Genomic DNA, 71,666 nt, shown 5'->3' with positions numbered 1-71,666 from the left:
CATGCACTGCTGCGATTCCTGGGAAAACTGCTGAGCTACAGACAGCTGAGACGTTGCTTCACTCGAATGACACAGGGCGGAGAAAAGAACTAAACAGGAAATCCAAAACACAGCTGTCCATTAGAAAACTTTCACAGCCATCAGTCTATGCAGACTAACCTCTATCCAGCCAGCCATGTAATCCTGCATATTAAACTTTTATTACTGTAATCTGAATCTAATAAATCTCTCGTCAATAAAGCTCCACTGTGTGAGAGCTTCAAAGGATGGACATGTGCTAATCTGTAGTTTTTCTTGCAAATTTTCTTATGGGTTTCAGAACCTAGGTACTTTTTAAATTGCAATTTTTCCCCCTCCCTTTGATCACACCTGCTGTCGTCTCTTCAGGGTCATCACTTTTGCGGCAAACTGTTTAAGCTCTGAGAGTTGTCATCCTATTTCAGGCCCTGGTGTTAAAAGAACAAGTCATATTTCCATTTTCCAATTTTTTGCATTTTTGTCAGGTATGGAGCTGGCCTCTAGTCTTTAGCCTGTAGCCTAGCTTAACACAGGGGAAACAATGTAAGTAGCTCTTTTCAAAATATGATACATCAATAAATAAAACTATCGCTCACATTTGTACATGCTGTGTCTGGTTGTTTAAACTGCACAAAGACATATTTGGATTTAGTGTTAGTTATGCAATACCTGTGAGTAATGCTGTTAGCTAGCCAACTTAATGTTAGCTAGAAATGTTACATATTAATAGAAGTTTAAAAAAGTTACACAAAACAACTCGCCCTCACACACACTTAATTTTTGCTTTTATTTTGAGCTCCATGCTACCTGCTTCCTTTAGCCTTCACTGTTAATACTATGCTTGACTGATACACATGGTTCTGTATACAGGCTTCCTTAGATAAACTAATTTGATATATTATATATATATTCATATACATTTATATGCCAGTTTTCTGCCACCTAAACCTTGAGAGAGAATAGAAGACCTGAGAATATTAACACCAAGCTATCCATATTGAACTGTGTAACAATACTTAACAGAGAAACCATATAAGTACAAACTCCAGTGGGCTAGAGTGAAATACACAGAGCTCTTGACGCATTGCAGAAAAGTTGAGTTGGTATTCTTTCACTATCCAGCAAAGGGAAACCCGCAGCAGTATTGGCTCTGATCTCACACTTAAACAGTTGGTCCGAGTCAGCAGCACGCCATAATCTGCCCGTCTGGGGGTCCTGAAAACAGCGTGTTGGCAAAGCACAGCTCCAACAGCCCCACCATCCTTCAGCACTCATAAAGTAGGTTCGTAAGTTTTCCTACATGACAGACTGGCACCTGAGTCGAGCGAGGGAGACACTTCCGCTGACGTCCGAGCAGAAAAACCTTGTTAAAAGAGCCGCAAACACACCAGACTGTCTGGTGTTGACAACGCCTTGGCGACCCATTACAGTCTCTCCACTCTCCGGCCCCAGTCGCAATAGTTTCCTTGAGCACTTCATTTAAGCGGTGGCCTAAATGCGCTTTTATTATGGCCGCTTTAAACGACCCAGCCATTTACCAGTCCATGGTACCCTGGACGCTAATAAGAGCTCTGGGCAGCGAGTCAGATCATCCCTGTGCCAAGGAAATGGCGACAGCAAATGAGAAGTTACAATCCCCTGACCTCTGCATCCACTCCAAAACTAACCCAGCCCGTCAGTTGTACAGTAGCTTGGCAGGCAGCGGGGGTTTGATGATGATTGCTTTTCCCCTCCTTGAATTTCCTATGCCAGGGTGGTCATTTCCCCCGAATGCTTATACCAGAGTGAGTCACGAGCTGAAACGTGAAGCTGTTTCTCCTCTGTGTGATGCACTGTGTGTTTTCAGTGAAGGATTTCTTTGCGTGCTTCAAGGGTTCACAGACCTTTTAATGTCCAGGATTGGATCCAAAGGACCCATTTGAGGATGCTTTAGAAGATTCATGGAGCTAGCCAAGAAAGATAAAACGGCTGAGTGTAAAAGCTATGGTAAGAGTAGTTATCCTTATATAGCCTGAAGCTGTGTCTGAGATTTACTAGTAAAATAAAGCTATTTCCAGTCTTGCCATCTACCCCCTGCAACCAGCTCAAAATGGCCCACACAACATCATATTTATGTTAGTAATGTGTTGAACTCCATGTTACAAATCCATCCTCCTTCGTCGTAAAGTCTAGCATTTTCAAAGGAAGATACAAAGTAATTGATTGTTTTTTGGTGTGATATTTAAAGAACAAATATAGACAATGAACTCTCATTGAGCAGCATCCTCCATTTTGGCATTAAGAGACAGTATTAAACAAAGACACTCCAATTGAACTAAATCCAAATTAAGTGTTACCATCAGTGCTGTCCCCTGAGTTTTGATCCCTGAGAAGCACCATGACGTGCAAGAATCTGAACTGACAGCCAATAATTGAATGCGAACTGCCAAAGAAAAATCATTACCAAACAATCAGACTTCTTCCTAGGTTACCCTCTCTGGGGACCACTGGAAGCATGTGGTGTCTTCATGTGGCTCAATCTCACAACAATAGTCTAGTGAGGAGTTAGTTTACAGTCTGTCAACGGCCACGGTGGAGTCAGGCGACTGGTTTTCATTTACCACAGTGAAACGTCGCCTGACCCACAACCCCAGTGTTATTACAGGCACTACTCCACTACTTGCTTTCTGCTCCAAACTACGACAACTCACTACCATGCAGGAAGGTGGATTATCAATTCCGGTTAAAAAAGTGAGAAAAACCACGAAAGCACAACGGTGGGAGCAGAGCAATGACTAGAAAACACGAAAAAGAAAGATACCATGGGGTCCAAAATCTAAAATGGATTTCCCATTCAAAAACAGGGGTCTCAGACAATTAGACCCCATTCTATGTACTGTAGACACAAAGATTGAGTTAAAATATGATAGTTTGCAGAGCTGGAATGAGAAACAACCCTTTTAGTGGCCAACAAAAACACACTGCCCCCCACACAAACGAAAATAAATTACCTAAAACATGACACACTCATGAGTATCTGGGATTATCATCATGTCGTATAATGCTACCAAGTGCATAAACTACATAGGGCCTGCATGTAGGTATGGTCTGCTGAGGGAAACATGTATGTCTCCCTATTATACAGACTGTGGGTTGATGACTGCAAGCATTAAATAAAATACAGACTACAGAAGTGTCAGTAACAGTAAAAGTTTTCCTTCACTGCTCCCATGGCTCACTCACAACCAGACCACAAGCAGATGTTTTTTAAATGTGGCCCCCAGACAAACCCACCACTGAGAGGGGGCTCCTCTGACTCTCCGGGAGCGTGATCGCCTTACCCAATACGTGATGACAGGACGGGCGCCGATCTCATCTCTATCTGTCTCAGGTAGACCGCTCTGTCTGGTGTCAAGGCTAAAAATACATGGAATTTAAGGAGCAGACTGGTCTTTTGTGGGTGCATGTTTTAGCCCAGTTACCATGAATCATAAATACCTCACATTGCTGTCAACCATTTTTCAAAACATATCATAGTGGTTTTGATCTCTCAATGTGTTTTTCCTTCCTTCCTTCCACTGGTATCCATTTGTGTCCATATTGTATGAAAATCAGAAACCTGACACCTGCTCAACATATTCCATGACAGAGAACATGGCATCTTATTTTATATTTCGCAAATGAATGTTGTTGCAGACTTTGCAGATCTCTACATACATGTGCATTTTGCTAATGAAATTGACAACAGCATTGTTTTGGAAAGACATGTAAGTGTAGAAGTTGGTATATGTATATGTAATAAATGTGCTATGACAGCACAGAGGCAGTGCTTAGCATAGACACTAGACAGGGCTGTAGCTGAGATATGGGTCATTTGAATTACTAATGGCTAGCGTTATCTTAAACTGATGAAATGGGATGCTATACAACCTGAAATTTGGTTGCTAACTAAAAAGATAAAAAATTTGTGTTGAGTAAACGATAATCAGACCTTTTACAAAAAAACTACTCTGAATGACTAAAATGTGTACCGTTGTACTCTGGGTCATGCTCCATCCAACATGCTAACACACAAGCTATCAGGCAGGACAGATACTGAGGACAGACCCTGTGGCCTCTCATCAGCAGTGGGCTGGTTTTCCAAGAGCTGGCCTTTAAAAGCTCTTTAATAAGTACTCTGGAAAGAAAGAAAGAAAGTTAGGGTGTCCCTGCTGTCTACCGGATTGTGTTGTGGAGGAACGAGGTTAGTGGAGATGCTCAGTGCAGATGGTTTGGCCCCCATGATTATAGAGGAACTTGAAATGTTACGTATGTGTAGGTGAGGATCTTTCTTCCCCGCAGGAGCACCACAGGAAATATGACTCACCCAAGTGAAATATGAACCACAGATTACAGGCAAAGGCATTCAAATATAATAATGTCAAGGAAAATTGCATCCCAGAAATTTCCCCCTTAATGTCTCATTCCTTGTTAATGCAGCTCAGTTCGTATCTCTCCCTCATTTTCACGAGAGCTGTGAAAAAAAATGATTCAGCAAGGGGCATTATTGAGCTAGTGGAAAACTCTTATGTCTGTGTTGAGATTAAGAGTGATCCAATGTCTTCTTTTTTCTAACTCTGACCACTGCACAAGAACAAGCAGCTTCAAACTATGTGATTCCGAGCAAGTAAAGTGAAACAAGCAAAGGACATTTTTACATCATCGCTTCTGCAACAAGTGAATTCACTTTCTTTTAAAGAAACCTGTTATCCAGTGAAGAGTCTGTGACCCAATGCAGAGACATTATTCTTGGGACAGAACTAAATTGTTATGGGAACTTTCAACAAGTTAGTGTCTGGTCAAACAAAAGATATCATGACAGATAATGAATCCATGTTAGCTGATTTGTCACATGATTATTGAATATCTGAAAGATATAGGAGGGGGTTGATGGGTTTCTTCAACCAAATCTGCTAATTGTAAAGAATTCAAAACTTGCCCTTTCCTTAAAAAAATGAAAGAAAAGAACATTATTTGTTCATTTAGATTGTGATCCACGTCTTTATTCCCCTTTTCCATCACGAGTGTCATGCAGCATCATGTAGAGCGTAACTCCTAGGAGCTGTGTGGATGGAGGGTCTCACCTGGACGATCTGCCGGGGCTGCACGGACAGCGTGGGGAAGTTTCCGCGGCCGTGGATCGGGACGCTCTCCCCCAGGATGGCGTCCAGACGCCGCACCTGATCCCAGGACAGCACGCTGACCCGCCGAACCTGCTCCGGGGCATCACCGGAGGACATGACGACCGCACTGAACAGGACGTCCGGAGAATGTGATCGGGTTGTACGGACAATCCTCGTCTCTTTTCTCCCAGGTGATGTTGGTGAGTGGTGACCGTGGATGAGGTGTGTAAAAGCGGACAGCGCGTCTTCGCCTGGATCAACGTTTCAGAAGGCTCCAAAGTGAGATGAAGTGATGGGAAAGTGTGATCGAGTGTCGCGCATGTCCACAACTGAAAGCCTGAGTCCTCCTCTCTGTCTCTGCCCGACTGTCCCTCTGCGTGTCTCCACTGTCTCTGCTCAGGTTAAAGCTGCATCTGCGTTTTTCTCCCGAGCCGGGATTAACACGAGCCTCCCCATTGGCTGGACAGAGATTTATGAGGCTTCGATGTACGGAGGACTACAATCAGCCTACACACACACACACACACGCACAAACAAACGCACACACACACACACACGCACACATACAGACACGCACATTCACTTCCCATGCGTCAGACGCCAGGTTCAAGGACTGTAGGAAATATGATAATTACTAGTTAAGCGCAATTAAATTCTCTGGAACGCAGCACGCATAAGCATAAGTAAAACGTGTGAAGTAAAACTACAAATAAAGAGACAAAAAGTTGAAGTAATCCCTTCAACGTAAAAGTGCCACATAAACTTTTCTACTTAAAAAAAAGTAAGTAGGCACTTGCTGTAATATATACTTAAAGTATTCAAAGTAAAAATCCCTAGACATATAGCAGCAGTACATGTGTGTGTGAAACAAGAATAATACAGGCTCTTACATATTAATAAAGAATGATGGAGATGATGCTGAAAATAATTAGCATTGCCATATTAACTCATGGTTGAGTTGATAACATTGCTGATATGAGCTCGACACAGAACCTAATCAGCTAAAGTGACAGTACAGTTACATAACCGGACCTACTGATTAATAATGTGAAGATGTAACACACGTTTTTTTTTTTCAGATGGCCAACATGAGATGTTCTCTACACAAATAGAGCCTGTTTACTTGAATTTAAGTGTGTTTGCTGATATAACTTGAAACTGGATTTGTATATTTGCATCATATAGAGGATGACACATAGCAGCTTTTGTCCTAAACTGCAAATCACAATGATATCAAATCTCAAAGAAGAAAAACACAAATAGCAAAGCAAAAAACGCAACAACATATTACAATATACAATGGCAAATAAGGAAACACATTGGCAAACCTTGCAAAAATGTGGTTTATAATTTGTTGCTGTGTGTTTTGAATGGTTGTTGTGTTTTGTGATTTTTTCCGTTGCGTGTTCCCATTTGTTGTTGTGATTTGCACCCCGGAACCACCACACTTTCACAATAAAATGACGCCTTCGCAATACCAGAATAGATCAGTTGGACAAGCAGAGGCTAATTGGCTTAATAAAAACTGCCTAATGTTCAGGAACCATTTGTGGTCAGAACTGAGCTTTGGATCCACCCATGAAAATGGGGGAGGAAATCATTAAATGGTAAACATCACTCCCACTCATTTCAAAGAAGATTCATGTTTGGCCGGATTACGGAACATTCTCAGAACACAATGACTTGATTTGCTTCTGGAGGCATTTTCATCACCAAAATGAGCAAACAATGAATGAAACCTTCAAACTATAAATAGGCTACTTCCTGGTTCAGATTCAAGATTTAGACACAAATCTAGAAACTTATACAAACATAATACGACTAATGATCAGCTTGACATGTTGTGATCAACTCACTCATTTCATAATTTTTGCATGTGCAATTTGGTTGCAGATTAAGGTGTAACAGTTTAATTTGACCTGAAAGACCATATAGGTAATTTGTCTTCGTATACAACCCTTTGGAGCATCTCCGGATATAGATGGTTACAATAATAAACACACTTAGTGGGCCGGGCAGCAGCACTCTGCAGTTAAGCTTATAGAACATTCATGGTTTGTTTACAAAAACAACTTTGTCACCTTTAGGAAAAAATCGGGGTGTGAATCAAAGTAAGCACTTCCTTCTGATTACAGCATGTACTTTGTAATGGTTACGAAAATAAAAGCATGGTTAAGTTTGTGGAATAATCATTGATTAAATCAACAACATAGGCCATTGGTTTCACACAGGGAACTATCAACTGGCCACTGTGTAAAAGTCCTGTGTTTGTGTTGACCCATTCATTCACCTTTATTCTACATCATCGGACTTTGTCCTTTGACCCTCTCACAATAACAATGATCACTAGGGCGCATCTTAAAATAAAACACTGCTACAGTTCTTAATAAGCTGCAGCAATACTGACCTATGGGGTCTTGTTTTATATTTTTATGCCTTTTTTCCCCACAGATTAACAATATAAACTGAGCTGCACTCACGGCAACACAGAAATCTCAGAAGTGCTCCCCGCTTCCCCGCCTACATAAAAGTGTTGAGCATAGAGCTGAAACGTGCTGAATGCTTTTTTCTACAAATTACAACTACTAGATTTTTATTTAACCAGGAGCAGAATCAAATAATATCCAGATGAAACAGGCTATTTGTGAAGACTGGAATGATCATGTTGACATAGACTGGTTATTTAAATAATAATAAACAATGTGTTATCAAACTTTTGAGGTCCTTTAGCACATTACAACTTATTTTGATCAATATTTCATCGATCGATCCAACTACAAAAAAGTCCTCAGTAACATTCCTCACACTTCTCCTCAGATGTTGCCAGAGGGAATGTGAAGAAATTCACTGCAAAGTTGCAGACTTCCAGGAGAAGAAGCAAACATAAGAAAGATGATCTTTCTCTGTAGCTACATATCAGGATTAAGATTATATATCTGTCTGCAGTCGGTGCAGTGATCTGCCAAAGTTTGGTTGCCAACATTAGAATCATCAGGGAGCTGTTAAAGTCTGGCTTCTGAGAGATATCATCAGTCATGACTGCGATGTTCAGCTTCTGAGGAAAGGACCTCACCCCCGCTGGCCAACAGCTGGAGCTGGTGATGGCCATGCGTCACAGTGACGGCGACTCCCACCAGCTGGATGTAACTAACAACAAGAGAAAAGGCCTTATCCTTATTCTTAGTTTGATTGATGGTGCGGGAGCTGCTGCAACTTCACAGGATTCACTGGCTTCCGGACCAAACACAATAGGGTTTGAAGAGACCAGCTGCAACCCAGACCTGAAGCTGACAGTGGACCTGAAAAACCTGAAGCAACCCATTGTCAGACATCTGACAGTGATGAAAGGAATGTCAACAGAGGGTCTTCTTTGCCTAGAGCACAAATACTAAAAGTGTAGGACGTGAAGAAAGCACATAGCTATGATCAACGTCACGTTACTCCTCTCACTTATACACATAGTAGTAGGCCAGCAGCGCTTCTAGAGACAATGGAGTAATGCTCTTCCACAAACTGCATTCATAGTATGCTGCACACCCTGCAGTACCTGTAGGGTCTCCAGGAAAGCGTAGAGAAATTTAAAGTATCAAGGTAGATGTAACTGAAACGTGGTGGCACACGGCAGATAGGAAGGAAGAGAACGGCATCCTCATGAAAGAGCTCTTCACCTTGTGAATGTCCGTGTTCTCCATGGGATGTTTGGCATCCCGCTGGCAAAGTTCATGAACTATCCGGGGCTGGGCTGAGCCCACAATTCCGCCTTTCCTCCTAGCATAAGGTCTGTAGAGATTCAGGGGAATTTGATGTGTGAACACAGCAGGCAATCCTCCACTGGATTCACAGCGAGTGATCGGGGGGGATCGATAACAATGTCTCTTTCCTCCTTCACCACCACCAGCGTGGGACTGAAATATGTGTTTGTTTAGCATAGATTTCCTTACGTTAATCAACTTTCATTCAGGTCTTTTCATTTTGCCCATATTTATTTCAGGAAGCTAAATGTGTTAATTCATAATTTATATTTACAGTTTATAATTCAGAGATAAAATGTTTTTGGTATCAACTAATAAAACAAATCCTGAAATATCTATATCTTTTTCAAATTTCCTTATTGTAAAATGGAAAGAACAAATAATACACATATTCTATTTTATTTCAACAGCCTTCTCCAAATGTTTAAAATAATTTCCATGCTTTCATTTGCATAAATGGAGCCACATCATTCTAACAGAAGAATGATTTTTAATGTGATTGTTGTCATGCTGCCAAAATGAAATTTGCATGTATATAGGACAGGTGAATGCTACAGGCTATGAAGGCAGAGTTCATGGCTGTGACAAAACCCTGTCGGGCTCCATAATGTCTGTCAGATGGGGCTTAATCTGCCAGCGATCCTATATACAGTTGCAATCAGAAATATTCAACCCCCTCACCTCAATAGACATTATAGTGATGTGGATGACAGATAATGACATTAAATGACAAAAAAACCTCATCAAACAACAAAAGATATTTATTGATGCGTATTTTAGTTATTTTGAAAACAGAAGTTGACTTAACTTTGAAGTTCAAATGAAAAATGTAACTCTTTCAACACATGTGCATGTGCAGTATTATTCGACCCCCCAGCTTCAGTACTTTGTGGCGCATCCTCTAGCTTTTATAACTTCTAAAAAATGTTTTCGGTAAGTGCGGACAAGCTTCTTACACCTCTCGATTGGAATCTTTGCCCATTTTTCAAGTGCAAAAGCCTCTAGATCAGTGATGTTTGATGGCTTCCATGCTGCAACTGCCTTCTTTAAATCCCACCAAAGATTTTCAATCAAATTTGAATCTGGTGACTGTGAATGCAACTCCAGGACATTCCAGGATCTTTTTCTCGACCAAGCTTTGATGGACTTGGAGATTTTGCTTTGGATCATTGTCTTGCTGGAAAGTCCAATGATCACCAAGGTTTAATTTGTCAACAGAAGGAATCACATTCCTCTTTAAATTGGCCTGGTATTTCTGTGAATCCATGATGCCATGTACACAATAAAGATTGCTAGTTCCTGCCGCAGAAAAACATCCCAACATCATCTTTGACCAACCTCCATGCTGGACTGTGGGGATGGTATTCTTCTGGTCATAAGCCTGTCCTTTCACACGCCAGACATACCGCTGGTCCATACGTCCAAACAGTTCCAGTTTGGTTTCATCAGTCCATAGAACTGTCACCCAAAACTCTGTAGGCTTATCCAAATTCCTCCTGGCATATTCTAGTCGACTTTTGACGTTGCTTGTGGTCAGGAGCTGAGTGCGTCTTGGAGCCGGCCATTAAGTCCTTTATTATTCAGTGCATGTCTTATAGTTGCCACTGCAGCACTTGTTCCAGCCTTCATCAGGTCATCCTGTAGGTGTCTTGCAGTCACACAGGGGTTTATCTGAGTTGTTCTGACTAAGTTGCTGAGGGTCCTTGATGAAATGCTGGGCTTTCTTCCATGTCCAGGCATGTTTGAAGCTGCTCCATCAGTTGTAAACTTCCTTATAATGTTCCCAATTGTGTCTCTTAGAATATAATTTTTTGGGGAATTCTTCTTCTACCCAAGGCCTTTCAGGTGTGATGAAGTAATCTCCTCTCTCAGCTTTTGTATAAGCTCCTTTGTCTTTCCCATGATATCAACTCACCCTGAATACCTTCATGGGTGGGGTTTATATTGCATCACAGCTGAAGCAAATGAAGGATCAGTATAGAGTTCCCAAAGGCTTAATAATGTTTAAACTCAACTTTAGGACAAAAAAAACTGTCAGACAGCTTTAAAACCAACAATATTATATAGGGGTTGAATAATTGTGACATGGCTAACTTAACAAAATATACTGCTACACACAAATACTACATCATGCATTTTCCATGTTGATTTTCTTTATCACTCAACTCAAAAAGAAGGCATCCGAAGCAGAATCTTGATCAAAGAACAAGATTCTGTCTTCTTTAATTGATAAATCCTTAAAATCTTTGGGGGGTTGAATATTTCTGATTGCAACTGTACATCCTATATACATATCCCTCTTTGGCACACGCTAGACTGCAGTACAACAATTTAGCTGACAGGTAAAACAGTACAAATTAACCACAGCCTTTTGGGAGACTTGATGAATGCGAATTGCGACAGATCCACCTATCTTGTCCGACTGATTCCCACTGATCCCCACATAACATTAATATTAGCAATGGCGTGCTTAACATGTTCCGCTGTGATAATGTTATAATGACATTTTGACATGCTATTTACATCATCTTACATAACAGCCTGCAGGGTTTCATGTCAGTATGGAAACTGTGGCGCATGCCAACTGATATGATCACCCCAGTATATTCAACATTTACACCAGCTGCTGTTCTGGGAGTGTGTGCTCAACTTACACCCGATTTATGAACTGTTACCCCCAACTCTGTGGCTGTGCAGTGGCACCAAATTGGCCTTGTGACAGGACATCAAAGGGGACGATTATGATCACGCTGCAATATAAGCAGAAAAACGTGTTACAGATACTGGTCAATTCACTGGGAAGTCTGTCTGATACGGCAACTGTGAAGATCGCCGTATCAGACAGATACGGCAATCAGTCTGATATGGATAAATAAAAACAACAATATTATGCAAGGTAGTAAGAAAATACAATTCCTATGACTATTTGACTTGCATTTGCCAGGTAGCCTGACTCCAACTGAATGTAGTTGGGATATTGGAGGATCATTTTGGATCACTAAAAAAAGAACCTGCAGGTGACAGCATCCACATAGCTGCCCTTTTGCTTACTGCCCCTGCTGTCAGATGTCATACACATTAACAAATAAATGTATATGAAGTGTTATTGGTTATGGATCAAGCCGATTTTCTTACCTTGTGAGATGTGCTGAAAGCAAAGCCCCCTGAACGAGGAAGGAAAAAACTAAAACCATGTTCTTTGCTACAGAGAACGATTAGTAATAATATGGAGAACTTGCAATTTTCAGCTAATGGGCTAAAACGTGCAAAACTATACGTTGTTGTGCAATAGTAGGAGTAGATTTGACGTTGGCTAATTATTAATAATCATGAAATATGATTATTAAAATAACAATTATTTATCAAAAATAATTAAAAATTATAAAGCTATTAATTAAGAATAGTAACACAATTAATTAGAAATGATACGGTTATCCATTAATAATAGTTAAAATAATTAATGAAAACAATAAAATTATCAATTAAGAATAATACAATCTTTAATCATTGCTTATTGTCCCGGGGCACCACCCTGGTTAAAGGGACCAACAATTCAATCTTTAAATATCAGTCTCAATGATATAAGTTATATTAATAATCTCAATATTAAATAATAATGATTATATAATAAACAATGAAGGGTTTTAAGTTCGAGCACAGGCTATAGTAATCCAGCTGTATTCACATACATATGCACAAATAATCACAGAAATACAAATACTTTAATTACAAAAGTATTTATTAAAAAGGGAAATAAAGTTAATGTTATTTCAATGATTCTTCATTTAACAAACTCCAATATTTCAAAGATGGCAGCACTGATCACAATTTAAGACCATGCATGTGATACGGGGTATCTATGTGTGTGTGGTCGTGTGTGAAGGCCAATGTATGCTTCTCCGTTTTGACGGACACGGACAGATAGGACCGCCTTCTCCAACGTAGAACGCCCTCTCCGTGCCTCTCCGCGGCTCCTCGGAGAGCTTTTCGTGCAGCTCTCCTTTTTCTAACTACACGTCGAAATGGCGGAGAGCCCACGGATAGCCCTTGGCTGTGATTGGTCCGCTAAAAACATCATTTCCGCCCAACGTCATTTCCGGATTCTCACATTTCTGGACTTCCTGTTTTGATTCCTTTATATGAACACTGCCCCTTTGAAACTTAAACACAACCACGATTCGATTATGAACAACAGCATGGAAGAGCGCCTAGTCGAAGAGGTCCGGAGGTACGAGAACCTGTACAACCCATCTAAGAGTGCCTACAAAGACGCACAGATGACTGTGAACGCGTGGAAAGAGATTTCGGCAGCGGTCGGTGTAGATGTGCCAGAGTGCATAAAGACATTGAGGAGGATTCGGGACAAATTTGTCCGTTTAAAGAAGACCACAAAAGGCAGCAGTGGCGATACGGGAGAAATGCTGGCAAATGAGCCTGCATTAATGTTTTGCAATTGCTAAAAGAACACACTGTTTGTGTGCGAGTTGGCACACTAGCAGTGCTTGTCAGGGTTTGTTCATGAACCCCAAAATGCACCGAACAAAGATCTTTGAGTGCTTATATTGTTGATGTACTGATTGCAGTAATCTAAATTAAATCATTGTAGTCAAATGTATTTTCATATGGATAACATAGAGCAACTGTCTTTTCTTAAAGTGCTTACATTCTTGATGTAATGTATGCAGTTATTTCACTTTCATCATTGTAGCCAAACGCAATTTGTATATTTCTAACAGAGCAACTTCCTGTTCTTTTATTATTATACAGACTGAGCCATCCTCCACTGTGGTCTCCTCCGAGTCCGCCACCTCAGCACCTGCGGTCTCCTCCGAGTCCGCCACCTCAACACCTGCGGTCTCCTCCGAGTCCGCCACCTCAACACCTGCAGTCTCCTCCGAGTCCGCCACCTCAGCACCTGAGGCCTCTCATCTTTTGCTGGCTGCCCCCCCTACATCCTCCACGGTACTGCCATCTTGCGCGACAAAGAGGAGAAGACAGACGGCGCAAAACGAGTGCACTGTGACCGAAGTGCTCTCTACGCTCAACGAGAACAGGCAGGAATTGTACAAGGCCTTTAATTCCGCGCAACCTGACTCATTAGACGCACTAGATTGCTGGTCTAAATCCATGCTTGTTATGGCCAGGACACTGGACAAAGAAGATGTAGAGCCAATAACGCTTCAGATATATTTCCTATTGTACATCAACCAGCCCAGCAGGAAAAGAAGTACTGCACGAGAATGTTTCTGTAAATTTCTAAAATAGTTAGTAAAGTTTATAGTTTGTGTTTTGCGCCTTGTTTTTTTATAACCTATTCTGCTCCTTGGTTTTTATGTCACTTATTTGCACCTGGTTTGTTATTTGTACTTATTTTGCACCTTCTTTTTATTTCACTTACTTGCACCTTGCTTGTTCTATTACTAATTTGGTTTGGTATTGTTTTTTATACATTTGTTTCTAATAAAAACCCTAAATTAAACAGTTGTGGATTTTGTCTATTTACATGGCTAAATACAATACAGCATCAATTCATTTCTCACATCTATAGTTGTCCATACAGCCTGCAGTATGAGCAACAGGGCTGACCTTATGCAAAGACATTATGCGGCTTCTTTACACTTTCTAAATAGTTACTGACAGGGCTGAAAGTATGAAAGAATATGCGGATCAAGGCTTGAACAGGGCTTTGGCCAGGTTCGTATGGATGCAAATACACTTGTCTGCACACATACCTATTGGTGGCTGTGGACAAAAGCCAACTATCATGTCCAAATAACTCCAGCTCTGAGGAACACTAGAGCCAGGAGCCATGTCTGATTAGCCTCAACATAGACAAAAGGATGCAAATACATTTGTCTGCACACATACCTATTGGTTGCTCCTGGCCTTTTGCCTATACATAGACAAAAGGCCAGGAGCAAGCCAAGCTGATATGTGAGATTCATGTCTGATTTTATGCAGACACTATGCAGCTTGTTTGCACTTTGTAAAATGTAATGGTTTATGTTTGGCACCATGTTTGTATGCAAAGTAAGGACAAAATAACACACCAAACAGGTTTTTAGACAGTTGCGTTTTTTTTATTTACAATGTACAATGTCAGCGTATCAATTACGATCAGGTCAAGGTCGGGGACCAAGTGTGCCACGCGACTCTATGTCATTTTGCCATGGGACCGCTCCCTCAGGCGTCAGAAAGAACTCCATAAGGTTGTTCCTCACACCCATAGCAGCTCTGGAAGAACGGGCCCTTGACATCGGCGCTGCCTGTGACAGATTGGTGTCGCCAGCCACCACTCTGCGCCACTCACCAGGATGTACAGTTCCCTCCGAGTCTGTATCTGAGTACCTGGGCGGGATGTAGCGGCTCTCAGGTGTGGTCCCCTCATCTGTGTAGGCCAGGTAATTATGGAGAACTACACAAGCCTTGACCACATCCCCAGCCTTGTCTGGCAGGAACTCTATCGCCCGCCCAAGAATTCTCCACCGTGCCACCATAATTCCGAAGGCATTTTCAATTACTCTCCTGGCTCTGGAAAGGCGGTAATTGAAAATTCTCTTCTCCCTGGTCAGATTTGCCCCTGAAAATACAGCAAAAACCATACATATCAATACGTATTTTGAATAGAACATGGCTGCACCACCATCACAAATAAGATACAACGTCTGTCAAATTCATATGCAACGTGTAATGCAGTCTATTATTATGGATTGTGACATACCTGGAAATGGACGCATGATGTTGTTATGCAGGGGGAAGGCAGCATCCGCAACAATCACGTGTGGGGCATCGGTCCTGGTCCCGGGAAGAAACGCTGATGGCGGCAAGTTCAATTTGTTGTTCACAAGCTGTGACCCAAATGCACTTTCTTTGAAAACGCCGCCGTCGCTCTCCCGTCCATATCCTCCGACGTCCACCATCGTGAAGCGATACCTGGCATTGCAGGTTGCCATCAGAACAATAGAGTGACTACCTTTATAATTAAAGAAGTCACTCCCGGCATGAGGTGGTGCCTTGTTCGTGACATGCTTCCCGTCGAGGCTGCCAACGCAGTTCGGGAAGTTCCAGAGCCGCCAAAAGTCCGCTGCTACCGATGTCCACTGGCTGGCTGATGGACAGGGCAGGTAATCTGGCTGCAGTGCTTTCCACAACGCCTTTCACACCTCGGACATAATGCGGGACACCGTGCAGGATGCCAGTTTGTAGGTCGCCGCTACAGCCTGTTGGTTTCCACCAGAGGCTAACAGTCGTAGCGCCACAGCTAGTCTCTGGGCGGCATCAACCGGCATCATGTGTGTGTTCTGGTGCCGTATGTGTGGCTCCACACGACGAAGAAGGTCGTCGAATCTCCCAGCTGACATGCGGAAATACACAAAGTGCATTTCCTTGTCAACATCCCTCAGAGGTCGAACAAGAGACGCGTACTCTCCCGTCCTCTGCCTCGACTGATTTAGTGGACGTACAGACCACCTCCGTCTCCTCTTCTGTTGCTTCCGTCTCGCAAAAAAGCGTAACAATCGTGTCCTCTGCCCTTTGAATCAGCTCCAGGTCCAGCTCCATCAACAGCCTCTTTCCAGTTGCCATGGTTCAATGTGTGTCAGGGAAGCCGGTAGAAGGTAAATAAACAAACATGGACTTCTTCTACCTATAACTACGTCACGAGGTAGGCTTCTCTAAGCTCGACTTCAGTTGCGCCATCTACTGTTCTGGCGGCGAATTGTTTTCACAACAAAAAGGCTCGTAGAACTATAAATCAAAAAGGGTCCGTCCGTAACGGACTCGGAGAAGCATACATTGGCCTTGAGTCTGCCTATCTGTGTGTGTCTGCCTGTCTGTGTGTGTGTGTGGCTATAGCGTAGTGACGAGTTCACGTGGTGACGTCGTCTGGCCGAATTCAAGGTGATGTTACATTCACGTACTTTCAAGATGGAGGTTACCTAAGTGAAGCCACGTTGCGAAAAGCAAAATTGATGCCGGCCACTGACCTTAACAAAGGGGATCTTTAAGACAAAGAAATTTCTTATCTCGTGGTTTTGTCGCAGAATGGTCTCAAAACATCGTCAGAGACAAACTTCAAGCGAAGCAGACAGTCCAGTTACGTGAGATTTATCTTTTAACAGATGTAAATCTCCGCACAATATCTCTGACTGTAACACGTAAAAGGAAGCGACGGCTCGTTACCGCGCGCTTCTCAAAAACACAGTAAACAAAGGAACCGGATGTGACGTCTCAATCGTCGTGTTACACGGCTTAAAATAGATCAGCGATCTACAAACAAACATACAATCAAACAAATGACACGCTAAGTATTTAAACTAGTTCTCTGCCCAGACAATTAATAAGCCTCTTACTGTGACCTCACGGTGTTGCATGCGCGTGTCGCGCGGATATTCCGGAAGTCCAGTGAATAATATTTGCCACTCAAGCTTGATGGCGCTGGCTCCTCTGTCGCAGCGGGTTCGGCTGGGCCGAATAGGAACGGATTCATCTTGCTCCTCAACGGGATGACGTCGTTCTTCTGCAGTGATGAACAGCGGTGGCACAGTTGTTTTGGAGGTCGTGGAAAAGAAAAGTCTTTGTCTCGGCAGGCGAATGAGCTTCCTGTTGCGCGGCATTTTCAAGTTAAAAGCAAAAATAGTCTTTCAAAATAAGTGTTGACTTAAGCCAAAAGAAAATAGAAGCTAGAACAAACTTTTGTGGATGTTGCCCCCATTAGAGCTGGAACACCTTAGAGGCCCCGAAGGGCCCTGGTCGAAGTTCAAACTGCTAAAGGTCATTATTTTCTTATTTGCAGAATACTATTAGCCGCCTATGTCACGGTTTGAGGAAGGAGATGGACCTATTTTTACCTGTTACAAAAAAGGAAAACACCAAACTCTTATGAAGAGGAGGACAAAATACATAAATAAATGAAACACAGAACTCAGGTTTTTTTCTCATCTCCAGTTTGGTACTTTTCAGCAGATGCTGTGTGCTTGCTCTGGAATTGTCTTTAAACATTACATTTTTGTTTGTTGGCTAATTCCTCGCTACATATCAAGCATACACATAAGCCAACATCGTTGGCAGTGAAAGCAAATAAATCTGAATTAAACTCTCTATTTTCCTCCCAGACTTTTCTTTTTGGGGATTTGTCCCTGGTTAGTTTACCAAGGCCGGTGGTCGAAACTCTAGATTAGCGACCTGCAGGGAAGAGTGCCGGGCCGTAATAGGATGTGACGCATATGTTAGTTGACGAAATATATAAAAAAAAATGTGTGGCCTCTGCTGCCTCTGCTCTGATCAAGAAGCTGCGGTGCTGATCTCTGAGCAGCTGTGACAAGAGAAACTCAGTGTTTTCACTGTTTACACTGTTAAGAAGCAGCCGGTCAGTCAGTGATCGACTACTTCACGTGAACGAGCTCGGAACTCACTGTGTGCGTCTCTGAGCGAGTGAGCGGGGCAGGAGCCAGAGGGCGGATTTTACATGTATGAAAAAGTAATAACTGATTTATAAGCCACACACGTGAACAGTTATAAAGGAATTTCAATATAATTTAATGAAACACATCGACAATGACATCTTCACGATAGATATACCAGAACATGAAGTTTTCTGACTCCACTCTGCACCATAGACCGTCTCTACAGCAATCTCTGCACACAACTACCAGAACGCAAAAGCTGTGTAAACCAGCCGGTTTAGAATGGGCTGTTCTCTTGACAGATATGTAATAGAGACAAATACCCAGTAAGTCCCCTTTCTGACACGGGGTCTTTTGCTTGTAAATTGTTGTAACTGAAAGGGTTTAAGCAAAATGTAATCCGGAGAAATCTTAATAAGACACTAAATGGCTTCCGTGCTCCACTCCTATGTTGAATCATGTATCTTTACTGGTTTCTAGTTTGTCAAAAATAATTTATCTTTGAAATGAGGCAAACATAGCTCTATCCACCAATATTGCAACCTAGTAGATATCTACTTATGAAATGCATTGGGTGCATCTCTGCATCATGAGTCATGAAAGTAATTAGTTTTGGTCCAGTAAACGAAAAAAAAAAGTGCTTCTCCTTCCTGCTGGGACACAATACAAATGTTAAACTTCCTTATAAGTGAAAAAAACATCCCATGTGACCTCACTGTTACCATTAACCAGATGTTTAAGTCAAACCAATGAACTATGTTATTATTCTTTTTTTTATCATTTTTGAAAAAAATTAATTAGCAGCTAGTCGAAGTTTAATGATTGAGGGTTTCCCAGTAAGTTAGCACATGCAGGTGCATGACACATGAGCCAGCTCTGCTACATTTATGTGAAACACTCAGTGCCTTTTTCCTGTCAAACTGGTTTGAGCACTTGTCACGCATCATGGGAATCATATTATCATAACAAGTACATTTTGTCTCTACTTTTAACAATGGGAGCACTAGTTATTTCCTTAAGAATACTTTATAATAATTCTGAAAAACAGAATCAGTTTACACAGCAAAGCAGTTTTTTTTATAGTGTGTAATGGAAAAGGGTTAAGACTACCCAGTTTAAGTTTACCTCAGCATCATAACATCTTCCTTTCTTATTTATAATCTGAGTTACAAGGAAGGTACCTCAACTAAACGTTTTGTCTAGGGTGTCCCTCAAAGCTCTCTTTTTTTTTTACATGTCCCATATCTGTTTTTCATTTTGTATGTCCTACTACAACTCCAAACATATATCAGAGAGTTAGCAATGTTTTCACCACAGGTCGTCCAGTTGTGACCGATCAAACTAAAACAGTGCGGATGTTAGCTGGTTTAGAACGGAAATGTCTCTTGTGTGTTCAAGCAAAAAGTGTTTTACAAGTTATCATCTGCATAAATAAAAGCTACCAAGTGTTAGACACACCTGACTGTGGGTAAGAGAGTGTTTCTCTGTGTTTTTGTTAAGCCTTTGTCTAAACTCAGAACTCCTCAGAGTCTCTAGCTCTTCGTTATTTCCTCTCCAGCCTTTATCACGTTCCCTCTTGTATCTGCATGTTAATGAATCTGATTCATATTTTTCCACCAAAAATATTAGCAGTGTTGCTTCCTTATGTTTTTTCCAAATTAAATCAGCCATTCCTAAAAAGTATCTAAGTAAATGTTCTCATTCATTTCATCTGTTCATATAATTGGCTTTTTTAAGACACAGATATTTAAAGATTTGAATGAGGATTGTTTACAGTTGTATTCAACCTTAAAGGTATATGCTTGGTCTCATTTAGCTATATATTGTTATCATTCTCTGTGTGTTTCTTGTGACGAATAGCTCATCATATCTTATTTAGAAGTAGGTCAAAGTGGCAGAAATGGTTCCTTGCCTGCACAAAATGTTACAAAAGGAAGTTCAAATGGTCGTGCTGTGATTGGTAATTACTCTGAGCATATATTGTAAATGGAACCACTTCAATACAAGGTGTGAAGAAGAAGAGTGGGATGTATTGTTCCCACTATGGATGGCCTGTCATCGAGGAATGATGAGGATGCTTACTAAGTTCTTATCACACAACCATCTCATATTGAACATTCACAAGTCAAGTAAATCATTCCCTGAAAAATAACTAACACAGAGTTGTTCCGCTTGGAATTCACACCTTAGGATCAGTCGAGATCAAAACATACTTTATGAGGTGTAATGGCAGTAAAAGGTAATGAACGCTCCATTAGGGGTAAAGCAGTTTTCTGTATTGCATCAAACAAGCGTCAGGTCTAATTAGCAGCTCTAGCTCCACCCCATTGTTGAGTTGCCAATGCTGTGGGCTGATCCGCACACACCTGCTCAAGCCTTTGAAGCAGCAGAAGTCTCTGGTCCATCTCCATGGGATAGGATGTGGCTTGTGTCAGGATTTACACCATATTATTGAAAAACATCTGTGTGGTTACTACTGTGGCAATTACAGCTCTGTAAAGATGAAATCAGTTAGTTGTAGTCGCAGTCGAGTAATACCCACATCATTACCAGAGTGTGATTGGAATGTCAATGTCATTGGAAAGCCAGATTTCTAAGCCTGAATAAAAAATTTGCTCTGTACCAATTATAAGAACTTTTTCTTTTGAAGATTTGATTCATCCATTGTATAATACAGGAGACACATGTCAGCTTGTTTGTTTTAAGTAGGGGCCTGACCACAGCTCTTTTGACTTAATCTGTCAAGATGCCTCAAGGAAGGAACAATATGAGGCAGATCACAGATAAAACTGAATATGAAAGATTCTTATGAAACAAAGTTGTTATGGCCTATACCAGTGGCAGCTACTGCCAAATTTTTCGGGGGGGGGGGGGGCATTTGTTTATTGATAAATACTTGAATCCCTCCTGCTGTTCACGTCTCGTGTTGTACTGAGCACAAAATGTTGAGTCATTTTTCATGATGATTAAATGCAGTCTCATAAACTCTGTGACCAGAGAAACTCTGTGTTTTCACTATTTCCACTGTTCTTCGACAAAGTCCCTTCCCAGCTGATTCACAGGAACGCTCCTCACATCTCTCTGCGTGCGTCACTCTGAGCGAGTGAGTGTGTGTGTTTATGCCGTCTGGGAGCACACATATTTTCTGTTGCTCCTCGTATTTAAAGTGATGGCCTGATACGATTTTTAATTACTTGAGCATTGCTAGAAGAGAGCCTGGGACTCAAGCATTTCATTGCCAGCGACTCCTTAATGTTATTGTTGTGCATTTGATAATAAACACTTGAAACTTGAAACTCCAGGAAGTTACAGAGATTCCATTGCAGTGCTTGCAGAAAAAGGTCTGACTGTGAGCTAGCCCCAAAACGAAATTGTGACTGTTTGCTGTCCTGTCTCCCTAATGGTGGACCGAGTCACATTTGTCAAAACATTTAGCAGCTTCCACACTCATTTGTCATCGTTGTGACACCTTATAACAGTCAGTCACATACTGCTCTCCTTTGAACTCTATTTTAGTCTCTGACAACTTTGACAAAGATGTTAACAGCAGCTCAAAACAAGATTAAGAGAATTAAAGAAGGTAAGGGTGCAGAAAACCAAAACAATGAACTAAAAGCACTTGAGCGTTTCATGCTGGGCCGGTAGTATGCATTGGAGGTTTGCTTCTAGTTAATTCCTCTCATGGCTGGAGAAGTTAGTGCGTGCAAGAGCTGAAAACAATACAAAATTCCATCGACCAGAAGGTAAAGGTGAAGTGTAGAATCTTTGTCCCCTTTCACACACTCATTTGAGCCATTTTGATGACACATTATTGGTCAGTGCAGCTTTGATCATCTTTCACAGATCATGTGGCTGAATCACAAGATTAAAAAGATAAATGCGGTTCTTTATGTTTTATTCTCAAGGATCTCTTTGAAATGAACAGAGGGGCTTCCACTTCTGACCCCAACTGAAAGGACAAGCTTTAACATTTCACAGCTCTCTGTGGTTCCTTTTAAAAAACACAGTGCTGATTTAGAGTCTTTCAACATCTAGTCTGCTGACCAACAGCCGCCCAAGTGTTGAGTGACCTTTGGTGAGAACAGTGTTGCATAGCTTCCCAGCGTTGTTGCTGCACTGAGAGGAGTGCCCCTGCATATCACCTCAGCAGCCATATTAACCAAAATATAATTTAAAATACTTTGCACTATGCTTTGCATAAAGACTGAAGACATGGTCAAACGTAGCCTATTATTTATACATCTAAATAAATGCTGACCAAGATTTTATTTTAATTATATCACCTCAGTTGTAATATAATAATTATGATATGATACCACTGGTTTTGTGCAAGACCATTTCTTAACTTGTGTAAATCGGTTTATACGATTTTTAATATTTTCTTAGTGTTTTGGAAATTTTCTAACTTTGACCAGTTTAAATATTTTTTAATAAATAACTTACACACATTCTTTAAAACAATTTACGTTTTGTGCAGCTCATTTGCTACTAGTAACTACTGCTTCCTTCAAACAGAAAGTAGTATAATAAGTACCATGCCCCAGTTTTAGCCATAAACGGGTCAAAGTTGCCGTAATGTATGTAGGACTCAGGTCGGTGCTCTAGCTGTACTCCTCACTTTTATTGTGGGAGATTCCAAACCTTTGGTCAGAGGTGAGCCCTAATGATCCAACCATATGGTTGAAAGGCCACAAGAAAGACCCCCAGTTCAGCGACAGAGCCTTAGTTCTCCACAGCCCTTCACTAATGGTTTCATTAGCTGTAAGACACATACAGGCTTACCTACGCTTTGGGCTCCTTCTCTCCTGCTGGACAGAAACAAGCCCTGTGATCCTCATTACATGCCACAGTGAAGATTGAGCACAGATGTCAGACGTTTTACACTCAGCCGAAAAACCTTCTTTTACAGCCAAGTAAATTCATCAGAGTACATTCGTTTGATGTAAGTTCGGAGCCGTATACATTATGGGATTGACAAAGGAAAGATCTATGAAGTCTCATCTAGATAATCTAGGTATTTTGAAGGGGTTATTGGATGAAAAAATCCTTAACAAATGTAGATGAGGTAGTTACCTATTCTTCGACAAACTGGCCCTGTATTAAATTGTTTGACATATTAGGACATTTGCAACTTCACACCCTTACCGTATCACTAACATGTAACCCACATGGGCACTTTCAAATTCAAAGTATCCAACTGTGGAAAATTCATTAGCCATGAGAATACAGTAAATGTAATAAATATGTTTGATTAAAGTACTGACACTTTTAAATACAGGTCCTTGTAGGGCTCTATACCTTCAACTCTAACACAAGCTGGGAGAAAGGCTCAACGTCATCACGCACACAGAATATTTAATCCTGGCACAGTCATACTTATGCCTAACACATTAATTAAATAACTGCATGAAACAACAGTGTATAGAAACACATTAAGGGTGTATTATGTAAGTCACATGCACTACACAGATGCCTTTAGTATCTCAATGAGATACTAAGTCATAATAATGAGATAGTATTTCATAATTATGAGATACAGGATTTTTATTTTCTTCATCACAGTGGTTGAAATTGGCTTCCATATCAAACCACTTAACCACAGGGAAATGTTGCTAAGTTATGTTCCTGTACCTGTCACCCCTTGACATGCTTTCTTTTTCAAAACAAAACATTTTTGGTTCTCCATTTGTGTTACCGATACTCGCCAGCTCAGTCTGAGGGCACACACTTCTCAGTCATCCAGGTCATGGTGTCTTAAAAAGTTGTTCATGTGGCAATTGTATTTAAGGAATATTTCACCCATAAATGAAAATGTGCTCATTATCTACTCACCCCTATGCCAATGGAAGGGAGGGTGACGTGTTTGAGTCCACAAAACACTATACCTGAGGATTTTAGGGGCTCAATAAGCAGAATGCAGTAATCAAGACTTAACAAATAAATTGCCTGTGGGCTTCAGCTGTTTTTGTTGGAAGCACATCAACACCGCTGTTGGTCCTTTTATAATAAAATCTTGTTCTCTTCCCAAACTGACATCATGTTCAGAGTCTGTTGAGATATTGGTATTCTTTTTTGTGTGTTTTGTTTCAATAGTGTTTTAGAAGCATCATCAAAGCAGTGAATCCTCCAGTAAACAGCCACCCTAACATTGAGTTAAAAGAGGGCTTGCATGACAAACTCCAGAGAATGTCTGAAAGCATCTTAAATAATGAACAGGCATCAAACCATAGCATCAACCCTTTACATGCAGTTCATTGTTTAAGTTAATTTGCTGACTCATGGAACAGGGAGAGAAGCTGCATCATGTGCACATAAGTGTTAAGGGAGTGGCAGCAATTATTTTCTTGTGAGGAAGTGTACCCATGCAGGATGTCCATGGAAATACCACATGTTGGGTACAATATAAGTGTGTGTGTATGTGTTTGGGTACTATCATACAGAGGCTAAACAATTCTTTTATAGTAAGCATTCGCTTATGGTTATCAATTTGGCCCATAGGACAATCGTGATTCGGGTCGCAATTCTCTATGCAGGAAAACCCCTTGGTGTGATAGGTACACCTACATTTTACAAAGTGAAATGAGATCTTTCTTAATTTTTAGACTGTTGTCGGTTTTTCTAGAGCTCATTCTTGATAGTTTTGGTTTCATACCATGTGGATATAAACAATGTAAATCTGATTTATTTGGTTAGATAGCAGAATGCAAATTTAATATTTTTCATACTTCCACTAGAGTGGGTGCTCTTAGGAGGTCTACCTAGGCTGATGTTGTCAGACTCACAATTCTTGTCAGAATGTGAGTCTGAGACCGCTCCATTGGGCTGTGATTATGGGCGTGTTTCAACTGACCAGGAAGTAAAATTCCTCTTCGCTCAATTGGATAGACCTACAACCAATCAGAGCAGCGTAGTATGTGACGTATGCTAAGCAACGCATTGTGAGTTATTTACTAACGCCGGGTTCACACCGGACGCTTCAGCGCAGCGCCAAGCCTTAAATAATAGCTGGCTCCCATCCACTCCCATGTTAAAACTTTGTGCCGGTCACACCGGAGGCTGAAGCACCGCGAGGCAGCCTTGGCGCAGCGCGGTGCTTCAGCCTCCGGTGTGACTGGCACAAAGCCGTGCAGCGATCTACTGGATCAACGGGTGATATTATTAGCGCTGCTCGGCTGTTCAGCGTCGCTTCAGTGTCCGTTGTGAACAGCCAATCGCCGGGGCGATAGGGATTAGCGCGGTGCTTTGGCGTCGCCTCCACGTTCTGTGTTCCTCTTTCAAAATGAATGCGCTGTCGATGTCTAAAACAGACTCAAGGGCAGCATCTACACATCTCAGCTCGCCAGCGGCAGGCATGTTTGTTGAAAATTAATTCAACCCAAGGGCACTTTGATGACGTGGTTGATTACGTTACCGTTGATCATCTGTCAATCATCGTATAAAACCCGCCCTGACAATCTGATTGGCCCGTTCGGGCATAATTGTTTCCCAACGGAGCAACTCCAGACCGAACTGCCCGACCAAAAATGTTGTGGGCGGGGCTAAGTTCGTCTGGCATCCAGGCTAAGGTCTACCCTCTACTTCAGCTCTAATTCAGCTTGAAACAATTCCCTCATTATGTGTAGAGCCACTCTCCCAATAGTATTGTTAGGGTTGTGGGAAATCCAACACTTTCCTTTCACGGTGTCTTAATTTTGACTTGAATGGAGAGATAAAGAGTGGAGGGCCCTTTGATTATATTTTCACACTGGACTATTTTTACTCGAAAAACAAGGCTCATTGACAGAATTGCAGTCCTTTTTTCTATTTTTGGACCCGACCATAGCTCAGGCCTTCATGTCCAACATCTCAATAAGTGCATCCTCTTTTTTCTTTGTCCATTCAGAAGCCTTCCTTTTATTGTAAACATCAGTATTTATTTTTTTTAACTATATTGTATATCCTTATAACGCATACATAGAGAAGTAAAAGAGGTGTCTGTTGTTACCGATCACAGAGATGTGAACATGCACTTTTCTTGAGTATTTGGTTTAAAAACATTGTGCAGCTATGTTGCATTAGCAAAATACAGTCTGATCTACACACATCGGAGATAGGGTTTTTTATTTAGTGCATCAGACATACCTATATACTAATTGTAAAAAAAATCATTCCCAATGCTTTGCAGCTGGATATCCCTACCGTGACAACATTGAAGGTTATGTCACCCCCCTTCATGTACTCTTTCATCCACTGGTGACTTGGTCCATCCTAAAGCTATCAGACATAACTTTTTAACAGAAGTACGCAAATGAATAGGGTTGGGTTTGGGTTTTTCTGATACTGGTGTAAAATCAACAGTATTGGTGACTGAACAGATTTTTATTGCCAGGCTTCAGACACAGAGACAGAAGCTGAGGCAGAAGTAAAGTCAAATATAATTTATTGGATATCCAATAATGCAGACAGGCAGGTAGGTAGGTGGGACTGGGACACATGAAAAGTGGGGTGAATCCTACAAAACGAGGAGCTTCAGCCAGACGGCACAGGGGTTCACGACAGCCTCTACCTCAAATGGACCAACATACCGGGGGGTTTCCTAGAATCCACCTGTAGAGGAAGATCCCTGGAGAGGAGACATATCTTGTGCCCCTGAGCATAAGCGGGCGCAAGGGTACGGCGAGGGTTGGCCTGGTCTTGAGTCCTGGAGGAAGCTCGGACCAGAGCAGCACGAGCACGCCTCCAAGTGCCACGACAGCGACGCATATTGTTCTGGACCGAAGGGACGGTGATCTCGGCCTCCTGATCTGCAAACAGAGGGGGTTCATAGCCCAGAGAGTGTGTTGTGGGCGTACTCCACCCATGGCAGCCGAGCACTCCAGGAGTACCGCCATCTCCTGATTGGCCCGCTCGGTCAGTCCGTTGGATTGGGGGTGATATCCAGAAGTCAGGCTGGTGGTTGTCCCGGGGCCGTGCAGAAAGCATTCCACACCTGGGACTTAAATTGCGGCCCTCTGTCAGAGACAATGTCTGAAGGCAGACCATGCATGCGGAAAACATTCTGCACTAATAGGTCCGCAGTCTCCCGAGCAGAGGGTAGTTTGGGCAGGGCAATGAAATGAGCAGCCTTGGAGAAACGGTCAATTACAGTGAGGACCACAGTGTTGCCTCCAGAGGGGTGAAGACCGGTTACAAAGTCCAGGGCAATTTGGGGTCTCGGACGACCGGGGATCGGCAGAGGACGGAGCAAACCAGAACTGCGCTCGGTAGAGGTCTTATTCCGGGAACAGACGGTGCAGGCTGCTACAAATAATCGAGTATCCGTGTCCATGGTCGGCAACCAGAAGCGTTGCTTGAGGAACGAGATGGTTCGGTGGATCCCCGGATGACAGGTAAGTCGGGAGGAGTGTGCCCACAGCAGGACCTGAGAGCGGACAGATCTGGGACGAAGAGGCAGTTAGGAGGTCCAGTACCTGAATCGGGCTGAGTGGTCTGAGCCAAACAAACCATGGCTTCGACCTCCCAGGTGAGGACAGCGACAATGCAGGACGGAGGAACGATGGTCTCTGGTTCAGCGCGACCCTCCTCCACCGTAAACTGGCAAGACAGGGCATCCAGTTTCACATTCCTGGAACCTGGACGGAAAGTCAGGGTGAAATGTAACCTTTCTAAGAACAGGGCCCACCTTGCCTGGCGAGAATTCAGACGCTTGGCAGTCTGAATATAGGAAAGGTTCCTGTGGTCAGTCCTCACAATGAACTCGAGCTCGAGCCAGTGTCACCACTCCTCCATGCCAACACCACAGCAAGTAGCTCCTGATTGCCTACATCATAATTCCTCTCCGGGTGATCAAGCTAGTGAGAAAAAAGCACAAGGATGCAGCTTGTTATCATCGGGAGAGTGTTGAGAGTATTGCACCTACCCCAGTCTCAGACGCATCCACCTCTCCCGAGGGGACACTTGGAGGCCGTCTGATTGCATGGGCTCTGGTTCGTAAATCTCCGGCATTTCTCTGCGGGCCCCAAGGGAAGTCAGCTTTTCAGGGCGACAGTAATCCGGGGAACAAGCGGAGTCACGCCCCAAGAGGAGATGGTCGCCGGTTTTAATGGTGAGTTGAATTGCCTCATCAACGTTTTAAACTCTCAGGAGTGCAATATCCCATTAAGGCTAAATGGCCGGACGATAAGAGAGGACAGGGCGGTGGTGATCCGATCCACTTTATCTCGGATGCTATCCAGAGCCTCTTGGGGTGGCCCAGCTGTGCTCCTTTGAGAGCCATTGCCCCTCTGAGGGCTTCAGCTTGCTCTTCCAAGTCAATTGTGGCCGGACTATACTGTTATGGCCAGGCTTCGGACACAGAGGCAGAGACAGAGGCTGAGGCAGAAGTAAAGTCAAATATAGTTTATTGGATATCCAATAATGAATGAAGGAAGGAGGGAAGGAATGCAGGCAGGCAGGCAACAGACATTACAGAAATCTTGAATGTGCACGATATTTTGGCTGCGACAACTAACTACGTCTATAGTCCGGTGCAGACTGAGAGCAGGAGAGGAGCTTTTAAAGGCAGCTGGTCAATCAAGGCCCCAACTCCAGCACACCAGGCCCTCATCTGCAACTAGTGACGTCACCTGCACACACCCCAAGTGAGAGAGAGAAAGAGAGATACTAGGAGGCAGATGAGGCAGAGGGCTTGACACAGATACTTATTTCTTTAATAAGAACAGTTTTGTTATTGTAAGGGAAAAATAGTATGTAAGACATTGAATTGAAAGTCAACATTACTTGTTAACAGTATGAGTATACTTAACGCTAATGTTATGTGCTGCCGGGGGCCATGTAGAGAGTGTGTTGATATATGCAGTGATGTCTATGTTGCCTGTTACATGAGCAACTATTTCAGTACAGAGCTCAGGCACTGAAATGAGGGCTGAGCTAAATCTGCATCCGGTAGGTGCCAGCCGATTCCAGTACTCAACCACACAAACTTCCCTCATCCTTTAGGTAATTTGTTTTGTAAAGCTAAAAACATTTTTGATCAACCATTGATATCACATATATGTCACCTGTCTTTGGGTTGTTTAATCAGCTCATTGTTACCTATTGTAGCTCCTTAATTAAGGTAAAAACAAAAAAGCTTTTTCAATTATTCTAAGTTACAATTTGGACTATTACCATAGATTTCCAGCCTAGGAAACACGGGCAGCACAAAATCGTAATTTTTTTTATTTCGTAGTGTAGTAAAGTGTAGTAAACAGCTGAAACACAAACTGAATTGCTGCTTCTTGTGGGTGTAACCACATGTTACTGGATTTGGGTATAACAACTTTCCTGAGAACTTACCTGACGATATACCTGACGATGAGGATGACTGATTGTAAATAATAGGTCTGGCATTTAGCCTTAAGAAAAATTCCCACTCTTCTTCTTATATTTTGTAAGTAGTTTTATTCATTGAACACCCATGAGCTCAGCTTTATTTCTTGAGACTTTAACTGGAAGAATTAAGAAGAAAAACAATTGTTTAATGATGCTAACAATAACACCAAACATATCAAAGCAGACATGTTTTCTTACAAATGTTTGAATACAGCTTTCATTGAAAAATCAACCTTGCAATCAAGCTAATAATAGGCAGTAACCTGAATCCAAGATAATCAGATTTCGACTTTTCTTGAACTGCTCTTTAAGTCTGATAAGAAGCAACACAACACAGATACTGTCTTCACCCCCGCTGCCATCTTTGTCCAATCAGATTTCCAGCCAGCTTAATTGTCTCTCTCCTTTTGTGTTTTCGGGAGCAAGTGTCGTTTAGGTACCCGTTTTATAGGGAAAGCTGTAACGTGTGACCTCCTGTCACCAGTCAGTCGTGTAGTATGAAGCCACACTGCCTGCAAGACTCCTTATCCCACAACCCCAAGTTGTGTAGTGTAACCAGTGCAGTCCCAGTAGTGTAGTATAGTGTGAACATTTTAGCAGCCCTCTCTGTGAGCCTGACATTTGAGGTAGGTGCAGCTGATAAGTCCGAGGCTGAATTTCTTTCCAAGTCCGACCATGTATAATACTGTTGAAAATGACTTAGGCAATAGAAGAGGATTATAAGAATGAATAATAGTTATACACAATCAATTAATTATCTTTACTATTCAAGTGGCTGCATTAGATGTTGCACTGCTGGTAATAAAGCACATTTTAACCTGCACATTCACACTCCCCATGCATTCAGTAGGGCTTCATGCTGGCAGACCCCACACAGCGTTACAGGTTGAACAGTTGGTGGCGAACAGGGTGAGGCAATGCCAGCCCACACTGTAAAACTGGCCACAGTTTATACTAATTGTGCCATGAAAAACCTGACGCAGTGATTCTGTCACAGCGTCAGGGAGGAGGCAGAGGGTTTGAAAGTTGATGGAAAAAGGAAAGAAAAAGTTACCCAGTAGCAACTTGAAATCCAAACTGAGAAATAAAGAACTTATTTTTGGCTCTGAACTATTCTTTTGCAGAGTCAAAAATTCTTCAAACACAAACTTTCCAGCTCCAGCCCATGCAACACGTGGCCTCCAGGTGCTCCACCACAATTTCCCTCTGCCATCTGTCAGACAGCCTGCATCTGAGAATCAGCCAGCGCAGACCAAATGACATCAAGACAAAACACTTACCTTTTTTGGGGGTTACACAGATTAACAAGACACGCTGTAAGTGAGTATGTTATGGAGTCAGCAGTGGATTTAGGAAGTTGTAGATATGCATGAATCTCCTCAAATTTTTGGTAGCTCTCCAACATCTGTGTTGACGCTTTGGACGTGACAAATCCAGTATTTCCTTCTGAGGGAGAGGGTGCTGACACAAGGAATTTTTGAATTTGATTGAACCTGTTTAGTCTCGCTCTCCCATACATAAAATATATTGTAAAGAATAAAGATCACAGCTTGTGAACTGCTGGAGGTGTTGACTAAGGAAATATAACAATCACTGCTTCAACGTTTGGTGGAAAGGACATGATTCAAGTTTTAAAGCTGACCAAACAGGAGGTGCAACTGGCTCGGCTGGGATTTGGTCACATATACAAATCAAATCAATTCTAAAAGTCCCAACAGAGAGAACAAAGAAGTGTGGGTACTGACACAAGATGTCAAGACAAACAGGTCAAAGGGTCCTTCTAACACTGTTTGACTCACAACCACTAACAAACACATTTGTAAATAAATTTAGTATTTGTTAGTTTAAATGTTTCCCAATCTAGTGCTCAGTAATTCAACTTTACGCATTTAAGCATTTTAACTTTGATGAAATTACAGAATGTCATGTTTTGCTGGAGTCAGACTTTGCAACATCAGCCGGATTGTATATTGAGCCAGAAGAGCTACGTTGTCTTGTGCATCTTAGGAAATGATCAATGAGTTGTGTCCGAGACAAAGAATCATTTTGTCTCCTGTAGTGAGTCATAATGGAAAACAAGCAATGACCTATCTGCGAGGCCTCACAGTGTCTTAGCAGAGACAAGCTTCTGTATTTGATTTTCCACAACGAACCTCGTCACCTCTGTGACATTGACCAATAGAGTCACAGCTGACAGCTCTCTGCTGCAAGTGATCAAGCTGTCCACAAATGCAAATATGGCTATCTATTTGATTAACTAAAATATGTCAGGCAAAGTCACTTACCCCTTCTTTATATCTACATTGACATATACATCCATAGACTCTGTTCCAGAGTTTTTTCTGTCATGTTTGATGTCACATGTGCAGGAGAACCGAGTTAGTAAACAGCAGAAAGCAGCATGGAGGCTAGCGATTGTGTTATGCCAGTTACGTTTTTATATATTTTACTTTAGTTTCTTATAAATCAATGCCAACTGAACAATATTCGAGGCTAAGAGTTGCTACTGACGGGATGCTACAGGCCTTCTTTACGTCTTTGACTCGTAATATAGCATTCTGTCGGAAAAGGGGAAATAATTTGTATCTTAGCTGGGCGTCATGCTTCTGTCGCTGCCGATGTTGTTAGACGTCACTGGACTTTTGTGCAAAGTGAATGGGGCTTGACTGACCGTTTGGCAAAATGACATTGTGTGGAGCCACACGCCTGATCAGGAGACACCTTCAGTCCAGTCAGTTACAACATTGGATATTGTTCCAGCAATCGTTGCTCTGCAATTGAGCACGAGAGTTGGCAAACCTAGCTTATTGTTAATGTCCTAGTGCTCTATTATTATGTGATGACTGTTATTGCTTCAACCGGCATTGTCCTCTTTTATGTAATCATCATGTGGCTGCACCCTTTTGCTGTCCTGTCTTTCCTCCTCTATATGTCTTCCATTCAGAAGCTATGATAATGACATGTTCTTCTATGTTTCAACTCCACCTACAAAGCACTTTCATATAAAATGTGTGTGCTTCCTAGACAACATAAAGACTTAATAACTTTTCTGTTGGAAGTACCTTGGGTGTGGATTTTGTATTTAGCCGAACCCAAGCACTCATTTAAGGAAGTAAAACACTGGGACCAGTGAGGTCCCCAATGGGCAAGATTAGAAGGACGAAAACACTTGGTAATGTTGAGAGAAAGATCATGGTCCTAGTTACGTGTTTAAAATGTCAACAGTGGCCTGGAGCGCGAGTGATGAGTGAGAGTCTCCGGTGTCACTCTTGTGCTTTGTACGCCCAAGAATTCACCCCAGCCTACTCCGACAACTTGTCTCTGCAGCTCAAGGTTGTCACACTGCTACAGAAGAAAATATCCTCCTGAAGACAAAGCAAATTAGTTACATATGATGGTAATTTGGAAGGCAGGTCGGCAGAGAAATGCACCATTTGAGTCTGATCCCATGTTAGAAAAATTGAAGCACAGATGGGGAGCAGCAGCTGCAACTTGGAGAGGGAAGACGCCACGAAAGCAAATTCTGAAGATCTTGGTTCTCATGGTGAAAAAGATTTTGAATGGAAGAATGATATCTCACAAACAGAGTTTTTGATCATCAAATATTCCGTACAAGCTCAAAAGCTTCTAAAGTCTCTGAAAGATGACAGTGGCTATAATCAGTTTAGAGTCACACTACAGATGTCCACAACCTCAACAACACAACAGCCATAAGAGAGGTGCTAATTTTCATTATCATGTCTTCCTGAAAGAATGAGACATTTTAGACGTATATGTCCTAGCTTTTTTTAGACACAATATCTGGAAAAACTCCAGGCAATCAACTGTTGCATGTTAGAAACATCATCCATCATGGTGGATGCTCCGGATAATATGCTGTATTCTCACCTGGGCACATTTTTTGTTTTTACTGGGGGAATGACAGGAGACATTCCAGAAAATATCCAGAACCTCTGACTAGGACATTTGATCTTTTTGAGATGTAGCACCTCCAGATCGTTTCAGGAGATTATCTGGTGTTCAGTGAATGATTGAAAGAAGTTTCTTTCCCACTGTGACATTATCTAAAAGACTTCTTGATCAGATGCTTGGACCTCATCAAATGGTAATTTTCCCATGAAGTAGCAGGCATTAAAATCCAACCTCCAGCTTCCAGCCTCCGGATGACAGGTTCTACTTCACCATCAAATCCAAAGAGCCCTGGCCTCCTGTGAAGGAAAATTGTTCATGTGTATACAATTTAAGTTTTCATTGCACTGAACTAGACATAAACTTTTGGTGAAGGCCTGGAAAAAAATAAATTAAAGTCTAAATTATTCAAAATGTAGGCTTCAGCGGTTAGCATTTAAAAGTCCCGTCAGCTGAACAGTAGCCGTCAGTCATGGTGACATAATGTTACCATTCCCGTCCTCGATTTTTTACTTTGGCACAGTCTGTTGCAGGAGGGCTATACTTCTAAATGAGAGTTATTCAGAGCGTCTGATGAGATGTTATCCGTGCCAAGACCTGAATGCATAGTAAAGGGTGATGAAAAGTTTTAACCCGAAGCCTAGGGCGCGGACAAAGAGCCAACTCATAAAGCAGAGTGAGGGGATCTCCCTGGCAACAGCGCTATGTTTTCATGACAAGCCCTACACGGCAGAGGAGGAAGGGGAGATCAACTACGTCGGGCAGCGGCTCTCCATAAACATTTATTTGTTCTTCTGAGGAACTCATTAAACATGGCAGACTCCTTTGGCCCCCGAGCAACCTAATTTGTCTTGGAATTCCTATGGGGGAGCGTAGGAAGGGGAGCCCCGCTTCCCTCAAGTGCTGCACACATGTAAGACAGACAGGTCAAATGCCAGTTAGACAGTTGTAGAAAACTCGTGAAGATATTAAACTGCTGATGTGCTGCCTTTCCTACATTTGCTATAAGAATCTCTCGGTTCCTGGCTCCGTCACATGACAACAGACTCACGTGTTTGAGCAATACACTGATTGTACAAACCAAATATCCTAATGACACAGAGGTCAGGGGTTGAGGGTACTAATTTGGCAGACAGAGACATGAGAGTATGCCTCGGGTTAACTGATGATTAAATAAAACTGAATATACCAGGCAACACCTTGTCTATTGTATGTTGTTTGTTGTGGCACTGTAGCATATAATGCAGTGCCTGCTGTGGGTGGACTGATCCGTGTTGGACCATAACAATGAGGTTGTGACCCTGCAAATCAAAGCAATGAGCTAAATTCGACTTAAAGCTATACATGGGAGCAGCAGCCTTGAGGGATAGTTCTTTGTGGGTTTCCTCCATACTAAACCTATGGATTAGCGCATCTTTAAAAACCAAGCAGACACCGAGGTACATTACATCCCAATGGAGTTGTGTTACTGTCCACCTGCTGAATGAGAGCCCAGAAATTATTGGCTCTTACGCTGCCTTTCTGATTTATATTGGCGGGCTGATGCTAGTCAGGGGGTGTATAAATCACCCCCCTTCTGCCGCTGTTGCTGGGAGGTATGAGCACAGAAAGGTACGGATTCAGGTGGTGCAGCACACAGAAACAGGACGTAAAGGATCGATTCAGATGCATAGATCACGTTTTGTTTACAGTGTATCGACACATGCATCAGCTTCTTATCAGAATAAGCTCTCTTGACATCATCATTCGTATTGCATACATGTATGGCTCCGCTTTTTCACTCTTTTTGTTTTGTTTCCATTTTCGTATCCGTCACACATTAGAATAATTATCAACACTACCACTGGCTCGTGGCCTGCGGAGGATCTCCTGCTGTGTTCTCACATCGGCTCTTTCGGACATTCTTACTTGTACAAGGAGACTGGGCGGAGAATGTCCACTGAGAGTCCGGAGGCTCTCACTGGGACATTTGTGTTCAACCACACAGCCTCTCTGCAGAATGTCAGGAGGAGTTCAGGGCATGTCTGAAAGCAACTTTTAGAGACAAGACGAAGACTTTGGCTCATGGAAGAGCTTCCTGGAGTAGTTTGCACAACAACAACAATTGAAAGCATCTTAAATAACACCTTATTAATCCCTGAAGTGGGAATATCCTTTTACAAAAATGTTTCTATGCGCAACACCCTGAGAACATGTGGAGAACAACATGCTGAAAGCAAAAGCAGTATCACATTTCTGATGGTAACACCTCTTAACCCTTGTCACGGTGATGGTGATATGGGCCGAGTGTTTTCCCACAGAACATGCTGTGAGCACCAGATACAGCCTTTTATGTTTTATCAACAGTAAGCAACCTGAAGGGCCTGACAGTCCACCTGTTCACAGCCACTCAGTGACATGCTTCACAATACTCACACAGATGTCATAAACTCCACTGTGGAAAATGCAATGCAGAGCGGATACCAAGTGTCCTTACAATGAACAGAGTGAGTCTATCGCTGATAAATAATAAATGTGAATCATGTCCTGATTTGCATTTTCACCTGTACATTTAGATAGTGGATTGGCAAGGCTACAGTCAAGTCAAAGCCACCAAATGCACCTTAAGTGACGACACGCCCGTCAGCTGTCAGAATGTTACAAAACTTTATAATGACTGTGTGTGACTCTGATCATTGTAAAGCACTGTACAACATTTCTATCTCTGACGATGAGTTTTTAATGATTTCCACATGAAACACACTCATGCCTAACAAATTTAGAACAGGTCTGGTTGTTGTTTTGTTAGAAGTGAGGCAAATTATGTATTTATGCCAATACCACCTGAACTGATGTCAGGTCTTTGGGTTTCTGTTGTGTTGCCATGGAGCCAAATATATTGGATCTAACTGCACACACAATACCAGTGAAGCAAATTGGATCATGTTAGACGTCAAACTTTATATGTTGTATTTTTTATTCATTGTTACTTTCTTACTTTTATCATGACCTTCTATAAATAGAAATATATTTGAAATTTGATAATAAAGCAGGTTTTAAGACAATGTTCTCCGTCTGCTGTCTCGATTTCCAGTTGTAGAATTCAGTCGTGTCTGATCTGGATCAACACTGCAGATGACTTTTACTTGTATATGTTTGGTAAATGAACTGTATTTACATATTTTTTATCTCATCGACCACTCAAAGCGCTTCACAGTACAAACAACATTCCCTCTAGGAGAATGAAGTGCTTTGGTTGCTCTGGATTATCTGAAGGAAACGATATGTCCACAGCTCATCACTGTCATCTAGTGGCTTTTTGCATCACTACAGAGGAAGTAAAACTCAAAGTCACTGCAGTGAGGTTTATTTTTCCTTTATTTTTCGACAGTAGCTTTTAAATAACAAATACAGTGCAACTGTTTCTCCTCTTAAATGCAGCACTTGCATCGGCTCTCAGTGATGATGGAGATGACGGCTGACACGTTGAATACACAACATGAAGTAATGGTTGTCGACTTAACGCTCCTCAAGTGAACTACAAACCGTGTGTGTGTGCATGCCTACATTTGCAATATATTTTGTGCAGCCATTGCAATCAGAATTAAATGTGGATTAGCATGATATAAGTCCCAGCATATTCGATAGCTTAGCTCCACTGTAGCGTTCCACCTGAGAGCAAACCAACACAACCAGATATTTAAGATTTGTCAAAGTGCACAAAGTCAAAAGTGGAGGAGAAAGGAGTGAGGCGGTTTTGCTGCTGCTGAGGCAAAGTGTGAGCAGGAAGTGGACATTTAAGCCTTAAATGACTAATGTTAATGGTAACAAAAGCAGAAATTAATAATAACACTTCATTTCAGGGACACAAAAAGAAGGTGGGGTCGTCTGAGGTGTGTGACATGATGTATGAATGTAGGTGTGAATGGATTTGAATACACACAAATAACAGAAAAATACATCTTTTGTTATTAGCATGCAGTTGCATTTACTGCCATATTTTACAGCTCAGAAATTTGAACTGTTCACACCAGCACACGTGGCTATTTGTACAAGTTTAAAGGAAAAACCTCCAGATTTGATTTATCATATTAATGTCAATATCTTTCCAAAAACAATGCTCAAGTAGCAATAAAGTGCTATAACTCAGATCTTGATAAAACCTCCTGATAATCTTGTGTTGTAATACATGGGCTGCAAAGTCCGTACCATCTGACTCTGACATTTTGCACATACAGCTAACGCTGAATGTGTATTTACAAAAAAATGTATTGTAGGCTTTTCCTTTAATTTTTCCGCCATCATACATTTTTGTTTTCAGAGCTTTCAGATACCAAAATAATGCAGAAACTGTCCCTCGTATTCTTGAAAAAGATCCACGGCTGCTCGACAGACCTCATCACTTGTTCCATTGTTCAGCTTCTCGACATGACATCATCAGTACAAACTGTATCTCTGCTTTTCAGCTTAGGAAAAAATTGGCTGAAATTCACACTATAAACTGAGCTGTAGTATGGAAGTCACACATGTGAATTCCATAGTTGGGATGGACTGTTGCTTTAAGAGAAGCATCTCTCTTTACTCATACACATTCTGAGCTTTAACCCTTCATACGGAGACTGACATGAGAATCACTGAAGGACATATAGCTCTGTTAGTCCACTGGTCTTTTACATTGCTTTCCATACTAAGCCAAAGGCGAATTGCATCTTTTACAGACATCCCACAAAATTACATTTTTGTGATGGTCATCCCCTTCTTCAACAACCACACCCAGGACTTCCAACACACAACAAAAAAAAAGAAATGAATGCATACTTGTATCTCACTGTTTTACAGCATGCAAGCTTCAGACAATGTGTGTTCTCACTTGAGAAAGTCGTCATCAAGGTGTCCATCAATGCGAAGGGGCGAAGCTGGCAGCATCCGGAGAGAAAGGGGAAACAGGGGCGTCCAAGGTGGGGTTGGGAATATGTTAAGCTGCTGGTTTACTTTTCTTGGAGTGAGTCTTGGTGTGGTGTGAAGGAGAGGTATCACCTTGAGAGCCGGTGGTGTGGCGGGCCCCACAGGCCGTGGAAAGTGCCTGTGAGGGGTCAGAGTTCAACGCTGCACTGTTGTCTGAACAGGTATGAGCTGTTGGGGGTTTCCCCTGATGGCACGAGGAGGACAGGAGCGGAGGGAGAGTGGCTGACTCCAGCAGACCTTTAGTTCCCTGTGTGCACTGAGGAGGCACAAGAAAAAGGAGGGAAGATGGGGGGATGTGACAAGCACTGGTGAGACAAGCAGGATGAACAACAGGGAATTAAATCACTTCGGTGAATACATCAACAACTGGGCAAGATGAACAGAAGATGAGCTGCAGTGCCAGTGGGCCACAACAGGGACCTGAATCAGCAGTTTCATGCAGTTGATTTGCATGTAGATGCACATTAGACCTCAGCGATCATATTTGACAGGTGCATCTTAGAGCATTGTCTGGTAACTGTGTATTTAATGAGGTTAAGTGGCATGCAAGGTACAGATTTTAAAAGGTATGGACAAACTAAACTAAAGCAGCAGTTGAACTTGTCTATCAAGCTCCTAAAACAGTGGATTCTTCTCTTCCCATGATGCAATTGAAATATATATAGCTGTTGTCAGACATGAATTCTGAGAGAAACTCAGGAGAAATTCCTTTCCCACATGAACAACACAGCCGCAGGTTCTCTGCTTAGACTCGTTCACAACAGCAACAGATCTGTGTTTGACACACCCCTTGGACACAAATTGTGAATATTAAAGATAACACATACGAGCCACTGCTTAAACCCTCTGCAATGTGTGTATTAGTTTGACAAACAATGCAACCTGTACTGTTTAAATCATGCAATCTGCAGTGCATACAACCTAAAGCAAAGCATGAAAGGCAGAAGATACAGGAGGGCATACAGGCACAGCAGTTGAGACTCTGCACTCACTTTCCCTCTCTCTCGATACAGTCTTACAAAGCTCAAGTCTTGCTTTCCCTAATCTAAATGTGGCTAATGGTAATCCAGATGCAGACAGACCACATACAGAACAGTAAGTTAGGACACACAGCAAACATACGGATGCCGGGGCAGTTAGTTCAGAGCTTTTCTCCTCTTGGAAAACACAATTATCCTCTAATATGGACACTGGGAAGGGGGACAAATGAAACAATGAAAACTGAGCACACACACAGATGATGAACTGCATGGAAAAGTAGGTCTGTTTTATTTAAGAAAAATGCATTTGTGATGCATGAAAATACAAAAATATGTTTAAACACTGTGGACAACTCAAAAAACACCAAAGAATATAGGGATGTAGGGGAAAATGTGGTGATTGAGTTGATGCAACAGATAAATTGGCACTTTAACCTTTTTAATACATATAAATATTATTGTGAACATGACAAAGGAGGAACCAACACAATAAAAGGAGGTACGGTCTAAGCAGAAAAGGCTTTTCTCAAAGGCTTCAATGTATCAAAATAACTCACAGTTTTTACACCTTAACCAAACTCAACTCAGAAATAAAACAAATGTTAGACTACAAACACTTACTCTACTTCCTGATGACAGCGTGTTGTGGCTCACAGTTACATTTTGTAAACAAAAGTTTCTGTAAAGGTTTTACTTTTCTATGTCATGCTGTCAGAGAACAACAAGAGTGCAGCTCTGTGGGGAGGAGGAAGAGGAGGACCTCAGTCTTCACTTCCTACAACAACCCTTGCACTCTACAAAAAGCACAGGACTTCTTACCTTAGACTACTAAAGTCTAAGGTGTAGAATGTCAAAAATATAAAGGAAGTAAAACATGTAAAACATAAAAATATAGATATATGTATCGATCATTATTTGTGGTGCTTATATCAAGAGAAAAAAATGCATTTAACCTGATTTGTTCACGATGGACTGAGCTGTGCAGCAGTGCATTAACTGCCTGCAGCAGGTGTCTAAAGAAATCAGGCTGACAAGGCAACTCCCTTCCACCTCACCCCCCAGGGTCACGGGTGAGATCCATGATGCCCTCGTCTTTAGCCTTCCACCAGGGAGCTCTGGCTGAACTGATCATTAATGATAAAATATTAATAAACCCATTTCATTCTCAAAAAGTATTGTTTCCACCGACAGAATTTCTTAATACTGATATGTAAACCTCTGGCTGTCATATAAAAACAATATTTGTACGGATTAACCCACACACTGCATTCAACACGAGGCTGCACAGCAGGCAACAAGGCTTCTGTCAGGCAGACGAAGAGCTGTGCTGGGAGCTGTGGGGTGCAGGCACAGGAGAGAGGGCTTCCTGCGAGCCAACATCAAGCTGGGAAGCTCCGCCTACCACATTTATCTCGCTTTTAGTGGCCGCAGCTGGCACCTCGATTTCCGCGCCGCCTGTCTGGGAAGATTCATCTGAGGGCAGGAATCCTCGCCTGTCGATCAAGCTGAAACAGGAGACAAACAAAGGAAAGTCAGCATCCATTAAACTCTTTGAAAACTCTACAGCAAGTAGACTCAAAAGGTTTTGGAATAATTGCATAATAAATCAGGAAATCATTTACAGAAGCATTGCTGACATTAACTGTGGCGCCAGAACTTAAATTGTGAGAACAGATCTCATTCTTGAATGAAGAAGAGATTGTGATTGAATGTGTTGCTGAATGTGTAGAAATTATTTTTACTTGAATATTTAAAGTGCATTTTCAAAAATAAGTTGGTCATAAAAATGTTTCTCTTACATGCATATCTGAGGGATTAAAATAAAACGAATGTAGTCTGTATATGTAAGGACATTTTTAAATGACTACAGCTTAAGGATCTAATTGTGTGTGGGTTCCATTATAATTCATTTGCTGAGTGAGACTCAAGTGTACAATATGTTATTCCAGCTGTTAGGGGCCTCTTATTCAAAACAACTAAAGACCTTTTTATAATGTGTTGTTCAGCAGCGCTGGTTCATGGGAATTGCCATCTTCAACACCATTGCTGTTGAAAAGCTTTCTGATGCGATTAATGTTCACAAATAAGGGATAAAGTTTGATTCACTTTACACTTCAAATGTCAATTAATAATCGTGATCTATTATAAGTGGCCGATACAAACAGTGGAAGGCATCAGCTGACTAACTGGCTAGCAGTGTGGGCAGGGTTAAGCAGATATGATGCAGTTAAAAGGCGACCAAACTGAACCATCCTGTTACCTTGAATGGAATGTTATTATTTAGTTTTTTTGGGGATGTGAACATTGTTTGAAACATTATAGATCATGTAAGTGTTCGCTTTTAGACACTTTAATGAATAATTGCTGCACATTATATCTTTGAAGACTAACCTGGGTGGCATGGGTCCACAGAGCACAGAACAACAGTTGATACAGATGTTTTTATGACTGTATGGGTTAGTGACATCTTCTCCACTCTTCCCTGACCAGGAGCCTTTTATCTGGAAAAAAATAGACAGTACATCCTGGTTTTAAACATGTTTTAAAAAACAGGCTGGGGGTGGTTTTCTGCTGTTTTCTTTTTTCTTCTAATCGAGTTATAACGATAGTACAAGCATCAACAATAAGTTCCTGCAAAATGTCACAAATAATCTACTGTAACACAGTCACAAAACCATGCAGTTTATGATTTGTTTTAAATGACGTATTTAAATACTGAATATTTGTATTCCTCATAACGTATCTGGTTCAAACGTGTTTCTTTGAATTTTACAAAAGTCACAAATCCATACTTTTTGGAGTTTTAAGGGTGCATGATGCATTACTCACGTCTTCATTGGTGGTCAGGTTGGAAGCAACTAAGTAAGTATGGAAGCCTGAGAGGCCCAAGATGGACCAGACTGAGAAAAAACATATCACCAGCTCCACTGCAGTGAAAGGTTGGGTTAAGGAGAACCTCAGTATACTTGAGGAACACTAGAGTAAAGACCTATAAGCTGACAGAGTCCATTCACTGAAGAAATCATAGATCACGTTTGTGAGTAAAGGATATCTGCCAGGACTCTCTTGCAGAGCAAACACCAGACCTTTTCCACCCTGAGCCCCTGAAAGAGAGGAAGTAAATAACAGTGAGGCCCCAAGTGTGTTTGTGAATCTATTAAAAAGTGAAAAGTGTCTGTTGGAATTCTCCAACCAAAAGATGCGATTTAGTTTGTCCTGTTGGGGAAGCAGTAACACCAGAGTCAAGCTGAAATGAGTTCAGTTTATTCTAACCCTACAAAGAGCAGGATGTAAGGATGAAATAAAATATGAACAAACATAGACAGGTGGTGACAAATACCAGGCACTTATTACATTCACAATCAAAACAGTCTGTTTATTTTTCTTATCAGACACCTGAATTGCTCTGATGTGGTTAACCCCACCCGTCTAGCAGTCTGACAAGCGAGGCAAAACAAACAGTTACTGGCAGGTGCTGTTTGAGGCAGTTGTGTTGGTACCAGTAAATTCCTGCCTGCTCTCAACCATGAAGCTCCTGTGGACCCGAGACAACACCTACTCAGTGCTAGATGCGTGGTCACACAGCCGAAGATGAACGAGGTCAGGAAGGAGAGGGACACGATGAAGGTGTAGAAGAAGCGGTAGTTGCGTTTCCCTACGCAGTTCCCCACCCAAGGGCAATGATGATCGAATCGCTCTGAAGGAGAAGTGTACGACAAAGGAGAATTAATAATAAAACTAAAAAGAGAAACGCTTTTTATTATAGAGGAATGGTTCCACGGTTACGCTAAATTGTCTCAGAGTAAAGGTTTTGCGTTCTCAGTAGCCCTGTGACGCCTTTATTTATTATTTATCCTTGGTAAATGTCATGGTACTCACCCACACAGTTGTCACACAGGCTGCAGTGGGAGGTGCGTGGAGGCCGGAACATCTTGCAGGTGAAGCAGTACTTGAGCTTGACCACCTGCTGGTTGATCACAACCTCCTTTGTGCGCGGTGGAGGCCGATGGCTGGTGTTTCCTGTGTTGTCTACAGAGCAGAGGACAGAAAAGAGACACAGGAGGACAACATTTATTTAATTTAATGTTCTGTTGTACCCAGTACCCAGAACCTTTATTCAAGGAAATGTAGGGTTCCTGCAGACCAATGTTCACCTCTGCTGCCACACTCAAGCAAGCTGAATCAAGCAAGTTAAGCAGTGCAAACCTCAACCCAAAAACTTCTAGTACTTTCGTAAAGTACTAACCCCCAACCGGGGACTGGAGCTCTTTTGGACCCTGGTCCCTGCTGTGGAAACCCATGGAGTTCCTAGTTCCAGGGGAAAGTTCCTGCAGTCAAACACTACTACTTAGCACTTAATGTCTGAAAACTCTTGTGTGATTATGCAGGGGTTTGAAGACTTGCTTTGATTTCTGTGCATCTTGATTTGATTATTTCTGTGGTAAACCTTTACATGCTTCAGGTGTTACACCTAATTGGGTATAACTAATCTATACTATAAGGTGATAAATGTATAGTGTGATAGCCCTGCAACATCGTCGATCTTTAGGAAGCTCATCATGCTAAAAATTGCTGGAAATATGTATATTCAATTATATATTTATCACCAGGTCATAGTGTGGGGTGTTGCTGTACTGGACTACGTTCGACTGAGAGGCGTTTCTCGTTTTTCATCCTTCGCGTGGCGGCTGCTGCACCATTAAAACCCCAGACAGTCACTTTGCTTTAGCCCACTTTAGTTTTCTAAATTGAGTGCACACAATTGGTTCAATTTAGTGAGGTAGAAAGTGCTTGTTTAATCACTTTCCTGTCAGTGTCTTGAAGTCCAGCATCCTCCCCAGGCAACCTGGCAAAGACTGAGCACCACAGCTTAAGTGCAGAACACTGAATGATTGGACTGCACCATTCTGCTTTAGACTGAAGGGGGCTTCTCAGGAGCCTCCAATGATCTATGGACCAGCCAGAATAAACAATATAAAACTGTAGGTAGGATCTAAGATGGTTACGTTCTGTTTAGGTGAGCAGGTTTTATCTTTTTTATAAATCATTTTAGCCCAGTTGGTTACCCATCATAAAAAAATCTCAAACTGTTGGTAAATAAAACCCTTATTTGTCCACTAATTCCAGCTCTCCTAGTTTTTATGCTCATCCTGGTGCTTCACACTTGGCATCAGTAGTATCAGCAACCCTCTTAGTTTGACCCCAGTCGGACACGGGTTCCATACCTAAGGACAGGTCTGAATGCACCCCAATGCGTCCTGAGACCCTATCACTCATATCATATTGGGAGGTGGTCTGAGATGCATGTGGCCACACTCTTTTTGCTGTGTGGGATGCTTCTCAGTGTCCATTCGTTGATTTGTTTGCAGCCACCACGTATTGATAGATACTTCTTAAATTGGCTAAATCTTTCTTCGTAGCTCGCTCGTGCAGACACACACACACAAACACACATAAATCATCGGCCACATTTATAAACTCAAACCGGGAATAAACAACATCATTTGGTCTTTGCAAACACAAATGTCTGTTATCTTTATTTGATCACAAAAGACTGCTTGTGATCGGATCGCTCAGGACAGATATTAATAGCAGGTCTGAACAGGGCCTATAATGAAGTCCACCACAACACCACCACTAGCTATGACTTCAATATATTTCATTTATTTAACATCGCTATGAAATGTCCAGAGCATTTCCTTGAAGATAGAATGGTGGGTAAATATCCAGCACTAAAACTGTGTTTCAGAAAATAGCTGGAACAGCAGCACTACAGCTGAGTCTTACATCACCACTGCCTTAACTTTGGTCATGAGTAGGAGTTTACATGATGCACATGAAGCGAACTTTAAAAATGAGGTCACTACACGGAAGGATGCCATTTGGCCAAGAGTTGAAATCGACTCAATTAGAGAACATAACAGATGGGGCCCTTCAAACAGGTCTGTGGAGGAAAAGGGACAGAAACACATCTCTCAGTCCTGAAATGTTCAGACCAAACGGAGGAGCTTTGATGCCATTTCAATAGAAAAATGGCCCAAATATTTGCACATGCACGAGAAAAAGGTATTTCAAAAAATTCTACACTCAACGTTTGCTGTGTCAAAGGTTTCATCGTCATTAAACTGTCAAACTGTGGTCGCTGCACCAATAGAATTTGCCTTATGTCGATCTCAGAGGAAATAAGCTGACGTTGGCACAACAAAGCCTTCTGTCCCTACTGTGAATTGTGTTCTGTCGCAAAATAAAGTGTGCGTAGGCTTTTATGACAGTGCTAAAATTAGTCTGTTCTCAAGTTTGACATTATTGAATGCTACAGAGTAAACTCTCAAAGTAATGACCTGAGCTTAAGTGAATTAGTGTCTAGGAATCAAATTCAAGGACTCATGGAAAGCTCTGGAGCCAGTGGTGGTCTAAATTCCATCAATTCCATTTCAAAGGCATTTCAGACACTTGTGTAGTTGTGACCGAAGCTGTGAGGCAGAGTTTGCACTCACCAATCTGCTTCTCGATGTCTGTGGCCTCGTCTGGTGTCGCTCTGGGCATGATGCCGGGGTCGGAGAAACTGGTCTGCAGCAGGGTGATCACCACAAATACGAAGAGGACTCCTCCAATAGCAGGTATGCAGCTGGTCAGGTGTTTGACCAGGAAGGGACAGCTGGGAAAGGGGAGCAACCACAGGCAGGGAGAAGATAAACTGACCATATCAGAGTACGGGAACCTATTAAAACACAGCCCAGTCTCTTAGAACTGCGCCTATTTCTTCACCCACTAATGGATCTGGTTTTAATTATTTTGTGCTGTTAATCACCATGTCAGCCCCTGGAGACTGGAAACCCTTTCACTACCCAGTAATAAATGAAAGCAAATTCCATATTCTGGCAGTATTCCCTATTAATTACATGTAGCCTACATTCATAGCTACAAAATAAATCTCTAGCATTTACTCTTTTGGGAAACTTTGCAGGACAATGTTAAGAAATTTGATGTTTTAAGCAGAATCTGGTATTTCTTTAGTAAAAACTCAGGTTTAACATTAACTAGCGCTTTTCTTGAGTCATGGTGATCTGCTCTACAGTTCGGCTCTGATCTGAAACATCAGACAGCTCCCTGGTGGTGACGGAGCTGAGGTTAAAACGTGAACTCACTCAAATGTAAAGAACAATCCGCTGGTGACGAGGATGAGGCCCAGGGTGAGGGGCAGGACCCCACTTTGCCGGGCCGCGACGATCCGTCCCTCGCAGTAGAAGCGGTTCTTCCCGGGGAAAACTTCCCACTTCCTCCTAGGTCTCCTCGGCTCGTCTGCCATGACGCTCTCCTGGCGGGGATGCGGAGGGGTCGGGGTGGGTGTCGGAAGTGCCCGCGGGTCGATTTGCTGGAACTCGCAGTTCTTCATGATTCACAGTGAAGTTTGCTGCGGGCAATCGGGGCGTGTGTCCGGGGACAGGTAGCATCACCCAAGGCCGTGTGTCTGGAGGCGGCTGAGCGGGGCAGACGTCGTCATTCCATGAAGAAAGCAAGCTAGTGCTTAACCACGGGTCTCCGGCGTAAATGACCCAAAGACCCCCCTGCTCGAAACGACCAGCCCCTCATGCTACATGTCTACTCGAGTGTTTATTTCAAAGCCCGTCCTGGGAAGTACTCACCACAAAAAAAAAAACAGCACCCTGCTGTCCATCTTTAGTTTCCGTGTTTATTTCACATCATCCAGATGCGGACTCGAACATCAGTAAACACCACATTCCGTCATGTCCGTCCTGGACGTTCTGGCCAAACGCTTTGACGGATATCCACTCTGTGCTGTGTGCATGAATTAAAAAACAGCCATTCAACTTTGCGCCGTATAAAACATATTAGTCGCGAAACATTCACTACTGAGTTTTATTGATGAAACATACAATTTGATTTGGTCAAACTTGATACAAAGAAAATATGCATTTCCGGTTGATTTGCTTTAAAAAATAAATGTCTCCTTAAAACCTTAACTTTTAAGTATGTTGATGGCCGTCGCGAAATATCCTCGTTTGTAATAATCGCAACATTCAGTCCAAATGAATTTTTTTCTTTTAATACAATTCGTAGATTCAGGAAAATGTAGATCACTTGTTTTCAAATTGTACAATATCCGGTAAGTCGACACCAGACTGAAGCTAACTTGACGCAGGACAACCCAGGCAGGAACAATACCGCCGGAAACCAATTCAAAATAAAAGTATTCACATTGTTTTTTTCGTTTTGGTGGTGTAAACTGGAGAAGGAGTGTCAAGAAGATATATTTTAATCTGTGTTATAATTATTTTGTGTTTGGAATAAATCCGAAATGTGTGATTACAACCGTAAAATCCGTACAATACACAATTTTAAGCCAAAGTGGTCACTAAACTTGTTTTTATTTTTTAAGCTGTAACCGGAATGTGTACTCGTTGACGCCACATCGTCCGCTCGCTCCACCTTGACGCTCAGGTAAACGGATTCGTTGGAAAACTTTGAGGAAGCTGCAGGTTTCGTGGAGCGGAGTCGCTGTAAGGGACGTGGAGGATGGTTTAAAATCTAGACTTCTTTAATGTAGAAGTCGGAGGAGACGACATTGACCAGGGAGCGAGTCTGTGGACGAGTCTGCCGTAAGTCAGTGTTTACTCTGGAAGTCGGACGTCCTTTAATGGAGGAAAGAGCAGCAGTGACAGGTCGCCATGAAAGTGAAAATAAACATTAGCGGCTAACCTGCTGTCGCCGTCTGCAAACTCGGTTGAAAAGCGACCGAAGATAACTCAAAACTCAGTGAGATGTAGTTTTAGTTTGTTAACAATAACCTGGTTTGCTGTATTGGTGTATTATTAATAATTTATTAATTCAAAGAGGTCTGCATTGGCTAATTGACTGAATCAGATTTAATGATGATATTTTATCTTACTCTTTGTTTGATTGTCAAACCAAATTGTTCCACATGAGCAAGGGTTATTAAATTTCAAGATTGTTAAAGGAAGCCTGGTTCTTTGGTTGCACGTCCATATAACTCTTATTTTACTTTATTTAACATTGAAACACCATGGGTCTATTTTAGAAATCCACATAACGCATGCAGTATATTTGATCTGAGACTTTAAGTGCGTAGACATCCTCCATAGAACCAGTTAGGTTGGTTTACCCTCCACCTGGGGATAGTAGTTTCACATCAATTTTAAACAGAGATGCCCTCAGGTGGCTAGAAGTGATTTCAGGTTGGGTCTGACTCATTGGATTGATAGCAGAATATCAAGGGTTAGGGTTAGGGTTGTTTAGTGAGGCCAACTCAACACTGACTCTCTTGTTTCATTTCCATTCAAAGGTGTTTTGTTTTTTGTGTTTGTGTATGCAGACCTCGGAGCCAGTAAGTCATGTCTGCTGAGAGCACTGGCAGTCTGAGGCACAGCTCAGGGCGTGGTAGCTACAGGCACAGAGCGAGCCAGAGCAGCAGCCAGAGGTCGTCCTACGAGGAGCGCTGTGTGGACCCGGTGGAAGAGAGGCCGCCGAGCCCAGAGCCCAGGACCATCCACAAAGCTCACCCGAAGGACGCAAATGGGAAGGAGTCCGAGACCATTGGCTTCATTCCTGGCTCCGCCGACCATTCCCCTTCGGCACAGAGCTGCAACCCCTGCACCTCTCCGGGGAGCTGCAGGACCTTTATATGCAGCGTGCTCACCTGCGGCCTGTACAGGGTCTGTCAGGGTTCCACTCTTGCTCCGTGCCTTGCGCCAAACGAGAGCTCTCCAGATGAGCCAGAGAAGGTGAGCCTCCAAAGTGTGAGCCCAGGAGACAACAAAGAGGAGGATCACACCGACTGGCTTGGGGATCTCCACATCGCTGGAGTCAAAGTGGACCGTCCAAGGGAGTATTTAGAGGTCGAACCCGTGTTTCCGGCCGGTGTTCAAACACACCCCGGCAATCCGTTCCTGCATGAGTCCATGAGGTTCGACGACTGGGAGGAGGGCACAGAGGACCTGGACTCTCTTATTGCCAAAAAGTTGCTGGAGCTCTACTCTGAATATCAAATCGACGAGCTGGCGAGGTGCACCTCAGACTCTGTGTTTCTGAGGAAGAGCAAGGACATCAATCAGCTCATCAACTCGCTGGCAGAGGAGCACAAAATGGACGAGCAGGAAGCGGAGTGTCGGCTGGTGCGTGGCATCATCCGCATAAGCACCCGAAAGAGTGGGAGGAAGAGGCCGACCCCGTCCAGGATGGAGAGGACACTGTCGGACAGCGGGAATGAGACAATGAGGGAGAGCGATTCCTTCAGATTCAGCAACAACAGTAAGCCATTGTTTCTCCAATATGCATTCATAATAATCAGCTAATAAGCAAATTCTGAGTTCCTCTGTTAAATTTTCATACAATGTATTTATATTCAAAATGAAACGGAACCACTACAATTTGGCCTTTTCTACGCTGCACGTTGTGGATTCAGCCTAGTATCACAGGAAGGTGACTCTATCGCTCACCCACGAACAAATACACTGCATGTACAGTAACGCAGGTTATCAGTTAGGCTGTGTGAGAGTACGTGTGCAGCAGCTCCCTATTTTGCCTAACAGGATGGTTAGGTTATGAAAATGTACCCGTCTGACATTTAATGCTCGTGAATTGAGAATCAATGAAGCAAAACTGTTTGTCTTGTCAGCACAAACAATGTGCAAGTGAATGAGTCAGCACTTTGTAGTCACTAGATCAATAATGAAGTGCTGAGGCCAACACTAGAAATGTATAAAAAATTACAAAAAAAACTTCAAAGCACTCTCTTTGTAACTGTCAATATGACAATAACGGCACAGTAACAAAGACATTATTTTATAATTTTTTTGTTAATCCATATGTATCTGTAACTAACTCACTTGGAGTCTAGGAAGCACTCCTCAAATGTGTTTCATGCTAGATTTGTCCTAATGAAATAATGCTCAAACTGCTCAAAATAACTTTATAATATTGTGATCATATGGGGAGCATTCAAATAAATATAAACTTCCACTATACAAGTGCAACTTCGTCCTCTTACAATTTCAGTCAATTCTTAGTCAGTTATTTTTTTAGAGAGTCATTAAGTTCATGTTATCTACTTCTAATCTTTAATGCGAGTCATTTTATGTGTAGAGATATTTTTCATTCTGTGACATTGAATACTTATGCTGTCAAAGGTTCCCAGTAAGTTAACACACACATAACAACATAGATAATCATATCTATAATCATGACCCAGGGTCACAAATGACGTTCGCCCTACCCTGCTGATGTCCTCGGACCAACTACAGTTCAAACCTATTTATATGAAGCCACCACAACAAATTAACAATGGCCACCTCATAATGAGAAAAATAAACATAATTTGGTTTGGAACACAAATGAAAGTTGTGATAATTTGCATATGAAGCAGGAATGTGAGATTAGACTTGTGATTGTGTCTTTTAGGACTGATGTTAATGGTCTGAACAGGGCCTATGACTGCAAAACAGCACCACTGTAAAAAAATAAACCATTGAGTGTCCATCACTTTTTCCTCCAGATGACTACAAATCAAATCCAAACATCCAAATATCCGAACTGACCTCCTCTGACAAGTGTGCCAGGGAGATGTGGAGACACAATGGAGGTAAGAAATTAGTCTTTATTATGTTGTCAGTATTCTGTACTTTAAAAAGTATGTATGTATTTTTTGTATTGTATACCAAGATTTATTTGGATTTTGAAAGAGGGGGGTATCCATAATATCAGCATAGTCCTGCACGAGCAGTAAATAGACTGGTTTCACTTCCTCATGATAAGTTCTTTCAACATCAACTTCACAGGCTGAATTTTAAGCAAGTCATTGTTTTTTCTTTACTTAGATGTTGCGCTCAAATCAACCTGTTTTATTTCTTTATTAAATTATTATAGTAACAACAGATCTCATGGATCTCTTTGAAGGTGCAGGGCTGAAACAAACTAATGAGGTCATGCTTCAGGGATATTTTTTTTAATCTAGATTTGAACTTTTCATATATAATGAGGGTTAATTGCCATTCGCCATGAACCAAAACCCAGGTCTAAATTGTAATTAATTTTCTTTCATGCCATTGTTAAAAAAATCAATATGCTGTCCACCATTTTTCACAATACTGACAGAGAGAGCAGGATAAGGTTCATGATATTACAGAAATGGCCCACATGTTTTCTGTTACAACACCTTGTTTTCTTTGCATCCCTGTAAATAATGTGTCTGACTACTGCTCATTGTTTTGTTTGAATACTCACATTTTAAATTAAAATTTTGATTGTTTTGCAAGCATCAGAACTCAGGTTAAAAGATTTCTCCTCACTATCAGGTCAAAAATTCAGGTCTAAAAGTAATCAAATATAATTTGTATTCATTTAAAAAATGTGTCTAGACACCTCTGTGCACCACTAAAAGGTTTCTTTTTGCCATTCAATAACCATGAAGGTTGAGGGATTAACAAAATAGGTGAAAACACAAATGTGAATTTACTTTCAATCTGATCATACAAAGGTCTTGTTTGCACAGACAAATAAGTCTTTATGGTGAAGTTCCATTGATTTGATTCTGTATTTTGTATTTACTTCTCTGTTATCTGGTAAGAACAATGAGTCTGGGCCAGTTCACTTATATATTATTATTATTATTATTATTATATACTATATGGACAGACACCATGCTTTCAGCTCTTAATCTATTTCTAAGTAAACTGTTGTGTGATGTGTAAACATTTACTGGGTCAGCTATATCTTCAGGAAACAACCATAACAGAAGTTTTGTGGGTCAACTGACAAATATTCGTTCATGGACTCACGTCCCAGCAAATGGACAAACAATTTACCCTGAACCTTCAGTGTTTGGAGTGCTGCACCAGGCTGAACTGAATTGTCAATAGTTTTTATCAGTGAAATGAGGACTGCAGGGTGAACATGTACATGCTGCTGTTATGACTTAAAAATGTGTCCAAAGCCAGAACATTTTTGGTTTATTATCCTAAATCTCTGAAACTTTCTTTTAGATGTTTTTAGTTGCTTTTCATGTCAAATATAAACATATGCATTTGTCTGATGGATGTATTATAATATATGGATTTCCTTCTAAATTAAGTTTCTGTTTCCAGTAAAATGCATGCTGTGACTTCCTGAGGTTAAACAACAGTACGGAATTCTTTACTTCCTCATTAAACATTTGCATATTTAGTTCTTCCTAAAGGTTTGGCTTAATCCAAATTTGCTTCTATCATGCATCGCATGCAAAACCTAAAAAACAAAAAGAGAGATTACAACTATTTCAGGACTATAAAGCATGTGGAAAACACGGACAAAACTGTCAAGAGTTTTTGGTGAAGAAGGCAGACGCCGGTGTCGATGTGCTGTAAACAAAAACATGTGATCTCAGCAGCGGAATTAATACATTACTTTGTCTTTATATAAACTATATGGTTACATCCTATCTCTGCCTGCTGCGCAACTGCTCACCTAAACAGCCTGGAGATTCCTGTGTTGTCGTGAATGACTTGGGAGAGGGAAATCCCCTCCTGCGTTGTCCATGTGTAAAAGGCAACTCCAGAGAGTCGACAATACACCCCAATGGGGCTATTTTTTTCCTTTACTCCTATCAAAATGAAACTTTACACAATGAAAGTACCCATGAAAGGTAAAAATATTTGTGTTACAAGTTTCTTTGAAAATGAAATTGAATATGCACATGAGCTATAAACTAATCGAATATGCCCAAAATACACTATAATAGGCTTAATTTTTTCCTTTACTCCTACCACAATAATACTTAACATAGTAAAATTATACATGAAAAGCAACTTTTTGGGTATTACAAGTTTCTTTTGAAATGAAGTTGAATATGCATATGAGCTCCACACTAATTGAATATGTCCTAATTTTGCATAGGCAGAAACAACATTCATATATATGACAAATACATCGGCCCAATCTCCATCCAATCATTCCACACTGCCAATGGGTGATGGCAAAGCTGCTTTTAGACTGGCCTCTAACCTGAAAACTGCCTGGCTTGGTAGTACCTGCCAGGGGTATAACCACCGCCGGTATAGTCATGGTGACCTAAAGTTCTTGTAAATGTGATGTTCACCAGCATGGAATTTCATTACAAGTGGCTGAAACATTCACTAAAGCTCTAGGACTACCTGATTAGAATTTGATGGTCATGGGTCAAAGTCAGTATGATGTCACAAAACCCCATTTAGCCTCCAATCCGTTATCTTAAAAAAGATGATCCGTTCAAATTTGGCACAAACATTCACTTTGACTCAAAGACCAACTGGTTGGATCTGGGTTGGTCAGAGGTCAAGGTCATAAAACATATTTTTGCACATGATATCTCAAGTCTGCCTTAAATTTCTTCAAATTATGACCAGTTGTCCCTTGGACAGATTGACTGATTCGATTTCAGTAAAGGTCCCAGTGACCAAATGTAAGTCTGGAACAAATGTATGTAGACTGAAACTCCACTTAACACCCTGAGACATACAACCACAGGATGGACATTTTAGTTCCCTGAAATGCTCATCCTCTTTCTTCTGTATCCCAGCAGCGAGTGTGAAATGATTTGTTGTTGCAGTGCAGAGTGAATGAGGATGGCAGTTAGAGAACTCAAAGCTCATTGCTCAGTGCTCAGTCTCCTGTCTCCAGACTAATCGCCGTTTTTTTTTTCTATCCTTGTTTCTGTCCTTACAGGTCATACATCTAGCTCAGCCTACTCGCCCTCTCGCACTGAGACTAGCTCCTCCGGTGTCTCAATGATTGGCTCCTCTGTGAGAACATGATTACTGCCTCAAGCTGCTGGTCTATGCTTGAATAATTTGTCCTGCTGTGTCCACAAGGTCAGTTATGAGACATTGAAAGGAGACACTACTTGCACAGGAGTCACTGGCTGAGCCAAGCTCTTTGAAGAGACCATGGTTTTTCAGTGGAAAAAGAAAATGTGAAAATTCACATTGTCTTGAAGGACTTAAAGTGAACTCAGGGCTCTGTGTTATGGTTGATGAATGTTATGTGTATATTTGAAGGATTGCTTGATGGAAATCACCAGCAGCTTTTGAAGGAGTTGTGTTCCTGACTCTTATCTGCTGGTTAGATTATTTTGCTGTTAAATTTAGTTCTATAAAAATGAATTGAAGAGTTGTGTTTTTCACATCATCACTGTAGATTTGATGTACACATTTGTGTGTTGGATTTTAAGCTGTTCTCTTGATTAGTTTTATAAAACCTATTTACAGCTGGTAATTCTACATTATGATCAGAAATTATGCTTTTCATAATTTGACAAATTCCAATTTGAATTGACCAGTAAAGCGAAATAATGAAGTGGTTGTATTTGGCCTGAAGAAAAATACAGTTTTATATCATGGGCCATAAATGATTTGCGTGCCTGGTAGTACACTACAAATAAGAACGTGTTTTTATTGTAAATGGTGATACTAAAAACAAACGGGGGAAAAACATGTCAATGAAGGGTTCACCTCATTTGCATTTTTGCAGAGATTTAATTGAGAAGATTGATACTGCTCTGATGTCTTTACGCTAGAAGGAATTGGCAAAGACAGCCAATTAGCTTAGCTTAGAATTTAGACTGAAAATAGATGGGAATACCCACTTGGATCTTACCAAAGGTAACAAAATTGGCCGAGCTAAACCTCTTTTACATGCATTATTTTCTTTATTCATTAAATCGAAAAAATTTAAAAACGATTTTGGATCATTTCTTTACCATAACCTTTTGCAGCTAGGTTTTTTGAAAACAATGCTATGAGATGTTTTTAGTGAGGTTAAAGCTTCTGTGGAAGGTTTTCAAAAAGCGGCATCACCCACGTAGAAGACACAGACTTCAAGGTGTCAAGAGAGTTTGCGGTGATAAGAGTGGTGTCTGGGTGCTGTAAAGAAGCAGCAGTTGAATTAATATTTTACTTCCTGCCTCAGCCTGCTGTACGGCTGCTCCACCTCTCACCTGAATAATGTGGAGGTTTCGATGCTGTTGGGAACGTGCCTGTGCAGAGAACCTCCTGCGGTGTTGTGCACGTGTGAAAGGCAATGTCCGGGTAAAACCCCGACCAAATTCTCTGGACTTTACCCACAGGTCATGTCTGAAAACGGCTTGACATGACATCTGCCGCTAGCTGGGCAACTGAATGTAAAACGGACATGTAGCTGGCTCATGCTACACAATAAAGCAATTCTGCAAGCAGTTACATGCTAGCCAAACCGCTGACTGCCTAGGCACTTCACAACTTGCTAACCATCCGTGTTGTGATTGAAACTCAGTCAGACACTCCTCCTCGCTCTTATTGGTGATCTAGTTACAGGACCGTTGGATTCTACTAAGTTGTAGTACGAGCTCTAGGTGGAGCCGGAGGAGCCAGATTTTGTTTTGATATTACCTGCCTCATGTTTTAGATATGATACCAACAGTTTTAGCACTTGTGACAAAAAGTTTATGTTTGTAAATGTTCCCTACTGCACCTTTTAAAAAGTGCTGGTGGGCATTTTATCTTTGGACATATGTAGCTCTACCCCGTGTTTTTTTGCCTTTAAAATTCATTATCTTTTTGGTTATTATTTGCTTATGTCTACGACAACCAAAAAAGAACGTTAGCTTTCACCTTGTTTTGTCAAATTAAGTTTTTTTTATTTCCAGTGTGGCTTTTATGTTGTGTGTTTAGTGTAGTGCACAGTGTTGTTATATTGTAACATGAAGTTCATATGAAGTAGATAGCTTTTAATGTGTGACACTGTTTTTGGCTTTGTGAGCTGCAGCTGTACTTCATGTTGTGTCAAGGACTATAACCTACTGTACCAGGCGGTCTCACGAGGTGAAAGCCTGTTTTTCATATTAATACACTTTGCTGTGTTTGCTCTTGGATCCTGGTGGGAATTTGTCCAGGTGACTCAAGGGGATTTTTCTTCAGCACTGTGGCCGTCTTATCAGCATTAGTTTATGGTCGCTGTTGAGCATGGACCTTACAGTAACGGCTTCATTTAATACACATGGGTAGCTTGTATACTTATTCTAAACATAACTAAATTTTAAAATGTCAGTGTAAGGAATATTTAACTATTATTTGTCTTGAGGTACGGGGTCCAAGATGCTTGAAATAAGTCAATGTCATAATTTGGCTGCAACATCAGTTTTGTTATAATTGAATGAGTAAAACAGGTTGTTCTGGTTTGTGTCATGATGAAAAAAAGAGTAAATTGACTAATGAGGCTTGACAAATGTGCTAACTGTAACATGCTTTTTTATTCCACTGGAAATTTCTGCATCTTCAGTTCATTCGTACAATGTACCAGAGTTTGTCTTGTAAACACTTGGGTCTTCACCAAAAGGAAATGTACGTTTTCAGCAAAGATGTGTTAGCATTCACAATAAACCATCTTTTAACTGATGTCTTGCTGTAAACCAATAAAGTGAATTAAGTGAAACTAAAGGAGGCATTTGCTTGTTGTTTGCCACATGGCCACATGAGGGAGTCAAAGTACGTTGTTTGTTGTTGATTTCCATGATTTCACAGAAGCGATGCATCATTAAAAAGGGATTGAAACCTTTCTTTCATCCACTTTTCACTCTAGTTAATAATAGTACATTTCATTTCTAAGCGTCTTTCACAGCAGTCAAGGTCACATTAACTGGCAGAGATAAAAACAGAACCCCAAAAAAACAACATATCAAAAAGATCAGTAAAAACTTGCAGTGAATAAAACATTATGTGCCCAATGCAAAACGATCTGTTTTGCATTGGAACAACAACATTTTCTCTGTAACCTCATTGGACAAATAGCATGTCTGTTAATAAATGCAACATGTTTGTGTTGCCAATAACTGGCTTGAAGAAAAGCTCTGTGACCAAGCTGTGGCTGACGTTCTGGGTGGTGGAGGCTGCTAGAGAGATGTGCCTGAAGCGACTGCCGTCCTCCGGGTGCAGCAGGTAGATGACTTCCTGGAGAGCCCTCTGTGCCTCCTGTTGGAGGCCCTCGATGAGCAACATGGCGCTCAATCCCCGAACAGCTATATAGGGAGAAGAGAGGTTTCTGCTCATATCCAACAAACTGATCATAGCTACTGAATCACAACAGAATCATATCTTTATTTGTATTTAATGTGACCCCCCTATTGGAGGAGCACATTTCCACATTATGCATGTTTAATTAAAAATTAATTCTAATATAATATTGTATCACTGATTCTTGAGACATGGGACAAAACACATCCAAGAGTTGAAACTGATGTTGGATTTAAACATTTTAATATTTTTAATTGTACATGTTATAAGGGATTAATAATGGACTGTATTCAACATAATTAATCCACTTTCAATTTAATCGAATCACTTTTGTATCAAATCTAAGACACTAACTGTATTCCCACTAAATCTGAAACAGCATGTCCACATAGAAGGGTTCAATCATTCATGTGTTATTAAATGGATACAAATGTTTTCTAATGATTAAAAATAGCTTGTTACATCCAAATAGAAACTTGATTTATATTATATGCAAAACAATAATACTAAAATATGCACTATTGTTAGTTTTAGAACTTTTTACTTTTTTATTTCTATAATTTATTATTTCTAAACGATTAACTCTAAAATAATAACTCAATCATACTCAGGTTAACACACATTCTTTAAAAGATACTTTGACATTAAACCAGACAATGGAAAAAGAGTTTGTACCTGGGTTAAACAACGTAGCCCCCCTCAGGTAAGCGTACTCCTTAGGACTGAGATCCAGATCCCACAGCTGATACAAGCAAGCTCTCAGTCTGTGGACTCCGGCAAGAGTTGGCTGGTCGGCCTCCTTTTCAGAAAGTCCCGGCCTGAGCAAAATCTGTCTCAAGATACTTGGATTTGGAACATCAGTCACTTCGAACATAATCCGTTCCTGTGCCAGCCCCAGAACAAATAACGGAACCCAGCAGTGTGTTAACAGTGCTGACTGATCTCCCAGTGGAAGCTGACTGAAGGATGGTAAACTCCTCATGAAGCAGACGGTTTTGATCAGCACACTGGAGGCCACTTGGCAGGTGGCCGTCGGGTCTTTCAGGCGAACTTTCCTCTGCTTGCAGTGGCAAGTGTGTGACATGAGGTAAGAGCTTGCTTCCTCGTTGAGGGGGTCGCTGTCCCGCCAGCACAAGATGTTGTAAAGGATAGTGTGGGGATGCTGATCCTGGTAACCAGAGCAAGCACGGTCTGCAATAGCCTCTTCAACAGAAAACATGGTGAGGCAGGAAAGCAAACTTACTCAGGAATACTCCAGAGAGCACAAACAGCCTCACTTAGTGTTTGACCTCAGTCCTCTATTTATCCAGGATGTCACCTGCACACGACCAACTCAGCCTTGACCCGCCTTTTTAAGCCCCAGCAATGAGGAATAAAAGCTGTGACCATGGACTTCCCATGAACACTGATGCAGGTTACTTCCACGTGCAGCCGATAAGACTGGTTCAACTCAGCTGCTGCACAGAGAGGAAGTGCTGAAGCTGGCTGAGGTGAATGACATTTATCGTGTTTACCTGAGTCATCAACTCCGCCTGTACCAGTCCGTCAAGGACTGACAGGGTCAACGCACAGGCTGCCACCTGACCTGTGCCCCAGTTACATCTTGGACCTGCATGACTTTTATTAACACACAGTAGGATGATAATAACAACATTTCTTTATATTATTTGGGGCTCAGCATTTTGGACAAATCCAGATATAAGTATGGCTTTGTTTTATGTATCTTAAATATTTATGTAGTATATAACAGGTTTCATTAAGATGAGTGAAGTTCACCTAAGTTTCCTGATATGTTATCTTGGCCAGACAAGAGTTGTGAACTTGCCCAGGATCACTTATGGATATCACTTTCGAAAAATATTTGTGGCCCGAGGTGTCACAAATTAATCATCAATGAAAAATAGTTTTATATTGCATAACACTTGTTTTTTACTCGAAGCATCATAAATGGGTTGGTAGCTTGCTTATGCGCAAACAAGACGTCATGTTAACTGGGATATCATTGTCTCCAACATTTGCTCCCTGAGGAGATCCCTCTGCAATTTCCTTATTACATTTTTTAACTGTGTGCTTTCTCCTAGTTCTGATCTTACCCACTATTTTGATTTGATATTTTTTGTTATTTCCGTATCTGTGCTCTAATGCTGTGTGACCTTCAAATTGTTCTCAGTTGTTTCCTGTTGTTGCTTTTTTCTTTGACCATTTCCTATTGTCCTTCAATTTTTGTTTTTTAAAGATTCCATGAATACATAAAAAGGAATGTCTCATTGACAAATATGTATTTTAATAACTTGTATTGCAGTCATCATTTATTTTTCCTATGATCGATGTTCACGGAGAAATTGACTTACCCCTCAAACAAAACTAAACAGTTTTTATAAAATCATCTTAAAATATCATAGATTTCTTTGTATTTAATGTGACCACCTACTGGTTTCTCTGACACAAATATGACCAACATTCTACATTATTCATTTTAACTTAAAAATACATGCTAATATAATATTGTATCACTGACTCTTGAGCAATGAGACAAAATCCGTCCAGCAGTTGAGACTGCTATGGGTTTTTAAATGAAAATATTTTTAACAGTAGATGTTACGTGGGATTATTATCGAATGTCTTCAACGCAATTATCCCCTTCGATTTAATTGAATCATTATTAAATCATATCTATGATACTTTATTTCTTCCCATTAAATCTAAGAGAGAATCATCTGAAATACAATTGTTACGAATACAAATCCTAATGATTAAAAATATATCGTATCATCATAATATCTATTATATGATAATAATAATAATAATAATAATAACATATGCACTATTGTTTATTATTATTATTAACTGTATTGTAGCTATAATTTATGATTTATAAATGATTAAATCTAAAATAATAACTCAATCAAACTCAGGTTAACACACAGTTCTTTGAAAAATACTTTGACAGTAAAATCTAAGTGTTTAAATTTTCCTCTAGAAAGTTCTCTTCATTACTAGGCGACTCAGTCCCTCGCCAACACGAAGCTCTCACTTCATTGGTCAGTACAGCTGTCAATTAAATGCTCCTCCAATTGGTGCAAAGCAGCATAGGTGGGGTCTGTTTCCAGGAAGTAAGTGTTGAGACAACTGGCCCTCACACTGTGTCTAACTCCGCTGTTCGCATCGTCATCCCCTCAGTTAGTGTTTTATTAAACCTGTTCTGATTCCACCAACATGGGGGACGAAGAAGAGAAGTATGACGGGATGTTGCTGGTTATGGCGCAGCAACACGAGGGAGGTGTACACGAGGTAATTCAGTCCGCTGCTGACGCCATACAGCCTCCACACCACTGCCTGAAGCTAATGAAGCTAGCAGCTATGCTAGCAAGGCACACATCGGCCGTTAGCAGGGAACCAGCTACGAAGCAACTGTTCTCAATAATCGGGCACGTTTTAGCTAATGTCGTTGTCTTCGTGTGAAAACACCTGTCAGAGCAGATTATAACCTCGTTTATGCTCATCGGGGAGTGTTGTGGTGAATTCGGCGTCCACGTGACCATTAATGCAGCACGGCAATCATTAAAATCTCGTATTTGTGGTTCAACTCCATGTTGTGTAGGATTTTCTCTACAATGTTGTGTAGGATTTTCCTTTGTTTCAACCTTTTTTCAATAGCCCTGAGCCACTAGATCTTGTCACAGTGACGCCAGATGACTGGCATTTCTAGAAGATCCACAGTTTCTCCCATTAACACACTTTGATTTGCTAATAATTAAACGCAATCTTATGTATTGGATGGCTCAGAGTCTGCAGGCAAAGAGAGAGAATGTAGCACATTGTATTCCTTCATTCTTTATTTCATTGTATGAGATGGTTTCTATTTCTCTCAACAGTTAGTAAACACATTTTTCAGCTTCCTCCGCCGCAAAACCGATTTCTTCACGGGTGGTGATTCAGGTGCTGCAGAGAAGGTGAGTAATGTTTTCATTAATGTAGCTTCTGTGACATTCAACACTGTGGTGTCAAAAACCTGCACCCTGCAGCTGCACGGGCACATCCTTACTTAACCCCCATGTCTCATCATCTCTCTTTTTATTATTCAGCTTGTGCAGAATGCTTTTGCCAGCCAAAGTAAGCTGGCACTGAAGTCCCACAAAGATAAGCAGATGAAGCAGGAGAAGGAGAGGAAAGAGAAAGCTGAGAGAGCTGCTAAGCTGGCAGAGGAAGAGAAGAAAAGGAAGAATAGCGACGGTCCCAAAATTCAGGAACTGACTGACGAGGAAGCAGAGAAACTTCAGTCTGAACTTGATAGGGTGAGAGCTGGCTGCTTTGATGCTCCATCATAAAAAGTATAACTGCAAATGTTATGAATCATGTGTTACTTTACATCTTCATTTGTGTTTTATGTATTTTAGAAAAAGAAAGAAGAGGAGAAAACCGAGAACACAACAACAAAGGCAGAAAAGTCATCTGACGACCCAGAAAAAGAGAAAGGGGTGAGGCAACAGCAGGCCAGTTCCACAGTGAAATGTCCATGTCATGTGGCTCCGCTGACTGACTTGTTAATGTCCATGTCCACAGTCTGAATCTGATGGCGAGGAAGACGAGAAGGACAAAGATAAACTGAAGCCGAATGCAGGAAATGGAGCTGATCTGCCCAGTTACAAGTGGACACAGAGCCTGTCTGAAGTGGACGTAAGTTCATCTTGACCTCAGGATAATGCTTTGATCTATTTCCGTGTATTTCTTCTGTAGAACAGACTTGCTACATCCGTCTTACTACGTTATCGAACTAAAACAATCTGTCCACATGAGCGTTTTGGTTCTGTGTCAGTTAAAATCCCACATCCATACCAACACGCTTAAAAACACAAATCCTGTGACCACTCTTGTACACTGATTATGCACGTGTTGGTGTAAACAGGAAGCATCTGGGTGTTGGTTGCAAAAAGAGCTCCAAAGAGAAGCAGCAATGGCAAAAGTCAAAATATGTGTTACTATGGATGTATGCTAAGCCTCCCAGAATAATGATTTTTCTTTTCAAGCATTGAATTATTTGCTGAAAACCCTTGACAGCGTCATCGCGCCACAGATCTTCTCCTCTTTTCCTCCTGGCCAAGTTTAAATGGCCTTGGCCCCTGGTATGATGAGTACGTGATTGCCCATGGTCCAAAATCTCTAATTTAACAGACATATGAATTATGTATGAAGACATTGTTTATATAATTGATCATAAGGCACTTTGAGAAATATATAATCATCACCCTTCCTCTCATGGTTCCTGTAACAAATTAACCAAATCAGAAGTGTATGAATGTTTACAGGGTTTGTAAGTCAATCCAGTGTGGCAGCTGCACGACTTGATTCCACCCTCTTGTGTCTCCTGCATTTGATACTTTCAAACTAAAAAGAATCTAAAACTATGTTCACACAGCGATAAGATCCCCTACATGTGACCCGGATTTGACTGTTTCACGACGATGTGAACAACAGAAATCAGATTGAGGCACTTTCATGTGAGGTTCTGAATCAGATACACATTTTTAGTTTTTAATGTGACCTCGGACTGAACAGCCATGTGACCTGTGTCGGAGTTCAAGTCACGCTGTGTGTGACTTCTTGTTGGTCTTTTGCACATGCGGGTCACATCAGGGACATGACCACTTAGCATTGGAGTCTGATATTGTCAATAATTTGAAATATAATGTGAACAGCTGCATACATTTTTTTTATCTCTAGAAACAAAAGGGAATTGAGCACTAAGGTTTGCACTGTGAACCTCGTCTTACATCTTTTACTATTTTATCCTCCTCCCACAGCTGGTAGTGCCTTTCGATGTGAAGTTCCGCATTAAGGCGAGAGACGTGGTGGTGGACATCCAGAGGCGCACCATCAAAGCCGGTCTGAAAGGACACCCTCCCGTTATTGAAGGGCAGCTCTGCCACGAGGTGAAGGTGGAAGAAAGCTCCTGGCTCCTCGACGACGGCAAGGTGGTCACTGTGCACCTGGAGAAGGTAAGAACGATGCCGTGTTGATTGGTTCCAGCCTTTTAACTACAGTTGAAGCTGCTTTCAGACATGCCTCTGGATATTTTGAGGCATATTTCCTACCAGCCCCCACCCCAGTAAAATGTTTGGCAAACGTACAACTGAGCCCATGTGAGAATACATCAGGAAAATATCGGGAAAATTCACAGGGAGCAAGTGGGTGTGTTGATCACGTCTCTAACACAGGTCAAATGCAAAACTAATGCATGCTCTGCACAGGCACAAAATCTCCTGCTGCATTGTTCATGTGTGAAAGCCAATGTCTGGTAGATGACCAGACTCAATTTTCTGGACATTTCCCAGAGTTCATGTCTGAAAATGGCTTAAGTGTGTGACTCTGACGGACTGCTAAGGTGATGAGCTTAATGATGTGTGAATACGTTCTATTTATTCATTTGATACTTTCCTTTAACGTCAGATTAATAAAATGGAGTGGTGGAGCAAGATTGTTACCACAGATCCGGAAATCAACACCAAGAAGGTCTGTCCAGAGAACTCCAAGGTAACATGAGGAGCTTTAATTTTTCAAGTGTTTGTAAATTGATCACAGGAAAAATAAATGATAACTGCCATACGAGTTATTACGTTGGAGCTTTCTTCATGAGCTATGTTAAAGTAAATATAAAGATAACTGACAACTTCTCCTTCATTTTGCTGGACTACCCCCACCCTGTGTGTTTTTCCCGCTGAGCAGCTGTCAGACCTGGACGGAGAGACGCGTGGCATGGTGGAGAAGATGATGTACGACCAAAGGCAGAAATCAATGGGCTTGCCTACATCTGAAGAACAGAAGAAACAAGACATTCTTAAAAAGTAAGTGTCCAGTGTTTCATTCCCTTCAAATAAATATACCAGTTCGGTTAGCTCTGGTTATGTTAAGTCATCAAACTGTAAAGATCTTATTGTCCTTTATCAGCTGACATTTTATCAGAAGCTTTATGGTGTACCCTGATTTTATATGAAGGATGAACCTGAGTGTGTTCTGTAGTTTTTACCCTCAGTGTTCCCTCAAGGCCAAATCACTCACTTTTTAACTGAAGCTAATAAAAGATGGTTTGGTGCAGACAGTGACCTGGTTTAGGAGAGACATCTGATACTATTAGATGTAACATTTCACACTTTAGTTGTTACTGTGTCGGTCTCATTGCACTAGTCAGCATCCTCCGAAAAATGGAGAGGTTTAATTTTCCAAAACAATGTAGTAATATTACAAGAATAAGGTCACAATATTACGAGAAAGTAAAACTTTTGAATAAGCAGCAAGGAGAACCTATGTTTCTCTCCTGGATCCAAAATCTTGAACCAACTCATCACAATATCAACACTGATCCCCACATAATGATCAATACTTTTCTTAAATGAGTAAATTCTTTCTTCTCATGCTGAGACAAACGGACACACTCACACATGTAAAAGGCAGGGCACACTCAGTTAGGCTTGATTCGGTTGGCACGGCGCAGAGGCAAATAATAAAACAACTTTTTCACAGTCCAAACATGTTTGAAAAGACCAGTAATGAACACTGTAAGCAGACTACCTGATCACTATAACCAAACTATTTAAATAGCATTTGTATAGGAACTATTCTGTCCCAACCTTATAGCTCCATATATATGGATACTGCTGATCACTACATCCATGATCACCATGAGTGGTTTCCACTGTATGACTCATCTTAACACAGGCGATGGGCTGATCTTCCCCTATAACACAGAGCCTAAAACTGTGACTTTATTCTCAAAATCTCCGATCTTAATTTGCATTTGGGGGGGCGGGGGGATCGATTTAATTAATACTGATGCGATTTATTGATGTAAAAATTCTGAAGTGGATTATTGTAAGTCAGTGTTCCACATGTGAGGTTGTGTGACATCAAACATTCCACAGTATGCACTGAGACTGAGGAAGAATGTTTGCTTTTATTTTGAAGTGTACTTCCTCTTTTACGCTTGTTAAAGCTGCTTGTAAAGGTCTGGCACCATTTTTATAGGAGTTAAACAATACAAATGTGTTGACTGGTAAGGTGTCCCTTTCTTTATTGACACAAAGTTCACATGGTGTCTGGCCAATCAAATGTGTTGACTGATGGTGTCATCTCAGAAGCCTCATGTTTCATGGTTACACTGTTTAAGAAAATACCACTGATTGACCAGTGGGAGGTGCTGTAGCTAAAGGGAAACAAATCCTAGAGACAGGTTTGAATGTCTGTGATATTATAAATTAAGACGTGCAGAGGAAAACTTGTGCATCAACCAACAAATATTCCCCTTACAAGATCAGAATTTAATTTAGGTTATGGCACATGATTGTGATGAAGTGATTTTGTATTAAGAAGCTGGAAATAACATGATTTGCTAAAGTGTTTCCTTATCTCTCTGCAGGTTCATGTCTCAGCACCCAGAGATGGATTTCTCTAAAGCAAAATTCAGCTGAGACTCGCTGTAGAAACCACATGAAGATTCTTGAGGATCTCATGTGAAACATGTCCAAGCTGACGTCAGACACCACCCACCTCCCCATCTTGCGTCCTCTTAATACTGGACATGGTTTCTGTTCATTTACTGTCTTAACTGCACAGGTTTCTGTCTCTTTTTGGTTTGTTATGAGATTAGATTTGTTGACATTTAGCCCATATCCTCCCTCTGCATGTCGTCAGAATATTTAAAAATGTCTGGATTTTTTAATAAATGAATTTAAAATGTAACAGTAGTGCTTATATTCATTGCACAAGCATTCACCCGTCATTTGGTTTCAAGGGTAAAGAGTCCCAACATCTGTCTCCAGACCGAACAGAATTTAATGGAAAGTAGATGAGTAGTGAAGTTTAAATGAAAAGCTTTTGTTTCTTTACTGCCTGTGACATTTTAAAAGTTCACAACCTAGTTCAAGGCCAAGACTACTGCTTTCACCAGCCCTGAACTCGGTCACTGAACTCGCATGTGTTATGTTTGGATCACGACCAAAGGCTACTGGCCTAAAATGACAACAGCTTTTACTGAAAGTCACCAAGCAGCTTCATTGCTTAACAGTGGAAGTCCAGATGTTATTTGATGGAAGTTTATACGTTAAAATTGTCACTAGGACTGTGAACTATTTGTAGGTCTTTTGTATCTTTGACACAAATTGAATGTTTAAGGCATCAAAGTCACAGATTGGAAAGTTTCTATTTTGAACCACAAGGGAGCAGTGTTTTCCTGCTCCAGTGTAAGACGGCTAAGTGTTGCCTTAATTCATGTAACGTGAGTACCCACACAAATCCTATGAATCAGGTGGAAGATGAATAAATTACAAATTATTGTGTAGTTTTAAATGAACAGCTTGAGATCTTAGGGAATTTATTTTAGATTCATATTCCTCTGATTTCTAAGAATTATCAGCGGAAAAAACAAGATGCTTTTATCGAGTGTCTTATTTATTCTAGTGTTGGAGTCACTTGAAGGAGCAGCTCTCAAATGAGTACAACATTTATTAATATTTATAGATCTGATGTAAGATTTTATCTGATTTTAGCTTTGGTTTGACTTCTTGTGTCACATATGTTGCTATGACAGGTGTTTGTCTCCTAATCCGATTTTATTGTAGGTGTATAAAAAGGCACAGTTAAATAAAATTTATTATTCTGAATTTAAATTGTACCTATATATAATCCATGTCTTTCACTAAAATAACTATATTTTCTCTGATATTTTAATCTGCACAAACACTTCTGACATCGAATCTTTTTTGTCTCTGAAATGTGTAACACCTCCAGTAGCTTTTAACGTGTTGAGATAGCAGTCCTCTGGTTTGTTCGTAATATTTACATAAAAATCATTCATCATAAGTGACAAAGATGTAAACATTGATAGTATGTTACTCAGTCGAGCGCAAACCAGCACCAAGGCCCATCACTCCACTTAAATTCAATCAAGCTGCACCAGATTGCACACATTCGTAGATATTTGTTCTTTAAATATGTCAGATTTTTTTCATCAAGATCCATGAAGTGCAGAGAGAACAATAAATCGTAAAAAAAAAAAAAAAAAGCAACACAATGTTATTATCTCGCAATGTTATAGAAAGTGATACAAATAAATCCTGCATCTGCCCCCGGATAAGTTTAGTTTAGTTTTATTAGATTTGTTTTTAAATTATTAAAAATAAGGAGAAGGAGTGGCAACATGCTTATGTTGTCATACAACTATTCTCCACTAAATCGTCCAACAAAAAAATCTGCATATATACATATATACAGCTCTACTCTGCCCCTAGTGTCCATCTGTCCACTACAACACTCAAGCCTCTTTTTTTTTTTCAGATCTCTCTGCACCAAATTTTGATGGTTTCTTCCCTGACCCATTTCTCATCCTTCCACCAAGTTTCATTGTAAGCTATTCAGTATCTGTTTTGCTAACAAACAAACCAGCCAACAAACAGCAGACAGGGGTGAAAACATAACCTCCTTGGTGGAGGTAACAATAGGAGCTTGGTGGAAATGTGGCGGTAAAACACTGCAATGCAAATAAAATCAAATGAAGGATTTTGTTAATGGATTTTTTAAGAGAGCAGCAGCTGCTACTTGTATAGACTGAGATTCCTCTATTGAGCTGTACGTGTTATATTACACACATTTCCACAGGTTATTACTAATAATATATTGTACAGTCACTCACAAGTGTTTCACAGGTGCATGTCAAAGATCCTCCAGCTTAATCACCGTGGAGCTCTCTCACTCTGTTGCAGGATGCTCTAAATATGAGGCAGCAGCAGAAGAAGAACTCTGGGCTGGATTCATGCTTCTTCTCTTGAAGGAGGATTAACTGTTTGAATCCAGCAGGTGAATGGAGAAAAATAAAAACTGCTATACAGAGAAGTAATCGATGGGAATATGTTAAGTGGCTGTTGCTGACAACTGCTGGCACCACAGCTGGTGTGTACATTACCCAAAATGAATCTGATTCAACAGTCTGCTTCTTCCCGGTCCTCTGGATGGATTTATGGTCAGCAGATTCCTTTATTTCAGATTCATAGTCTTCAGTCCCAACTGATGCTGACTCAAGTGACATCGCCTCTGGATGCACAAAAGGCTTAAACGCGTTTACTCACCAGGCCCCATATACACGCTTTTAAAATGTGTAGGGTTTCCCTTTAGGTTTGTGTGTGGGAGTAAAATAAGAGAGAAAGTTTCCCTGCAAAAAAAACAACCTGTTGAGTATATATATAGCGTTAGTCCCTCTTTTCAAATGGTTCCCACTGTGTGAATGCAGCGGCTGACACGTCGTCGAAACCCCGAGGATTATCAGCACACCACTACCACTGAGTGAACGACATGGTTTCTCACTCAGGCCACACTGGATATCATGCACCTCTGCTAAATGTTACTTCACAGGACCAGTTTGCTAACAAGGCCTCTGTGCTCGTGTGTCTGTCCACAGCTAACTGGACTGGCCTGTCAGGATGGTGAGAGGCTGTCACCATCACTGGGGTGACCGGAGGAAACATACATTAGCTGATGCTGGCTAGCAAGTCCTCCTAATGTGTGAAATTGCTCATGTAGTTCAAAAGCACTGCTGGGACATCTGCCTCATAGAGACAGTTGTGTTTTTACAAGGAGTGTTTACGCTTTGATTTAACGGCTGCGAGTTATATCAGAACATATTAAAGAGCAGCCAAAATACAGATTTTTGTAATGGGTGTCGAATAGTAGGCCAATAAAGAGAAGCGGAGGCAGATCCAGTGAATGGCGATTGGTTGCCACCCGCCAATAAACTGAACATAGAAGAAGAGGAAGACGTTCAGTAGCTGCTAAATTTTTACAGTTATAAACACATAACGCTCAGGTCAGTCCTTGTTCTGCACTGAAGCCAATGGTGTCCAGCGATTTTTAACATAAGTCCCCTTCAAACAAAACAGCATCTACTTGTTAACCTGGAACACTGGACACTGCCTCACTGTGGACGTGGATTGTGTAAGAATATAAGTGTATACTTAGCTAACACAACCACAACCAACAGAGATAAACTAGAATTTACTTGAAGTCATGTTTTGGTTCCCTGGCAAATGTAAGTGCCACACTCCATCTCTTTTATCTCTGTATTTGGTCTCAACCATCTCCTGGGGGAAATATGTGTCTCTCTAGCTGCTATATGCTTCTCTATGTTCACCAGACAGTTGCTCATTTTGTATGTATTCTATGTGTTGCTGGGTAAAGAGCTTTGGTTCAAGGCTAAAAAAACTAAATCATTGAGCTGAAAAACACTAAAATGCTCAAGAGTTCTACAAACACGTTGTAACCCAACGGGTCCCTGCAACATATTCGATTTAGATTCGTTTTAGGCCGTATTTTTTTTCTGCTTGTATCTAGTTTTGGCCTTGAGTCTGTTTTGGGTTTTTATTTGATTTAAAATGTCTCTGTGGCCGTGTCAAATGTATCGACTTGCAGTATCTCCAAGTGGCCCAGTGGTTTAAAGTCTGAAGAAGCTCCAGAGGAGCCATTGTGAGAATACAGCAGTGGGGGGGGGGGGGTGGAGGACGTTTCTAACACGCAAAAATGGAAAAAACAAAAAGAACGCAGACACATACAGAAGACAAAGTCATGTCATACACGTAGAAGACACAGAAATGCCAGTGTCGATGTGCTGCAAACAAAAACGTGCGATCTCTGCAGCGGAACTCTGACGTTATTTCCTTCCTTTGTCTGCTGCACCACCTCTCACCTGAATCCCAGGAGTACTTGTTGCTTTTGTGAAGATGTCTGAGCTTAGAACCTCCCAGTGCGTTGATTATTCGTTCAATTCCCCCGGAGTTTCTCCAGAGTTTGTGCCTGAAAATGGCTCATGTGTTTCATGTATTGCTAGTAACACACAATGATTAGTAAAGTAAAGCAATAGTGTTGCTGATGTATTTCATTAGGAGGCATGTTTACTGATATCGATCATGTCTCACACACTTAGTAGCACCAGTGGCTTCTGTGGAGTCCAGCCTTAACAACGTGGGTACAGGCTTGGGTTTGGTCCCAGGGTTGAGGAACTATTGTGCATATATGAGGCAAGAGCTTACTCTACGTCAGAGCAACTTACACTACTACTAATAATAATCACATTCAGTTAAAGGAGATATCTTCTATGCCATTAGGGTCATCTCAGTTTGGTGACCCCATATTTTCCCAACAACATACCAAAAAATGTGTTGGTATAAGAGTAGAAATGTTAGCTCGAGCCGGAGAGGTGAGACCAGAGGCCTGACGGGACTGCGGTTGTGTGGGCCGGCTGTGTGACTGTGTGGGGCTCGAGGGCACAGAGGAGGCAGAGTCTGCTCAGCTGAGAGCAATGTCTCACCAAGGTACCAGAATTTCTTCATTAACGAAGGCACACAGACATCAGAGAGAAGGGGTTGGGGTTTAGGGGCGGACGAGGGGGCGGTCTGCAAACACACCTCCCCGCCACAGCGCTGACTCGCTGTTCCAGACTTGACGACTTGTTTTTTGGCTGTAGCCCCTCGTAAATCACCTGCAAGGCCTCGCGCAATGTGACTCACCATCATAATTGTGGCGTTTGCCAAGGTCATTTCATCCCGTCTCTCTTCTTCCGTAAAGCCGATCGCTGGCTTCTTCCTGGAAGTGGAGGAGGGATAGCGAGGGTATGAGGGTCATCAGGACTGGGATAGGACAGGAGGTTAGCATCTTCTTCATATGACAGATTTAGACTGTCACGGTGCCTCATGTTTATATTTAATTTCTTTCGGTCAACAATTGATATTTTAAGTTAATAAACTCTACTTCTGCCACTTAAACACACATAGAACAATGGTTTCAACTAAAAAACAAATAAGGTCAACCACAATCAGACAACACTGTCCCGGCTCAACATCTGCATCTGTTGGTTTGCCTCCTCCGTCCTCCACACCTGGGTGCCGGGCACACTCTGTAAAGCGTATTTGGAGCACACACTTCCAGGGGTGGAGAGGAGGCCCATGTGCAAAGTCAAACTGCAATTGCCAATTAGTGAAGGCCAACACAGGCTGCAGGCTGGGGTGTACAGAGCAGATCAGCCATCTTGGACGACAAAGGCTTCAGTCAGTTCGGGTCCCTCAGATCAACACACACAACCACAAACCCACACATA

General features: G+C 41.4%; 5 protein-coding genes across 5 annotated transcripts in view; 2 read left to right on the top strand and 3 right to left on the bottom strand.

Annotated features, from left to right (window-relative positions):
* LOC133971995 (terminal nucleotidyltransferase 5A-like) overlaps nucleotides 1-5,633 on the bottom strand; it is a 7,813-nt gene extending 2,180 nt beyond the window's left edge. Inside the window, exon 1 of the mRNA XM_062409156.1 lies at nucleotides 5,121-5,633. Coding sequence (XP_062265140.1) covers nucleotides 5,121-5,276 — 156 coding nt within the window. The 5' untranslated portion in view covers nucleotides 5,277-5,633. The remainder of the gene's footprint in view (nucleotides 1-5,120) is intronic.
* A 31,303-nt stretch (nucleotides 5,634-36,936) lies between these two features.
* On the bottom strand, nucleotides 36,937-47,379 carry LOC133972878 (palmitoyltransferase ZDHHC18-B-like). The gene is made up of 9 exons (XM_062410486.1): nucleotides 46,649-47,379; nucleotides 45,998-46,158; nucleotides 43,380-43,529; nucleotides 43,060-43,197; nucleotides 42,553-42,604; nucleotides 42,330-42,432; nucleotides 41,892-42,001; nucleotides 40,903-41,005; nucleotides 36,937-38,776 (listed from the first exon to the last, which is right to left on the bottom strand). Exons 1-9 carry the CDS (start codon nucleotides 46,894-46,896, stop codon nucleotides 38,531-38,533), a joined length of 1,311 nt encoding a protein of 436 aa, XP_062266470.1. The 5' UTR covers nucleotides 46,897-47,379; the 3' UTR covers nucleotides 36,937-38,530.
* Nucleotides 47,380-47,941: 562 nt separating this feature from the next.
* On the top strand, nucleotides 47,942-56,962 carry kdf1b (keratinocyte differentiation factor 1b). The gene is made up of 4 exons (XM_062409665.1): nucleotides 47,942-48,121; nucleotides 48,856-49,790; nucleotides 51,034-51,120; nucleotides 54,216-56,962. Exons 2-4 carry the CDS (start codon nucleotides 48,875-48,877, stop codon nucleotides 54,302-54,304), a joined length of 1,092 nt encoding a protein of 363 aa, XP_062265649.1. The 5' UTR covers nucleotides 47,942-48,121; nucleotides 48,856-48,874; the 3' UTR covers nucleotides 54,305-56,962.
* On the bottom strand, nucleotides 56,757-58,988 carry LOC133972301 (nuclear receptor subfamily 0 group B member 2-like). Its single transcript, XM_062409667.1, has 2 exons — nucleotides 58,211-58,988; nucleotides 56,757-57,540 (listed from the first exon to the last, which is right to left on the bottom strand). The coding sequence occupies exons 1-2, from the start codon at nucleotides 58,752-58,754 to the stop codon at nucleotides 57,299-57,301; spliced, it is 786 nt and encodes a 261-aa protein (XP_062265651.1). The 5' UTR covers nucleotides 58,755-58,988; the 3' UTR covers nucleotides 56,757-57,298.
* Nucleotides 58,989-60,630: 1,642 nt separating this feature from the next.
* On the top strand, nucleotides 60,631-66,268 carry nudc (nudC nuclear distribution protein). Its single transcript, XM_062410220.1, has 9 exons — nucleotides 60,631-60,826; nucleotides 61,411-61,488; nucleotides 61,621-61,830; nucleotides 61,933-62,013; nucleotides 62,099-62,212; nucleotides 63,337-63,531; nucleotides 63,983-64,066; nucleotides 64,259-64,377; nucleotides 65,946-66,268. Exons 1-9 carry the CDS (start codon nucleotides 60,752-60,754, stop codon nucleotides 65,995-65,997), a joined length of 1,008 nt encoding a protein of 335 aa, XP_062266204.1. The 5' UTR covers nucleotides 60,631-60,751; the 3' UTR covers nucleotides 65,998-66,268.
* Nucleotides 66,269-71,666: the final 5,398 nt, after the last annotated feature.

This window comes from Platichthys flesus, chromosome 17 (assembly GCF_949316205.1).
Source record: "Platichthys flesus chromosome 17, fPlaFle2.1, whole genome shotgun sequence".
Lineage (NCBI taxonomy): Eukaryota > Metazoa > Chordata > Actinopteri > Pleuronectiformes > Pleuronectidae > Platichthys > Platichthys flesus.
This window is presented reverse-complemented; position numbering and strand designations above follow the sequence as displayed.

Excerpts from the sequence above, each read along its gene's own strand:
- kdf1b (XM_062409665.1), top strand. The coding sequence starts at position 48,875 with ATGTCTGCTGAGAGCACTGGCAGTCTGAGGCACAGCTCAGGGCGTGGT. Across the intron at positions 49,791-51,033 it reads CTTCAGATTCAGCAACAACA|ATGACTACAAATCAAATCCA; the intron begins GTAAGCCATTGT and ends TTTTTCCTCCAG. Across the intron at positions 51,121-54,215 it reads GATGTGGAGACACAATGGAG|GTCATACATCTAGCTCAGCC; the intron begins GTAAGAAATTAG and ends CTGTCCTTACAG.
- LOC133972878 (XM_062410486.1), bottom strand. The coding sequence starts at position 46,896 with ATGAAGAACTGCGAGTTCCAGCAAATCGACCCGCGGGCACTTCCGACA. Across the intron at positions 43,198-43,379 it reads CCTGTGTGACAACTGTGTGG|AGCGATTCGATCATCATTGC; the intron begins GTGAGTACCATG and ends CTTCTCCTTCAG. Across the intron at positions 42,433-42,552 it reads CTGCAAGAGAGTCCTGGCAG|TGCAGTGGAGCTGGTGATAT; the intron begins ATATCCTTTACT and ends CCAACCTTTCAC.
- LOC133972301 (XM_062409667.1), bottom strand. The coding sequence starts at position 58,754 with ATGTTTTCTGTTGAAGAGGCTATTGCAGACCGTGCTTGCTCTGGTTAC. Across the intron at positions 57,541-58,210 it reads GGCTACGTTGTTTAACCCAG|CTGTTCGGGGATTGAGCGCC; the intron begins GTACAAACTCTT and ends CTCCCTATATAG.
- nudc (XM_062410220.1), top strand. The coding sequence starts at position 60,752 with ATGGGGGACGAAGAAGAGAAGTATGACGGGATGTTGCTGGTTATGGCG. Across the intron at positions 61,831-61,932 it reads TTCAGTCTGAACTTGATAGG|AAAAAGAAAGAAGAGGAGAA; the intron begins GTGAGAGCTGGC and ends TATGTATTTTAG. Across the intron at positions 63,532-63,982 it reads TCACTGTGCACCTGGAGAAG|ATTAATAAAATGGAGTGGTG; the intron begins GTAAGAACGATG and ends CTTTAACGTCAG.